Source organism: Gossypium arboreum, chromosome 3 (genome assembly GCF_025698485.1).
Source record: "Gossypium arboreum isolate Shixiya-1 chromosome 3, ASM2569848v2, whole genome shotgun sequence".
Taxonomy (NCBI): Eukaryota; Viridiplantae; Streptophyta; class Magnoliopsida; order Malvales; family Malvaceae; genus Gossypium; species Gossypium arboreum.
The window spans coordinates 131131395-131201001 of record NC_069072.1 but is presented as its reverse complement, the minus strand read 5'-3'; the positions used below and the strand labels follow the sequence as shown (position 1 = coordinate 131201001).

The 69607-nt window shown below is 32.2% G+C and overlaps 10 protein-coding genes and 1 long non-coding RNA gene across 12 annotated transcripts; 7 read left to right on the top strand and 4 right to left on the bottom strand.

Moving 5' to 3' along the window:
- The first annotated feature begins 1968 nt into the window (after positions 1–1968).
- On the top strand, positions 1969–2585 carry LOC108482307 (protein RALF-like 33). Its single transcript, XM_017785430.2, has one exon. It carries the CDS (start codon positions 2036–2038, stop codon positions 2414–2416), a length of 381 nt encoding a protein of 126 aa, XP_017640919.1. The 5' UTR covers positions 1969–2035; the 3' UTR covers positions 2417–2585.
- A 2417-nt stretch (positions 2586–5002) lies between these two features.
- On the bottom strand, positions 5003–7323 carry LOC108480936 (heat shock factor-binding protein-like). Its single transcript, XM_017784085.2, has 5 exons — positions 7092–7323; positions 6253–6306; positions 6000–6023; positions 5855–5897; positions 5003–5340 (listed from the first exon to the last, which is right to left on the bottom strand). The coding sequence occupies exons 1-5, from the start codon at positions 7092–7094 to the stop codon at positions 5204–5206; spliced, it is 261 nt and encodes an 86-aa protein (XP_017639574.1). The 5' UTR covers positions 7095–7323; the 3' UTR covers positions 5003–5203.
- A 6462-nt stretch (positions 7324–13785) lies between these two features.
- Positions 13786–15457, top strand: LOC108481052 (xyloglucan 6-xylosyltransferase 2-like). Its single transcript, XM_017784225.2, has one exon. The coding sequence runs from the start codon at positions 13953–13955 to the stop codon at positions 15297–15299; it is 1347 nt and encodes a 448-aa protein (XP_017639714.1). The 5' UTR covers positions 13786–13952; the 3' UTR covers positions 15300–15457.
- A 190-nt stretch (positions 15458–15647) lies between these two features.
- On the bottom strand, positions 15648–17080 carry LOC108482056 (uncharacterized). Its single transcript, XM_017785160.2, has 5 exons — positions 16862–17080; positions 16666–16772; positions 16434–16581; positions 16148–16342; positions 15648–16067 (listed from the first exon to the last, which is right to left on the bottom strand). Exons 1-5 carry the CDS (start codon positions 17078–17080, stop codon positions 15831–15833), a joined length of 906 nt encoding a protein of 301 aa, XP_017640649.1. The 3' UTR covers positions 15648–15830.
- Positions 17081–20388: 3308 nt separating this feature from the next.
- On the top strand, positions 20389–25687 carry LOC108483746 (uncharacterized). Its single transcript, XM_053025929.1, has 13 exons — positions 20389–20967; positions 21060–21243; positions 21342–21410; positions 21490–21588; positions 21825–21904; positions 21998–22152; positions 22236–22804; positions 23175–23872; positions 24274–24358; positions 24588–24639; positions 24746–24795; positions 24923–24970; positions 25102–25687. The coding sequence occupies exons 1-13, from the start codon at positions 20675–20677 to the stop codon at positions 25276–25278; spliced, it is 2559 nt and encodes an 852-aa protein (XP_052881889.1). The 5' UTR covers positions 20389–20674; the 3' UTR covers positions 25279–25687.
- Positions 25688–27031: 1344 nt separating this feature from the next.
- LOC108483654 (translationally-controlled tumor protein homolog) lies at positions 27032–28978 on the bottom strand. The gene is made up of 5 exons (XM_017787162.2): positions 28790–28978; positions 27951–28024; positions 27720–27848; positions 27474–27631; positions 27032–27391 (listed from the first exon to the last, which is right to left on the bottom strand). Exons 1-5 carry the CDS (start codon positions 28815–28817, stop codon positions 27274–27276), a joined length of 507 nt encoding a protein of 168 aa, XP_017642651.1. The 5' UTR covers positions 28818–28978; the 3' UTR covers positions 27032–27273.
- A 3325-nt stretch (positions 28979–32303) lies between these two features.
- LOC128290133 (uncharacterized) lies at positions 32304–34622 on the top strand. Its single transcript, XR_008279776.1, has 3 exons — positions 32304–32381; positions 32865–32950; positions 34345–34622. It is a non-coding gene; the product is annotated as an uncharacterized LOC128290133 (long non-coding RNA).
- Positions 34623–37280: 2658 nt separating this feature from the next.
- On the top strand, positions 37281–40689 carry LOC108480886 (chaperone protein dnaJ 49). 2 transcript variants are annotated; one of them, XR_008280250.1, is made up of 4 exons: positions 37281–37481; positions 37603–38758; positions 38926–39124; positions 40465–40689. XR_008280250.1 is itself a non-coding variant. In XM_017784012.2 (3 exons), the coding sequence occupies exon 2, from the start codon at positions 37698–37700 to the stop codon at positions 38754–38756; it is 1059 nt and encodes a 352-aa protein (XP_017639501.1). In that variant the 5' UTR covers positions 37281–37481; positions 37603–37697; the 3' UTR covers positions 38757–38758; positions 38926–39359. The 2 variants fall into 2 exon arrangements, 1 of the variants encoding a protein (XP_017639501.1); XM_017784012.2 differs by lacking the exon at positions 40465–40689 and having other exon boundaries at positions 38926–39359.
- Positions 40690–41222: 533 nt separating this feature from the next.
- On the top strand, positions 41223–46678 carry LOC108480269 (protein pleiotropic regulatory locus 1). Its single transcript, XM_017783198.2, has 17 exons — positions 41223–41490; positions 41578–41602; positions 41718–41838; positions 42033–42114; positions 42338–42397; positions 43786–43867; positions 44253–44345; positions 44503–44566; positions 44682–44767; positions 44873–44974; positions 45135–45218; positions 45393–45453; positions 45544–45610; positions 45717–45794; positions 45900–45964; positions 46095–46172; positions 46261–46678. The coding sequence occupies exons 1-17, from the start codon at positions 41357–41359 to the stop codon at positions 46431–46433; spliced, it is 1455 nt and encodes a 484-aa protein (XP_017638687.1). The 5' UTR covers positions 41223–41356; the 3' UTR covers positions 46434–46678.
- A 1766-nt stretch (positions 46679–48444) lies between these two features.
- Positions 48445–51211, top strand: LOC108482264 (UDP-glucuronic acid decarboxylase 2-like). The gene is made up of 6 exons (XM_017785381.2): positions 48445–49370; positions 50024–50171; positions 50255–50334; positions 50411–50569; positions 50634–50726; positions 50810–51211. The coding sequence occupies exons 1-6, from the start codon at positions 48720–48722 to the stop codon at positions 51029–51031; spliced, it is 1353 nt and encodes a 450-aa protein (XP_017640870.1). The 5' UTR covers positions 48445–48719; the 3' UTR covers positions 51032–51211.
- A 205-nt stretch (positions 51212–51416) lies between these two features.
- Positions 51417–54985, bottom strand: LOC108481368 (bidirectional sugar transporter SWEET17-like). Its single transcript, XM_017784510.2, has 6 exons — positions 54762–54985; positions 54634–54670; positions 54271–54481; positions 54029–54190; positions 51746–51865; positions 51417–51619 (listed from the first exon to the last, which is right to left on the bottom strand). The coding sequence occupies exons 1-6, from the start codon at positions 54799–54801 to the stop codon at positions 51458–51460; spliced, it is 732 nt and encodes a 243-aa protein (XP_017639999.2). The 5' UTR covers positions 54802–54985; the 3' UTR covers positions 51417–51457.
- Positions 54986–69607: the final 14622 nt, after the last annotated feature.

The window sequence follows — 69607 nt, the reverse complement described above, 5'->3', positions numbered from 1 at the left end:
ATTAAGGGTTAAAACATATAACTTTGTCTTTATTAAGAAAATATGAAGTGGAAAAGGAAATTCAAATAATAATAATAACAACATTTTATTAATTTAATCAAGGAAGGCCATCCACTACTTCAACCAATAAATTGAGACTTATAGCAACCAATTCAACCAAAAAAAAAAAAAAATTGGATCTTCACCCACCACGTTTCTAAAAGTAGAAAATTTGTTACAACAAGGAGCCTGTTGAGGACCAAAAGAACATATAATCCTTTTTTTAAGGCAAATCTGTCTAGTAATTAACCTCGAATAGATAGAAGGTGTAACCACCTATCCGATCCTCCAACTTTATAGGAAAAATCATTTTAGCCCTATTCATCTTTTTTAACCCTTAACCTTATGTTATTTGTCAAATCACCCTAACATTAATGTAAAAGTTAATTTTTGTTAACTTTGCTAATGTCGCATACACGTAGATTGTTACGTGAATTCAATATCAACAGTTAGTTTTTTTTTTATTAACAATTATTAGCAAACGTTAACTTTTCTATCCATCTTGAGGTGATTTGATAAACAATACAAGTTCAAGAATTAAAAGAGAAGAAAAATTAAATGAATAGTTAAAATGGACATTTCTTTTTTGTCACCACCTTCATTCTTATAATGCACAATATAAGATATCTATTACAATCCCTAATGTCACATTTTGTCAAAAATATATTTTTGTTTGAATTGATTGATTAAACCGATTGAATAGAGAAATAAATGGTTCATTTGATTGAATGTATGCTATCAAATTGCTTGATATTTAAACAACTAAAAATTAATTTAACTCATAAAAGTTGTTAAAATTTCAAAAAAATCAATTATATTTTAAAAATATATATTTATTTTAGAATAAATTGAGAGGAAAGATGGAAAGTGACTCTTTTGTAGTTATATCAAAATTCAATAATTATGGTAAAGATTTAATTTTTTGGGCTATTTGTTGGATGGGCCCAAATTTTATTTTTTACCATTTGATTTTATTGTTTTTAAGTATGAAGCCCAATGGAGTAATATGCTACTAAACTCTTTTAAGCTTATAGGCTTAAGTAGGTTTGATTTGGGCTACTCAATTCAACTACATCACATTTGTGTTTAATTATATATTTTTTTTAAACTTTCATCCTCGTTTTATAATTTACGTTCGAAAATTTTTTATTGTTCCTTTTAACAATGTTACTTATAAATATTAAATTTGCATTCTCACATTGGAAGTGTAAAAAAAAGTGTATATTATATTTCTATTACTAAAGGTGAGTTTGGATGGGTAGTGCATTTACTTGTAACTAATATAAAAACAGTGATGGCGGTGAGATTAGATATTGTAGCGTGAGATAAAAAGTAAGCTAAACGTACTGCACTACACCGTCGATCTAAACCCACAATAAATTAACGGCAAGAATGACTAAAATATTTAATTTTGAAATGTTAAATAATTAAATCAAAAAATTAATAGTTCGGTGATGAAAATAAAACAAAAGAAATAGTTTTATGACTGTTTTTATGTTTTACTCTTCAAATACTAAGTAACCAACAACAGACTAAAAACCCTATTATATGGTAATAGAGAAAATTGAGGCATTATTTTGTATGGTCAGTTAGATATTTAAATTTCCAGTGCTTCGACGGTTATTAATAATGATTCTCAAATTGAATTAATTAATTATTAAAATTTTAAAAAATATTAATTAATTTTTTATGAAACTAAATTCGACTATTAATCAATTAATTAAATTAAATCGATTTGTATCAATTAATTTAACTTTAACCCAACTATGACGAGCGTAATTCTCAATACAACGTTTGTCAAAACCGTCAAAGTCTGGTTAAAGAAAATAACTGTTTTTCTTAAATTACAATTAAACTCGAAATTAAAGTGGCAGAATCGCAAATACATCCAAACATCAGTGGCTTTCTCTGACTTGTAATCACATATAATCCTAAATCCTGCCCTTATTTCCACTCCCTCCTTCAACAGAAATACAAAATCTAAGAAACCTCAAAAATGGGAAGCTATAGATTCTCCTTCACTTTCCTCACCATTTCCACCATCCTGGCCGTCCACGTGGCGCTCTCGTCTTCTTCTCCCACTCTCGACGTCGTCGGCGGCCTTTTTCTCCCGAGTAAATCGGAATGCCGCGGATCCATCGCCGAGTGCCTGATGCTAAGCGGGGAGGAGTCTTCGGACTTCGATGCTGAGTTCGCCATGGACTCCGAGATCAGCAGGCGCATTTTAGCCAGGACTCGCTACATTAGCTACGGTGCGTTGAGGAGGAACACGGTGCCATGCTCGCGACGTGGCGCGTCCTACTATAACTGCCGGCCGGGAGCTCAGGCTAATCCTTACTCACGCGGGTGCAGTAGAATTACGCGCTGTCGGCGTTAGATTTATTACTATTTTTTAAATTATCCTTTTAATTTAAAAAAAAATTTGTTGCCTCTCTATTTCTAAAAATGTAATTTAATTTCATCTTTATTTTCTTCTTATATTTGAATAATTTAATTGTGTGTATTGCTTGCTGATGCGATTGTTGTTCTCAAATATTTTTCCAAAATTTTGTGTATATATATATATATATATATAGAAGTGTCAGAATAAAGATGAGATTATAATAGCATGAATTATAATTACATTGATAATGTGTTGTATTTAAATCCTACTTTTTTTAATTTTCCTTTTTTATTGGATTTATTTCTTTTATATTGCTTTTGTAGTTTTTTATTCCAAGTTTTTTCTTTTAAATGAAAAAAATCAATTTGCTGATTTAATTTAAATAATTTAAGTATAGAAGTTTAGTATTAAATAAGTAATAAATTTAAGTATTTTTAAAATTAAAAAATATTAAAACAAAGTAACAAATATGTCGGCAGGGCTATGTGCGGGGAAAAATTAAAATTAAGATTTATATTTAAATAAAATTTTAAAATCTCAAATATTAAATCCTAAAACTTAAATTTAGTCTCTAAAATTCTAAATTCTAAATATTAATATTAAATGTTAAATGTTAAACCCTAAATATTAATCCTAAATCTTAAAATTAAATCCTAACCTTGCATTTACCCAAAAGGAAAAGAAGGGATAAATATTGAAACAATACATAAATAGGGTGAAGCCAGAAAATTTTTAGGAAAAATTAAACTAATTTTTCGATAGTAAAAATATAATTTTTAAATAATTAAATCAAAATTTTATCATTTTTAAGGGGCTAAAGTGTAAATTTACGTTTACTAAATTAAAATTTTAAAGGGGTAAAATAGAAATTTTTTTATTTTAGAGGGGCCGGGCACCCTTCCAACTCCTGTACATAAACTTTGATTTAATATGCAATGTCATATATAAAATTTTATTTTGTGAGATATTTAAAAATCATTAATAATTATTTTTAATTAACGTCATTTTACATTGATATATTACAAATACAAATAATTATATTAATTATGAAATTAATATATGTATTGATTTCTTTAATGTGTACAATTAAATCAAAATTAAATTTTATGTTTATATATAAACCACAATTTAAGTTTTATACGTATAATTGCACAAAACCGAACTTCATCTATTAAAGTGTAAATTGAACCAAGTTATAAATTTAATATTTATCCTTAAAAAATTATCGTAATATTTATTAAAATTTTAAATTTTACTAAAAAGCAGACATGATTTTTTTCTTCTTTACAAATTATCGATTTTTCATGCCTGTTTGTGTGGATGAAATTTGAGAAATATTTATGGGAATTGTATAATTAGTTGATGAGAGAAAAAAAAAAGATATTTATTTGTACAGTTCTTAGATATGAATTTTCAGTTTTTTTTTAGGTTGATTTTTGTGGCACTGAATTTCTTCTCTGGAGATTTCAGACAACAAATGGCCCAGAAAAGAAAGAGTAAAATTTGTTGTTGAAAAATAGTTGGATAGTTGGATACAATAAATTAGTCCCACCTTCATTTAAAGCCTTCATGTTTAGATTTAATCAAGGTAAGTTATATTGTATTGCTTTGCTGCATACAAAATAAATGCAATAAAAATTTGTGCTTTTTTTTTTAGATTCAAGTTTTAGTAAGTGTAATTATGATGTATGGATCTTTAATCTCATTAAGTGTACGTCATATATAAATTTTGTCTAATTTTTCAATTGTAAATAAAATATTAAGCAGATAATTTTGAATGATACGAAAGTACAACACAAACATGATAGTTGTTGAGGGAAAATTAATTTGTTGAAAGTAAGAGTGTTCAAACGGTTAACCAAATCAAATTAGTATTAATCAAATTAATTGAACTTTTTAATCTTTTAACAGTTAATCAAACCAAAATATATATTTTTTTATTAAAACAAGAATAAACATATAAAAAAAGTACATAAAATTTGTATTATTAATTATTAAGTTCAGTTATTTTGATTATTTACTCAATTTCAAGCTGAATTAATCGATAACTAAATTTCCAAAAAATTATTAACCGACCAATTAACCGAATTAGATCGTTTCAATCAAAAGCCCAAATGCTTAAAGAAATGATAGGTACACGGAGCAGAAATATCGCATTGGATGCCTGAGAAGAACAACGATGCAAAATTGTAAAGGAACCAAGTACTCCCAACTGTAATTGGGCATATCCTTAACTTTATGGCAACACAACTAAATTTGCACCCCAAATGTCTTATTCATATTTACAGGTATGTATGGAAAGAGAAAAAAATAAATAAAGGGAAAACAAGCAAATACACAGATAAACAGCAAGGAAAATCAGGACCACATTTGCAACACTATAATGCCTAAGTGTTTTTTTGTGATTAGTTGAGCCAAAGCAAAATGCATTAATCTAATTAAGCTATTGGAGAGTAGAATGACCTAAAGAGTAATGACATCCACGAAAATGAACCTATCTTGCAAACTAGTACTATTTTCTATCTAGATTGATTGCTTCAGAAATCCGTGACCCGTGAATATTCATGTCAGACATAGCTATTACAGTATTCAAATATGCATAGATTAAAAAGCCTAATCATGGCCTTAAAGTTCTGTTTAAAGAATAAGATGCATGTTGCTGATGGTTTTCAACATTCAACAAAAGGATGAGTTACAAATATAAGGGTAGTCTATGAAAATAGCAATTAGAGGAGGCTTGAATTACTGGCTTTAGATGCCGAATTTCCTTAAGCTATCGCATTAGGATTCATTGGGTGACTTGGAATCATCTTTTACCGCAGGAGGAACTGGAGGAGGAGAGTTCTCTGCACCCATCTCTGCTTTGAGATCATTGATGCTTTGTTCTAGCTCATCTATCCTGCTGCCCATCTCATCGAGTTCATTGAAGTCAGGGAAATCAAGAAAATGTTTACAAGCGGAATGCAGTTTTATTTTGTTTGGAACAGAAATATATATATGTTAAATTTTTCTAAGACTGTTATGTATTTGGAAAGTCCTCGGAGGATCATATCCCAAACCCATGCTCGGGTAGGCATTGGATAAGGATGTCTAACATGGGTCTTCAATAAAAATGAAAAGTCAAAGTTAGCTTAATTTGGTAGCACCTAAGAAACAAGGACAAGTGAAATCAAAATTGAAACCCCCCATAGCTAGTTCCCCACAATACAAATCCAACCTAAGAACAGACTAAAACCCTGGTAGAAAACTAAGGACCCTCCATTTTGCATTTTGCAAAGCAAGTTTAAGACCTAGCCAGCCTCCCATAAAAGAATCCCAAAATCAACAAAACAACAATTCTATGATGTAATAGAAAAAAAACGAAGCAATTCATCTCTTCGAGGTTAAGCTTTCTAAGTATTATGCTGTGATCAGATAATACGAAAAGGATATTCTTCGTGATGATGGAATCAGACATTGTTTGGAACCTTGATTGCTGCAACATGAAAGCATATAGCAAACTTAGCTACATCTGCTTAAAATTCATTGTTCTTTAACTCCATACAGAATATCAAATCAATTGAAAATAAGAACTCACCATCTGTTGAAGTAGATTCTGGACCTGCAAAAAGAAGAGAAAGACTAAATTCAGTAAAAGCTGGATGAAAGTCATTTAAACTATAGAACCATCATCTTTAAGATGGTCCAACAGTTTCAAGTGCAATGTTTGGTAAATCTCCCTAAAAGCATAGTTAATATCATCTGGTCCAAATAACCATGAAGAGAAGGAATAATCTGTAATCTAAATTTATTAGTGACACATAAAAGTGCTAGAGAATAGAGGAACTCACGAAAAGTGCCATATCCGTAGTGTCCTGTTTTGAATCTACAGAATCATTCCCATCCTGAAAATAAATCATGCAACAGTTTCAAGTTCAATCCTTCTAATCTAACTTAAGGAAGCAAAACTTTCTTAAATGAATGTAAAGTTCAAGCTAAAAAGGAAAAACCAGTCAATGAATTAATTAGAGCCTAGAGTTCAGTCATTCTAATATACCAAATTCCAAATCACTGTGACATAAAAAACACTTAAAAAGCATAATAGCTATATTTAACAAATTTTGTTTTCAGCAATAGGTTATTGCATTCTAATTCCACTAACAAGCCAAAAACAAGAAACATATAGTTCAAATTGGTCAGTTTTCAAATAGTTAAAAACTTTTGAATATAATACTCGAATTAATTTTCCAGTTTCCAAGCATTTCTCAGCAACCAAACAGGACTTTAAATTTCACAGTTATTGCAGTATTCAGTAATAGATTAAGAGTTTATGACATTCTTAACCCCATTGATAAGCCGAATATAAGAAACATATCGTCGAAATACTTCAAAACTGATTGATTCGTATAATCTAATACTTACATTAACTTTCCAAGCATTTTCTCAACAACCAAATAAAACTTTCAGCAACTTCTAAATTACGATTCAGAAGTAAAATAAAAGAAAAGACAAAAAAAAAGATATTCTAATATGGTTGCCTCGTACAGAAAGAACAGATCAGATCCACTAACAGGAAATCAAATCCCTAATAAAATACTCATCGATAGAGATTCAGAAATATAATGAAACAAATTAGATATAAATAAAAAATAAGAAAAATAATAATTGAATAATCAAAAATGAAAATTACCATTATCGAGTATTAGAATTTTCGCTGGTTAGCAGTGGAGAAGATGAAGGGAAATGGCTAAGTTTACAAAAGTTAAAAGACAGCGAATAGTGAAAAAACAAAACAACAAAAGACAGCGAGAGCGATGGAAGGCAAAATTCCCTTCTGGGTTGGGCTTCTACTGAAAATTTGGGGTAAATTTTGTTGGAGGTCACCGTAGCGTTGTTTCTGTTTTGATCACCCTAGTTCTTTTAATCAATTTAACCACTACTGTTAGAAAAATTAATCAAAATGGTCACTCAGCCGTTAAACCTTTAATGGATTGCTGACTGGGCCTGAAAAAAAGGAAAATTTATTCTTTTAGTCCCTTTAAAAATTTACAAAATTTTAGTTAACACCATTTCTGTACGCGCGAAGTTTTAATTATTTTTATGCTTAGACAGAAGAAAAGATACCGATTTACCATAGCTCTACCCTCTATGATGTCATCACCGTCTCCGCTCTGTCGTCTTTCACCCGAATAAGAAAAAATTGTCATGGTTTCCAAACATGAACAATGGAGGAAGAGAAAGGTTTTTGCGGGAAAAACCATGATGGAGTTTTCTTGTTCGAGGGAAAAATGATAGAGAGGAGAGGTGCCGACGTCATAGAGGCGGAGCTAGGGTAAATTGTTGTCTTTTCCTTTACCTAAGCATAAAAAATTAAAACTTCACAGTATAATAATGGTGTTAATTGAAAACTTATAATTTTTAAAGGGTCTAAAAGAATATTTTTTTTCCTTTTCTTGCTAGCCCAATCAACAATCCGTTAAGGGGTTAATAGCAGAGTGATTATTTTGGGCAGTTTTTTTAACAATAATGATTAAATTGATAAAAAAAATTTAGAGTAATCTCCAATATAGTTTACCTTAAAAATATTAAAACCATCCTGATCTATTTTACTATTTAAAAATAATTTTATTAATTTTATAAATTTTATAATTAAATTTAAATAATTTTTAGTTTCCATTTCAACAGACAAGTCAACCTCGAATATAGAATATTTTTGAAACCAAATCTAAATTCGATTGGACTCATGAACTTTCTATTTTTAATCCTTGCTTTGAAATTGAAAATTTGTGCTTAAATTTCACTATATTCTCAAATTATAATCTAGATTTTAAATTGAGGTCTAAACTTTAAAATATTCTAATTTAACTTTTAAAGTATTGATATTTTATCAATCAAGTTCTTCCAACATCATCTTGATTCTTGATTTTCGATTTAAGATATGATGTGGAACATATTTCAAATATTTGTATACATGTTACATGGACAACATAAATTTGATAGGTTAATAAAACAAAAATTGTCATTAAAATTTAGGAGGATTGTTTTTTAAAAAGTTAACCATACAGTAAGTATAAACATATTTAAAATCTGGTCCACGTATTGTAAATATGATCCACATTAGATTCGACCTAGCATCTGTCACCCAAGTTGATTGTTAGGCCGACATAAATGCCTGAATGATACAACATTGATACTTCGACGATTAAAATATTTTGAGTTTGAAGATTAATTCAAAATATGAGCCATGGTTTAAGGATTAACTTAAAATCCAAGAGTCTATGTAGTATGTACAACAGGGAAAGGATTGTATAAAACAGTGACGCCACGTCATCTGTATCCCTTTCCAATAGTTTTATGCCACATCGGTACTCTTATCCTGAATTTCAGGATGTTATCCTGAAAAAAATCAAATCCAAATTAAAATACTAAAATTCAGGATAAAATATTGAAATTCAGGATAAGAATACTGATGTGGCATAAAACTATTGGAAAAGGATACAGATGACGTGGCGTCACTGTTTCATACAATCTTTTCTCATGTACAACATAAACACTATGATACTTGTATATGAATAATCCAAACTCATTAAAACTCATCTATTTTTTTTCAAATTTTGAAATGGTCTGGAGAAAATTTTTATATGCACATTTTCAAAATTTATTGTATGATTAATATTTTAATAATTTAATCGTCATATTTAATATTTCTTTCATATAAATCATGCTTATCAAGTTTAGAGTAAATTAGAGTAAATTAAAATTTTCTAACTACTTACATGTAATGCAAATACATTTACATTGATAATTCAATGATTAAATTGTTATAATATTACTTATATAAAACAGTTAAGAAAATATATAAAATTACTTTAGTTTTACCCCACGTAAATGAATCTCTAATTTACTATTTATATTTAAATGTTGCAAATTAATTATTACATTTTCTAATTTAATTTTTTGATATTTTTAACGTACATTTTACTATTTATATTTAAGATTTATGACTTTCTATCTTAACAATGTTGTTTTTAAGAATTGAACTCATATTCTCTTGTTGAAAATGTAGTGTACCTTACTATTAATCCAATACTTATTGGTACATTTTTCAAATTTAACCAAAGGTTTAACATATGTTAGACCTGATAATGGGTCAGGCTACTCTCCTGAGCCTGAAGGTTAGTCCAAAAAATGGAATGATTTGGACAAAAATATAGGCTTGAAAAATTAGTTTAAACAAAAAATAAGGTTCGTTTTCTAAATGGGTTAAGCCTAGGGTAAGATTTTTTTGGCCTGGGCTCAACCCGAATTTGCCTAATTTTTTTTCACTGTTGTTTTGTTGTTGTTTGTTGTCATTTTAATGTTGTTTTGTTATCATTTTATTGTTATTATTTGGATATTATATAACTCTTGTTTCATTATTAATTTTGTTACTATTTTTGAGGCATTTGCTTGCTAAGTTACAATTATTTTAGTGTTATTTAAGTATAAAGATTTTTTAAATATTAATAATTTGTTGAGAACTATTTATTTTAATATTTTAGTATATTGGATGTATTATATTTTTCTTTTAATTTTTTACATAAAAAGTAATATATATATTTTTAATATGGGTAGTTAGGCTAGGCTCGAGTTTAAAATTTTTTATCTGGATCGAGCTTAGACAAATTTTAGGTTCATTTTTCAGGCCAAGTCGAACCCAAGCCTTGAAAGCAGGTGTAAAATTTTGCATTGGTCTAGCCCGACCATAATTAGGTCAAGTATATGTTTATGTCTTTGCATTTTATAAGTTTTTTAGGTTAATTATTGGGTTCAAATTTGTTTAATTATTATTGGGAAATATTAGGGGTTTAGTACCAATAAAGGCCCATTTTTGAAATTATTTACAAAAATGGGTCGTTTCAAAAATAACGGATATGGAGCAAAAACCTAAAAATGCGCTGACGTGGACGTGTTTTCAGGAGATAACCTAGAAAAATGCTTCCACGTCAGCGTTTTTTTTTCCTTGTGTCAAGTAAAAGCGCGTTGTCATGGACGCGCTTTTGGTCATGTTTTCCCCCAACGGTCACCTCCAACAGCCGTTTAAGAATCTGACCACTGGGCCTCCAACGGTTAGGAAAAAAAAGTATAAACCCTCCAACCCATTTTTCACACCAAATTTTATTATTCTTCCAAATTTCTCTCTAAATTTCTCAAAAAAACTCTCAAAGCTCTCCAAATTTTTTATTTTTGTTTGAATTATTTTTTTTATAATTTCTAAGAAATTTGATCATGTTAGTAATGGCACGATAATTAATTCATCTCAATGATAAACATATCTCCATCGACCAAATGAAAATAGTTAGGGTTAATTTCATTTTTTAATATTATTTAATTTTTAATTTCATTTTTAAAATTTAATTAATATTTTTTTATAATTTTATAATAGCTTGTAGATCAAGTGTTACAATGGCCAAAAGCCTAAATAATTTTTTATAATTTAATTAAACCCTAAAACCCTTATCAAACCCAAGAACCCTAAATCTAGGCCTTAATTAGCAAATAACCCATTGGAGATTACACGGCCAAAAGCGCATCCACGTCAGAGCACTTCTTTTGCCTGACACAAAGAAAAAAACATTGATGTGGAAGCGTTTTTTTGCATCCACATTAACGTGTTTTTGAGTTTTCGGTCCATACCCATTATTATTTTTAAAAATGACACATTTTCATAAATAATTTTAGAAATGGGTTTTTATTGGTACTAAAGCCAAATATTAGTTAGTTTTAATAGATATTTAGTTATTTATTAAACTAATATATGAAAATGCAATTTGTTGATACAAGAAAGTGGTGTGGAGGAGGATGTGGTAAAATTCAAGAATAGCTCACTCTATTTTGATGGAGAATCGTATTGTGTAGGTGATAAAGATAATAAAAATAGTAAACGAGAGAGACGGAAGAAAGGGAAGGGAAGAAAAAGAAAAGAAAGAGCTACAAAAAGGTTGGGGTGATGAGTGAGTTCATCAAATAGGGTTTAGGGTTTATATAAAGTTGATTTTGTGGGACACATGATTGTCTCCCACCTTGTTAATTAAGTAACGTGACATGTTTAGATTATAAAGTGTGTGACAAATGATCATTGTTTTCTGGCAATCGATAAGTTTTATAAGGCAGTTGGCTCACATTTTATTCAAGTTCTATTAAAATAATATTCATGGAGAAACCATGCAGACAGAATTTAGGGTGAGTTTAGATGGGCGATATTTTACCTGCAGTTAGTGTAAAAACAGCGGTGGCAGTGAGATTAGATACTGTAGCGATACTGTAGCGTAAGATAAAAAATAAGCTAAACGCACCGCACCACCGCCCCAAATGAAGCCTTAGTGGACGTGAATCATGGTGTTGCGGTGAAGGTCATCTAATGGCAAAACTCATATGCGTAACATAATTAATATTTTTTTCAATTTATAAAAAAATTAATGCATAAAATGTATAGATATTATTTAAAATAATATTGAAATCTATTGGAAATTTAGAGATTTTCTCGAAACAATAATTTTAGACATAAAATGAATACCTTCAACTAACACATTTAATAAATATTAGATTATGTAGGTACCAATAATGCTAATATATTTATTAAAAGTTGATAAAAATTTCAAATAAAATTTTGGTTAAAAAGTTAAATTGAATGTAGATATGAAATTTTATTGATTTTATATCACATAATTTAAAAGAATAAAAATATCCTCGTAATAATTTAATTTAATTTATATAAATAATGATTTTTATTCATTTTTAATTGAGTCGTTGTTCAATTGACTCGATAATAGTATATGCATGACTTAATATATAATTTGGTACTTGAGTTTGACACTTTTTTCTAATATGGTACCTATATTTTTTCGATCAAATGTGATACATGCATTTAACAAAAGTTATACATTATGATTCTTGAAGGTAATAATGTTAAATTTTTAATGTTTAGTTCGGGTTTTAAAGTTGATTTTATGAAAATTCATAATTAGCTAATAATTAGTTATTAACTTTTATTAAATCACCTTGAAACCCAACTTAAATCACATTCATCTATTGTATTTGACAAATTAAACTCAAAACTAAACAAATTCACAATTAACATAAATTTATTCTAATAACATTGTTACATTTTATACCAAAATATATAACTTCTATCAAATGCAATTACTAAATTGAACCAGAAAATAATACAGGTACCACATTAAAAATATATCAAACCCAAATACTAAATAATACATTATATATATACTACTAATTATAATTAAATTGATGTCGTGAGTTAACAGATACTAAAGTTATCCATAGATCGGACAAATTACGACTTGATTCCAAAAATATTTTCAAGCGTAAGTCAATTTTCAAGTGAACTTGGCTCGACTTATCAACCCGTTTTAACGTTAAAATATATTAAAAAAATATTTTCTATATTTTTTATATTTAAAATTTAAAAATATTATTATTTAAATTGAATTTGAACCCAATATATAATTGTATAGTAGATCTAGAACAGCCAACTCATTCAAATGCCAAGCTCTTAATTTTTTATTTTCGGCCGTTCTTAAAATAGCATAAATCAAAATCTTATAATTTAAAATATATATATATATATTAATCAAGTTGTTAACGTTAAACAACCCATGTGAGTGGGAGTACATGAAGTCATGAACTGGACGATTTGACTAACACTACGAGTGAAATTCCCACCGCCGTAGATCTACTCTTACCAGGCCCCACCTTTCGCATCGACGGCTGTAAGTAAACATCATGAAACATAAAATAAAATAAAATTTCCCACAACGTGCTGCCGTTAAACACCTAAAATAAAAGGTTAAATTTTATTTTCAGTCCTTATACTTTGAAATAATTTGAGATTTAATTTTTATTTAAAAATCTTAGTCCACAATTAATACGTTAGTATGTTTTTGAAACTTGTCAACTTAGCTTAATTATCACACCAAATCTTAGTCTAATTGTTTTACCAATTCTTGTGTATAGTAAGGTGTTTCATGCTCTTTAAACAAAATCTCGATTTAAGTCTTATGAATGAAGAAAACAACGTTAAAAAAATTTGGTTTTCAATTTAGGTGTTTGACTGAGCTTGACTTCAGACATAGTTGGAGCCCAAACACATGTTTATTTTTCATCAACTAAATGTCCTTAATACGAGAATAGCCTAATTAACATGTAAAGTTGATCAAATTCAACAGAAAAACTAATGATGTTAATGAATGAATTAAGATTCTTAAATAAAAAATGTAAGAATTTTTTTAAAACATTTTAAGTAAAGGGACTAAATATCAAATTCATCAAAGTATAGATACTGAAAGCAAGATTTAACCAAAATAAAATATTAAATTATTAACCGATTCTGTCTCTGTTTACAGCTTTCCATTTGTTTCTTTTCAATTTGCCCTCTCTTTTTTTTCTTCCTTCCTTCTTCACTTTCCTACTGCACCGTCTTGACTTGCTTTCCCTCGATTTTTCTATTTATTTACAATCGGAACCTGTGGCTGGAGCCGGCAAGGAAACCATCATGTTGGACCGGTGGTTAAAGGTTCGCCGTTCCCGAACCAAAATAATCGTTCTCTGCTTTGTAATAGCCGTCATCGTCCTACATGGCACCTTCAACCCCGTAAATCCCGGTTACTCCGCCGACGAAAACCAAAACCACCACTCCGACGCTCATAGCAAGCAAGTTGAGTCCCGCCGCTTACTCGAAGATGCTCAAAACGATGCCGCTCAGGGTGACAACAACAACGACAATAAGAACTACGCGGAATTTGATATCGCCAAGATTCTCATCGATGAAGAAGAAGGAGAAAAGGAAAAACCTGACCCGAACAAGCCGTACTCTCTCGGGCCTAAAATATCCGATTGGGATCAACAAAGATCCGAATGGCTCAAAACCAACCCGGATTTCCCAAACTTCATCGGTCCAAACAATCCCCGTGTCCTCCTCGTCACCGGTTCATCACCCAAACCGTGCGAAAATCCGGTCGGTGATCATTACTTATTGAAATCGATAAAGAACAAGATCGATTACTGTAGGTTACACGGGATCGAGATTTTTTACAACATGGCGTTATTGGATGCGGAAATGGCGGGGTTTTGGGCAAAACTACCATTGATTAGGAAGCTATTGCTTTCCCATCCCGAAATCGAGTTCCTTTGGTGGATGGACAGTGATGCGATGTTTACGGATATGGCGTACGAGCTCCCATGGGAAAGGTACAAAGATTTCAATATGGTCATGCATGGGTGGAATGAAATGGTTTACAATGATAAGAATTGGATTGGTTTAAACACGGGTAGTTTCTTGTTAAGGAATTGTCAATGGTCGCTTGATCTTTTAGATGCTTGGGCTCCTATGGGTCCGAAAGGGAAGGTTAGGGAAGAAGCTGGGAAAATTTTGACTAGGGAGTTAAAGGGTAGGCCAGTTTTTGAAGCCGATGATCAGTCCGCCATAGTTTACTTGTTGGTCAAGGAAAGAGCTAAATGGGGTGAAAAAGTATATCTGGAGAATGCTTATTATTTGCATGGTTATTGGGGAATTTTGGTGGATCGTTACGAGGAAATGATAGAGAACTATCATCCTGGATTAGGGGATCATCGATGGCCTTTGGTTACTCATTTCGTTGGGTGTAAACCGTGCGGCAAGTTCGGGGATTATTCTGTCGAGAGGTGCTTGAGACAAATGGATAGAGCTTTCAATTTTGGTGATAACCAGATTTTGCAAATGTATGGGTTTATGCATAAATCGTTGGCTAGTCGGAGAGTTAAACGAGTTAGGAATGAGACCGGTAATCCACTTGAAGTTAAAGATGAGTTGGGATTGCTTCATCCATCGTTTAAAGCTGTTAAGGTCTCTGCTTCTTCATAATGCCTTGGACACGTTGACATGTGATAGTCATACATTGTTATTGATATTTATTCTTTTACTTGTCAATTTCCACTCCATTGCCAATCCTTTCTCTTTGAGAGATTGGATCATACTCAATAATTTTGTATTTTTTATAGGAAGGAAAATTTTAACTGATATATAGCTGGTATTTGCATGTCATTTTGGCTAATTCTGCTTTATATATAATGTTAGATATATGTTGGCTGATTCTACTTTGCATTTGATGAACTGTTCGTTTTTCATGTTCGGATCTGTCGGTCAGATACAAGTGTCGAGACATGGGTTACTTCAAGAAGAAGTAAAGGGCAAACCACAGTAGGTTGAAACTGCTTGAAATGCTTGTGTTTATTCCATCATTGAAAAAGAACAGAGTGTAGGAAACAAGAGTTCTATAGCAAATAGTAGACTACTTAGAAACCATGTAAAAACAGCATTTACATGACAGAAGGTCAATCCCATAGTGTTATTCTACTATATGTGCTGCTTCTCTAAAGCTTCTACTTTGAACTCTTACTGGGAAGAAACGACTTTGATCATTGACTGAGCTTGAATCGTTGATAAATTTGACTGGCAAAAGCTTTGCCAATCCTCCTCCGTATCCAGCTTTTCGGATTCTGTAAATGCCTCGTATACTGAAAGTACAATGCTTCTTGCTGCTTCTCTGGCCTCTGGCAGCCTATCGTTTAGCAAATCCGAAGCCATTTGAAGCAAGGTAACTGACCCGAACTCTTTGATTTCTTCTGATCCCTGCAATGAGTTGGGCAATGTTCAACATTCTATGAATGGAAAACAACAACTTAGCCATGGAGTTTTCTTAGTAGTTTTACCATTTTGTAAACAGAATTGGAAATGGAAACTGCAGCTTTGGCTCTGACTCTAAGGTTGCCATGGTTAACAAATCTGCGGAGCTTTTGAAGCAGAGGTAAAGCAGCAATGGAGTTAACCATTGCTGTCAGCGACTTATCGGCTTCTTCACACACAAACTTCTTGTCTTGAGAAGCTTTCAGTAACAACTGCAGTAACTGTAAATCCACCCAAAAATTTAACTCATCAAAGCAGAAACTCGAAAACCGGAAAAGAGAAATGATGATCAGGGTCAATTGGGTTACCCACCAGCTGATCAAATGCAGTGGAATCAGTTGAATCAAGCAATTTTTCGCCGTAGGCATTGAAGATATCTGAAGCAGCCATAATCGAAGTCTTGCAAAGAGCACTTCTCGGGTTCTTCATTGACTTTACCACTACCAACATCACCTTCTCTCTGCATAATCACATACATTTTATCAGTTCAACACCCTTGTTCGATACATATCCAGGCATTAAAAAAAAGAAGTTCGAATCTTACAGGACTGGAAGCAGTAGACCTGGGTGATATAAAGAGAAACGCCTGGCATCGTTCAAAGACTGACAAACCTTAACCCAATCCTTCGAATCTAACCCTTCAACTAAGCTCTGAAAACATCAAACCGAATCAGAATCGTGAAATTGCAAACAGGGTTTTACTTCATTTTTTCAAAAGTAAATAGTAAAAATGGATTTACTTGGATGTTTGATTCTGGGTCTTGAAAGGGTTTGAGATCCTCGGAAGCGACATAATCAACGGATGCATCTATGGGTTGCGGTAAAGGAGCTTTGTTCTCATCGTTTACGCTGATCTCGGAAGCTTTTTTCTGGGGTTGAATCGACACTTTGGCTTGTTTCTTGGGTCTGAGACTGTCTGGTATGATGGGAAGTGCATTATCTATGGGTCGCAACGCCATTTTTTTTTTTTTTTGCTCTGAGCAGAAAGCGAGAGGAAAAATTTATGATCTCAAAACAGTGATTAGAAGCTATGAGAATCGGATTTTTTAGGCAAAATTTGAATCTATAAAAAGGTTTGAGAAATTGAATTTACTTTTTGACGGGGAAAAAGAGAAAGGGATAAAGAACGTTGCAAAAATTCAAATTTTCAAGAAAGAAGGGAAAGAAGAGACGTTAGACTTTTATATTCTAACGGTCGAATCTTTGAAGGGGCCATCAATTTTCTGTAACTCCCTAGTAGACTTTGTTTATAGCTGGGATACCAGTCTAGTGTCTGAAGCTCCGTCTAAAATTTGAAAGAATTTAAATAAAAATATTAGATTAAAAAATAAATTTAGATAAAAAATTAGGCCTGTTTAAAATATGATTGGGCTTGAGCTTAAACATTCAAGGTCTAAGCTCGATCCGACCGTTCTCAAGTTTATAATACTTTATATTACGTTATTTTTATATATTATATAATTTATAACACATTAAAAAATAAATCTATACTAAATATATAATACTAGTCTAATACATTAAAATAATGTTAATATTATATAAAAATTTCAATAAATTAAAAAAATTAATATTAAAATAATATATGTAAACATTTTAAAAGAATTTCTAAAATATAATATTCAAGCCTAAAATAGGTTTAGGTTAATCTTTTGCAAATATGAGCGAGTTTGGACAAAATTTTAGGCTCATATTTTGAGTTTAGTCGAGCTTAGACAAGCATAAAGCATGTTAATATCATGCTTAGACTCGACCTGAACCCAGTCCAACCCGGCTCATGAGCACCTCTACTTCTTAGTTTTTTTTTTTATCTTTTTTTAAATTTGTACTATTGATTTTCCTAAACATAATATTAAATAAATAAACTTATTTTTATATTTTTAAAAAGATAATTCTTTCGTTCTTTCGCCTATGAACAAAGTTAATAATCTTTTTTTTACGATGAATATATTAAATAAAAAATTATTTAAAAGTTAATTATAAAACAATAAAAATATTAATGTAGTTAAGATTTGAGCTATTATGAGATTTAAACAACTAAAGAAAGCCCATTCCATGAACACCTATAGCTCCTCTTGTCAGGATGAGAATCTATGTTGGTAAGTTCTTTAGGTTTAATTGGAGGCTAATCACAACAAATTTGCATTACAAAAACTTCAATTAAATTATAATCTTTCAAAAATTAAGAGGGAAAAAATGTAATTTTACCCTATAAAGTATGAACTAAAAGGGACATAAATTCAACTTCATAATAGTCAAGTTGAGCTTTGAGCTGTTGATTGATTTAGTGATTAAGTAAACCATGAGCTTAATCAATTTCTTTTAATTAATTCTAAAATTTTCCATTGTTTTTATGGAAAGAAACAAAACTAAAAATAAATTAATTACTTCAGAGATATTTGAACAAGGCTAACACTTGCTTTAACAATAGGAGAAATTACTAATATCTCTTTCGGAATCTCTTCAAACACTATTAGATTTTGACTTGTATCAAAAGCCAATTTTAGTATACAATTAACATTTACATTAGACTCCCTAGGAATGTGTTGCATGACCCAATGTCCGACCTTTGCTAAATGTTGATGAATTCTTCTAATAAGGGTGGAGTTCAAATTTGTCAAGGAAAATTCCTAAATAGCTTTGACCACTTCCAAGCTATCTGTTTGAATCATCGCTCCCTCAAATCTTTTTTTTGGATAAGGTCCAATCTAATTTCAAATGAACAAATAATTAATCTTGAATTGAGTATAGGTATTAAATTTAATTTTACTAGCTAATGAGCTTAATTGAATAAGTTTAAATAATTCAATTTTTCTTCAATTAAATTCAAATTTTGAAAATTTATTTTGAGTTCAACTCAATTTAAAAATTTATTATTAATTGAGTTGGCAAATCGATCATAAATCTATTAATCACAGTGTGATATCCACGTAGGGCTTGTAGAAGATAACATTAAAGTGTTTAATATACATAACTTACAAATTTAATATCACATAATTAAGTTATGGGATAAATTTCAAAGTTACATATGAACTTTGATTAGATGGGCAATTTGATACATGAATTTTGATTTGGTATAATTATACATATAAAATTTTAATTGTGGTTCAAATGTATATATGAAATTTTAATTTTGATTCAATTGCATACATTTAAAGGAATAAATACATAAATTTATTTTTATATTAGATATATATAATTATTTGTATTGCAATATGTATACTTAAAATGGTGCTATATCGATAATTGTTTTAGTAATTTGTGAAAAGTGAATTAAGTTCATATTTCATGTATAAAGTTTGACAAAATCAAAGTTCATATATAGTATTACATATTAAACCAAATTTCATGTTGTTAACTAGTGTGATTAACAAGGAAGAGAAGGTGGTGGTTCACCCTTAGTAGGGGCGAAGAACCGCCGTCTGAAATGTTTGATTGTAAGTCTTGGAAGGTTAGGTTTAGTTTGGATAGAAGAATGAGACGAAGTTGTTATGTCTTAGCCCCCCTCTCTCAAGTGTCATGGTAAACTTAAATATGGGGAACAAAGAAGTATACGCGTCCTGAGCTCACTAACAATGGAGTTATACATTGTTTCCTAGTAGTGACAGTGATGTGACATATTAAGATATGACATTTTAGGACAGTTGGATAATCAATGAGTCTAAAACCTTACGTGTATCCACCGAGGGTGGTCCAATGAAAGTTTGTAAGTTTACTATAGTCCAAGATTCGCTAGGCTCACTTGATTAGAGGTTTGCCCATCATGAACGTGGACATGTTAGCATGTGGGATGCTCGTTGATGACACGTGGAAGGACATGTGGAAGAAGTATAACATGTGTAGTTTTGAGATTTATCTTTTAAGTTACGTGATATATACTATTTACAGAGAACTTTGGTCAGATTCTTTTCCTTTATATTAGGTGTATGAGGTGGATTTAGTTTCTGTATTTTAATTTAGTTATTTTAAATCCTTTTACTTTCAAACTTTGAAATATTATTCTTATACAAATGATAGCCATGTTAATTTATATTCGTTTCAAAATTTCATGCAACAAATACATAATCGCATGTGTAATGTCATACTACTTACTGTTTTCTCATAATACTTATAGAAATGTCAAGCTATTTTAGTTAACGATTTTAATAGATATTGTTTAAGTTAATATTGAAATTTTAAAACTCAAAAACGTAAGAACTAAAAATGATCAAATTAGAGAATATAGACTAAATTTATAATTTATGCATAATACATAACTAGTAGCAAAATTTAACTTAAAAGATTTAATTGCTACCGTTTAAATGAAGACTTAAATATTAAAATTCAAAAAGTGTAGTAAATTTATCAAATTAGAGGATGCATTTTGGTTTAAACTGCAGAACGCTTCGTTTCAATCCACTTTCCCTTTCCCTTTCCCTTGTCACTGACTAATTAATAAACTAAAAAAAATCTTTAAAGTTTGACTAAAAGAAGAAGAAAAAAAAAGGAAAAAAAAAGAAAGAAAAAGAAAAAAAAAACTTCTCTCTTCCTCATGTCCATAAACGGCGACCTTTCAGATGGAACCGCAATTCTCGAAGCACCGATCGTACGGACAACCAGCGCACCACCACCATCACCAGCCGCAATTGAAAATGTCGGTTCCACCGCCACCGCCTCCTCCACCACAGCACTCCGACAACGACCGTAGCTGCAGCGAACTCAGAGCCTTCGATTGTAACCTCAATTCCCTTTGCGAACATATCCGAATGGAAGGTTTCAACGGCGGTTCCTTCTCCGACATTGTCGTTAACGCCATGGGATCCACCTACCACCTCCACCGCTTAATCCTCTCCCGTAGCTCTTACTTCAGGTTTAAAACGAATGACAAATAATAAAAATAAAAACCTAAGTTTTAAATTTTTTTAATTATAAACTAATTTTAATTTTTTTTAAATAATTGAGGAATATGCTTAACGGGCCTTGGAAAGAAGCTAATTCTCCGGTTGTAACGCTAAACGTCGACGACAGCAACGTTAACGGCGAAGCAATTGCGGTCGCGTTGGCTTATTTGTACGGACACCATCCCAAGCTTAATGATAATAATGCGTTTCGCGTTTTAGCTGCTGCTTCATTTCTTGATCTTCAGGTTCTTTTAAAGTTAAATGGTTTTTTAATCATTTCAGAGGTAATAAATTAAAATTTGTTTATTGGTTTATGATTTTGGGAACTCGAAACTGCTTGTAGGATCTATGTGCTATATGTACGGATTTTATTATATCTGAGCTCTGGACTTCGAATTTCTTAGCATATCAGGTTTGAACTATAATTTAACAAGTTTCTTTTTTATTTTTTTCTCTACTTTTTTTAATCAAAATTGGGATGTAAAATTTAGGTTTTTGCCGAGAATCAAGATTATGGGATACATGGAGAAAGGGTGAGGAATGCTTGCTGGGGCTATCTTTGTCAAAGTGGTGCCATGGAATTGAAAGAGGTAAAGCTTAGAAGGTTACAATTTTGGTGTTTTTACTTTTTATCAACTCAAGTTAATATCTATTCGTTATTTTATTTTCATGACTTAATTGTAGAGGAACTAATTAGAATGCTAGAGAGCGAATTTTAAGTAGCCAACATTTTTTGTGGAATATAGGTTAATGGTGAATGTTATTTCTTATGAATTTTCCAGTATGCTTATCTGATTGGTCATTGGGTTTTCCTCATCATGGATAGGTGCTTCCTAAACTTTCATCTCAGACGTTACATGCATTACTGACCTCTGATGAGCTGTGGGTATCTAGTGAAGAAAAACGGTACGATTTATTCGCAGCCCTGTTTCTTAAACTTGGGTTTGGCAGTTTGTTTTTATACTGTTGGGTGACCATTGTATTTGTTTTTATCAAAAGGTTTGAACTGGCATTGTACACCGTTCTCGCAAAAGGTGCTTTTTATCAGCCGGAAAGATCTGGTCAAGGAAGTTCCTCCTCTTCTGAGATAGATGTCGGCACTTCTCTTGAGTCTTCTAAAGGAAAGGGAAAAAATTTAATTGATAGCTTTCATGGTAAGAAATTGGAATCTGAATTGATTCTTTTAAGTTTAAAAGATAACTACTCAGAACTTAGAAGCTCCCAGCTGATCTTGCAGGTTGTGTAGTTGACATACCAGCAGGAATATCTAGCGCTGACCAACAGGTTCAGCGACCTAAATATGCTCGTTCCGAATCTCTGTGTCCCTGTAGCATGGATCAGTCTTCATCAATTAGTAGTTCATTTTCAGAGGGCATAAGAACTTCACATTCATATGTTGAAATGCCAATTGGTGATGGAACAAGCGGAGGAATGGCCATGGAGGGGCCATCTGAGGAAGACTCGTGCTACCAGTTGAATAACAGTAATTGGCTTGCAAGCGATCAATCAAAGCATTGCTCTTCTGAGGATTCTTCCTGTAGTGGGCTCATGTTGAATGATTGGGGAAGATGTAGCATGGCTTCTTTGTCTTGGGGTGGCAGGGTTGTGGGTAAACGACAGGTAAAAAGCTATGCTAAAGGGAACTGCGGGGTTGCTGGTGAGGAATATGATGCCTTTGTTAATATATTTGAAGGGGGTTCTCTTCTATATTGCAATATGTCCTTTGAGGCACTTTTGAATGTGAGGAAACAACTTGAAGAATTGGGGTTTCCTTGCAAAGCTCTGAATGATGGCCTTTGGCTGCAGGTTTGTTTTCTGCACCCATATGCTTCCTTTTCTGTTATGTCTGATGCTGTATTAAGAAATACCTGTTGAAGTCTTGATGTATCAGCATGTTAACGGTAATGCTGGTGACAAACACAATTGACATTGATGAATGGGTTTTAGGTTAAATATTTAGGAACTCATTGAACCTGGTGGTATTTTGAGTAATTTTATTTTAGACTTATGGAAGATGGCAAAGACTTCTATTCTTTTTATCTTGGGAGTTTCTCCCTTTGTAATATAAGCATTTACAATTCCTTAAAATTTTGGCCTCCTCTTGTGGAAAAATTTGGCCTCTGCATGTGGCTTTGATGAGGATTTGATTGTTTTTGCTTGTATGGCTATAATGTAGATGCTATTACGCCAGAGGGTGCAAGAAATTGGAGCTGACACATGCACAAATTGCTGCCTTACTAGTATGCAATGCAGTTGCAGGCAGCCGTTTGGTATTCAACATGGAGTAGCTACTACAGGCTATTACGTACAAGAGCATGACCAAAGTCATTTAACTGGCAACATCAGAAATGTGTATGTGGCTGACAATGCTCAAGATGAAGGAAATGGCCTTTTTAGGCCAGTTAGAGTGCAGGTTAGGGGGGCTATTGATGGGCTTGCAGGTATTGGACGTGGTGCTACTTCTGTTCCTGCAACTTTGTGGACTCCAACACGTTTTGTCTTTTCTCGTGTGCCCTTTGGTATGGGCAACAGAATTGGCCAGCAGTCTCCTGCTAATGAGGATTCAGAGGCTAGAGCCGACCATAATGGAGACATGTCTGGAGGTGGCTTAACAGCTCTGGTGGAGTTAAGCCAAGGAGGCACTAGTAATGCCATTAATGTTCGTGAAGAACAAACAGAGAGGAGTTGCGAGTTGGATCCCCAAAGCAAAGTGCCAATGACTTCTATTGCAAGGCCAGCTACTAGTGGGATTGCCATGCAGATGTTAGAGACACCAGATCGAGCCATTGGAATTGACTGGGAGAATGCAACTAGTTCTTCTATATCATTGGACTTGAAAACCCCTCTAAGTCACTTCCCTTCCTTCCGTTTTGGGTAAGTTTTTTGCATAACTGTTGGTTTGTGCTTTGTAATTTCAATTAAGTAATATAAAAGCTTCCATAAACTATGGAAGTTAATTGTTGGTGGAAATTCTTCCACTTGGTGTCTTGTGCATTATTCTATTTTGTTGGAAGATAATTTGTTTTCGGTAATAATTTCAACTCTATTACTTACTGATAGGTTTGCCATTCTTGATCTTGTGTCTAAATGACGTACTTCTTATGTTCTAGAGAAGCAAGAGCACATTTTTTGGGATTTTAGGGTGCAATTTGTTATATATTGCCTTTGTTAAAATCCATAGATCTTGTCTCAGTATTTGTCTTTTTCTTTTTTTATTTTTGTTGGTCAAAAACTTATTCTGATAATGCTCTGTAAATCTTTTGCTGGCTCTACAGGGTTCAATTTGAGGATGTGCACAGGCTCAGTGATGGTCAAGTCAAGCACTCTCCTGAGTTCTTTTATGCTGGTTCATTGTGGAAGGTATTTGAATATGAAAAACCCTTTCAGAACCCCAGGACTGATTTAGTTCCAACTCCACAACTGTCTTAATATCTTATTTAATCAGAATAGGTTCGATTGTTTATCTGAAAGAAAATTAATAAACCAATAACCTGATGTTCTTGCATATTTCTTGATTTATTAAGCTTTTTAATTTTATATTCCATGTTTGTATGAAGATTTACGTTATAAGATTGGTTTCAATTTACAGGTTAGTGTTCAGGCCTTTAATGATGAAGATCCTCAAGGACGTAGGACACTGGGTAATGTTCTAAGGCTAAAAACTTGAGAACTTATCCTTTTGTTTTTTCAGGATCATAAAAGACAATTTTGCAGTTGTTTTCTCAATCTATATTTCTCCCATCGCAGGACTATTTCTTCACCGTCGGAAAGCTGAAATAACCGACTCTTTTGGAAAGGTCAGCCCTGTTTCGCCAAATCAAAGCTTGAGATGGTCTTTCATTTAATCCATGGAAAACAATCTTTTGCTATATTTGTTAACCGGAGCTTTTAAATAATATGAAACATCCTGTTTTCACTTTTCAGGTTCACATGTTTATCGATTCGCGGGAAAAGGTCACCGCTCGTTATCAGGTAATAGATTCTATTACCTAATATAGAATTTAAAAATCTATTAAGTCTAAGTTCAAATCGAAGCATTTGCGATCTGTTCCCTTATTCATAGGTTATGATGGCCTTGTGTTTTCATACCTTCATTTTTTCAGCTAATTTGTCCATCAAAGCGAGAAGTAATGGTGTTTGGAAGCTTCAAACAGAGGGGCACTCTTCTACCAAAAGCTCCCAAGGGTTGGGGATGGAGGACAGCTTTGTTGTTTGATGAACTTGCTGATCTTCTTCAAAATGGCGCCTTGAGAGTAGCTGCCATCGTGCAGCTTGTCTGAAATCAAACAACAATGTTAGCTGTGTACAAAGTTACTTTTCGGAGTGGGATCATCGGATACCGGTATGTTCATTTTTTTTTTTTAGGTTTTCCTGTGCATCAGTGGATCTTTTTGGAAGGTCATATCCTTATCTAATGGGTACTTGAAAAAAAAAAAACTGAAGAATCGGAGCAACATAAGTCTGGGAATGGAACATTGTAGGAAACTAAAACCTGACAAACATTGCTTTCTGCATTTTTGGTTTTCGAAAAAAAGGAAGGAACAGAAAAATAATTGTGATTCTTGTATTACCTAATTTCATTTGGCATAGTTAATTGTATGTATAATGTAATAATGATAAAAATACAGATATTGTATCACTCACCAATGGATGGAATGAATGCTGAAATCAAGAAATGTATCAAAATAACTTGTTTACTATTGGTTCTGAATCGATGCTGAATTGTGAAAGACCTTTTGTTTTAAATAAAAAGAAATCTGTAATGGAAATCAAATTATGAAAAAATTTCAACCTTTTCTCTTGTATAACAATAAAGCATTGGGATTAGCTTAATTCAGCACAACATGGGTGACGGTTTGTCAGATTTAACAGTTGGTACTGTATTGTATTATCAATGAAAATGTGAATGGGTTAAAAAATCATTCACTTTATTATTATAAGGTATAAAATGAATGTATATTAATATTTTTACTGTCTTTCTTGATTTTTTCCTCTCATTTTTTGAAGTTATTTTATTTTTTCTTTATTTTGTTCATGATTATTAAAAAATCAATGACACAATCGGTTTAACCGGCTTAGGTTTTTTCATTATTAAACTTTGTTGAGATACATTGAGGGTTATTTGCGCAAGTGTCAATTTTTTTTTTGCAAAAGTGTTCAAATTAAAGTCAAACTTTTAAAAGTGTTCAAATGAAGGTTAAAACTTTTTGAAAATACTCAAGTAAGGGTTTTTAAATGTTTTATATTAGGTCTTAAATTATATTTTTATTATGTTCAATATTTGATTCAGTTGTCATATATTTCACATTAAAATTTACATAATCTAAATATTAAGTTTTTATATGATCATTTTAAAAATTTTATCTCTTATGTGAATAACGTTTAGACCCTAATTTATACCTTCAGTCTTGTTTAAAATACAATGTAAATTTGACATAATCTTGTATTTATTTCTATATATATTTTGTGTCATTTCATATTGTTGTGTTGAGCATAGGTGGACTACATCCGTAGAAGCCTTTGACCATTCGGAACCAGGAAATCAGTATTATTTAAGATTTTGTGAAAAGCCTGAACTGAAGGGAAATTTCACAAAACTAACAAACGTAACACATAACACAATAAGATTCTAACAATGGTTGAAGTGATAATGGAATAAACCATTTAAGATTGCCTTTTATTTCATGCACCAACGTTGACCAATACTGAATTAAATTTTCCAACAAAGTTTGATGTTCTTAAATTCTGCTTACGTGTAAATTTCCAAGATACATTATTGGAATTGAATAAAAAATTAAATCAAATACCCCCGACAATTCTGAAAATGCACAAATTAATCCTTCTTCAAAACGATTATCATCCATTATAGTTTAGACATCAGAACACTCGAATATATATATATCACATTTAACTATGCTCATTTAAAAGTCTTATTTCGAGAGAAACAAATAACTTAATTATTTTTATAGATTTATGAATTTTACATTTAAAATAATTAAATTTTAGTCATAATATTATGTTTAACATGCCATATTTGTCCCAAAAAAGGCCTTCCAATAAAATCAAGTAGTAATAGAACAAAGAGTTAAATTATTGTTTAGCCAACCCATAAAAATAGAAACCATTCCATGATAAAACAACAAACAATTAAAACAAAAACATCAAAAACCACAAATAATTTATGTCTTTAGCAGAGTACTGAAAACAAGAGCCAAAAGCAATAATAAAAAGGACTAAATTCTTCAGCAACCACTTTTTTTTCTTTGCTTCAAACCTCAGCACTTGACCTCCTTCAATGCATATGCAAAGTACAAAAATGTTGGGTCAACAGCACCATCCTTGTAGTAAGCAAACACCAAACATCCATCATCATGCATGCTCTCTCCTACGAAACTGCGACAAAAAACCCGAGTTTTTAGTTTTACTAAAAACCAAAAAGTATTTGATAAAGTACGATAAGTGGTAGGCAACTCACAATTGAAGGTCCTTCAATTTTGAAAGCAAAAACTTGGTTGCTCCCTCAATGTTTTTCTTGAAGGACTCTTGCTTTTCCGCGTCCAGTTTTGGTGTCAAGTTCTTGATGAACTTCTTGATGAACACGACAAACTGCTTCTTGTCGAAAGGGGGTTGCTCCTGCAAGTGTGTATCGAAATATACTATTCAAGTTCTACCTCAAAAGTTGATAAGTGTGAAATAGTTTTAAAGAGTAAAACTGACTAACCTGAAGCCTGAAAGTGTCAACAATGTCGACAACCTTCACAGCTTGGTCATCAACACCTTCATCCTCATCAGCACCTTCGGCTGAAGGATTGGCACCAATGTCAACATCGACAGCTCCTTGCACAACCCACTAAAAAGCAGCAAAAAAAAAAAGGCAAACTGCATCTAGATCCCAATTCACAGTATGAAAAATCTAAAACCTTTTAAGCTAACAATTTCCCAATATACTAACCTTTCCCTCAACTTCCCACAGCATCCCATTCTCGATTTCCTTGTAGGGGAATGAGTCAGAAAGAAGCTCGTCACCTGAAATTAATCATCATAATTCATTCAACTCAACACGGCAAAGCTAACCAACACTCTTGCATCAACAAGATTCCCCTAAGTATAGCAATAAAAAATCCCTATATTTTAGGTTTAAGAAACACCAAGAACATAGTTTGTTCAACTTGCCTTGATCCTACAAAGCGGAACAAACTTGCAACAACAAGCAACTAAATTAAACCCTAAGCACAATAATCAAAGATATATGAATTTTAGCATTAAAAACAAAAACCCAGGTTACCACAATTATTAAACCGAACAGCTAAAATTTGTGGATGCTGAATCTCATAAGCTAAAAAGCCATGATTTAAAAAGTCAACTCCATTCTACAAAGGTCAACACACTTGCATCAACAAAATAAATAAACCTAAAGAAAAGCACCCATCTTTTTTAGCTTTTAAAACAGTAAGATACTAGAATTTGAAGACCCGACAGCTAAAATTAATAACTCTATGCAGAGCAATAAAAAAAGATCCGTTCTTCTTCCAGTTTTATAAACACTCAAGATCACTAAAATTTAATAGACCCAATAGCTAAAATCTGTTTTGATGTTGAGTTTTGTTAGGATCTCTACTTTTTTATCGATTGAAACTAACCCAAAAAAACCAAAACATGGATTAGTAAACACAGATCTAATAAAAACCACCAAAGCTATAAAACTAAACGAAAAGCGATACAAATCGATGAAAACACAAATCAAGATCAGAGAGAATGTTGGGTAAAAAAAAGATGCAAAAGAGTTAATACCGGAGATGAGATCCTGGTAAACCAACATGGTCTCTCTCGAAGCGAAAAGCTAAAGACTTTTTGGTTCAGAGAGATGAAGAGAGAGACGCAGGCGGCGGCGACAGAGAGCGAGAGAGAGCTAGAGAGGGGTTTGAAAAGATCGGACGAATGGTATTTATAAGCGAGGGTTTCGGTGGAGGTTTGAGCTTAAGGTTAAAGCTAAAGCGAATCTCTTGGTTTTATCTTTGTTTGGGAATGGGAACAAGTGTGTCCTTTCTTGGCATAGGGATTTTTTCGTTCTCGGCCCAAATTGTTACACTGAGTTGGTTAGATCTTGCCATTATATGGTGATATTAGAGACTAAAGTGTCACTTATCTCTCACACATTTTTATTAGGGTTGTATTCGGTTCAATTTAATTCAATTTTTTGATTTTTTCTATTTTTTTACTCAGCCTTAAATTTTATTATATTAATCACATTGCTTTGCTAGAGTTATGTTATTGGGTTTCAATGGGATAAAAATGGTAAATTTGTTAAGGATAATTAGTTTTCAAGTTTGTAGTCCTCTTCTTAAACAATGATTTCAATAGTTGAAAAAAGTGATACAATTGTTAATTTTTAGTCGGATGATTGGTGTAGATTTGGCAATCTTTAGGCTACTATCAAATGCCCCCTTATGGCTAGGAAGAGAAATTGAGCTTTATCAAAGTCTGATTTTAATGGCTAAGAAAGGGCACAAATGTTGTGTCCATTACATTGCTTAATAATTTCCTACAAGCACCCCTCTCGACAAATGAAGATGTGGTTTGTTCTTTATGCTCAAACTCCTCTATTCAGAAACATTTATACCTATTAGTGTTTATGAAGCAATTGATAGTTGAATTACACCAAACCTACTTAGGAATAATGATATTTGGATAAAAGTTTAGAAATCAAAGCTCTCACAAAAATTCAAATTCCATATGTTGAAATGCTCATAAACCATTCTCCTTTTTATGTAACCACCAAGAAACTATGAACCATATTTTGTGTGGCAGTTTTTTCATGAAAAATTGGTGGATCACTATGCGAAAGAGCAATGGCCAAAGCATTTATGTCATGGTTCACGTCTACCAACAACAAGGATCTCATCCAACTTCTCGTTTCTCAATCCTATATTTTTTAAGATAGAAAAACTATTGAGTTGTGATTTTCCTGATTAAGAACTTTTTTTTCACTAGTTAGCTTTTCATTAACTTTACGTACCAGATTCCATTTGTCTAGCATGGCCTTGTGTATCTCTGTAAAGTCTTTTGTTGATTCTGAATAATTGTCACTGCTAGTTTTTTAATAAATTGCAACTAGTGTCTGCAACTAGTGTTTGCAACTAGGAAGTAAAAGTAACGTGGTTGTTGATATTATCTTTTTCATCAATGACTCCACTTTTTGAATCATTCAATGTAACTTTAGAAGACTTTGACCTCTTAATAGTGTTGGCACATTTAGTCGTGGTATGTCCATAACATTTGCATTCATGACATTGAACTTCTTTCTTCTTGTTTCTATGTTCTACCATATCATCTTTGTTTTTAATCATGGTTGAAGATCAACCACTGTCATTATACGTCTAGATAACTTTCTTTAAATTTCTTCTAAGAAGGGCCAACTGTTCTAGCAAATCTTTAACATAAGTTTCTTTTTTTATTACAACTAGAGTAATAAGTTGCAGAGCAAGGTTGTTTTTTTGCTTTAATCTTACTCCTCTTGGACTCATCGATATTCATCTCAAAAGGTTCATAGGGATTTAATGATCTCATAAATTCTTATTGCATCAAATATTATTTTTCTCATTTATTACGGTCACCTTTATTGCAAAACGTTTAGGAAGAGATTGCAAAATACGTTTAGGAAGAGATTGCAAAATCTCTCGAACCAGCTTCACATTTAAGTACTCCTCACCAAAAGCAAAATTAGCTTGGTTAAAGATGCCATATAATTTTGCATATAAATAAAAATAAAAAGTTCTTGTTTCAATTGACAATCTCAAATTTTCAAACTTAGATGTTTAACATATGAAGTTTGGATTGTTTCACAAAAGTGGTGCCTTAATGTCCTATTTCAAGAATGATCCAAGCCTTATGAGTGGAAATGCACTTGAATATGTGCTTGAATTCTTGAGGATCTACATCGTTGAAGATAATGTTCAAGACCTTTAAGTTGTAATTAGCTACCTTGTCTTCATTTATTGACTAGGTGATTTCAGGTTTTATGATTTGAACTTTATTATTTTCTTTAGTAGGTGACTCTTAATTTGATAAAATAGCCTCCCAAGCCTTCTCATTAATAGGCTTTATAAAGCCTTTCATGTGTGCATTCCAATAGACATAATTTTAACCATCAAGCGTAAGGGGTTTTGAAATTGAGGTTCATTCCATCTCTTTAGGTAATTCAACAGTAGGATCATTATCTAACGCTTTAAGTGTCTAACTCTGATAACAACTGAAAGTTTAATGAATTTGTATTCTAGATGTATGTTAGTTGCAAATGGACTAACTTATTAACATTTATAAAATAAAACATTGACACAAAAAATTGGTTACATAGTTTGAAAATTGTACGTCTGCAGGGCATTTCTCGAATAATAATTCACTATAAATCAACTTATACACTACGTGATTAAGTCAAACTCACTCCTATACAGATGCTTGACCACTCTCCCCTCTAAGACTTCACCTTCGAAAGCTTAGTTACAAAATGAACAATAAGAATAATTTTTTTTTACAACAATTTTCACTAAAATAAGTTCCTCGCAATAAATAGAATAAGTGCTCTTAATCTCATTCCATAACTAATAACAAGTCATCTCTTAAACAAATGTATATTGGCTTGTCACTCTTTAATAAATGTGAACATATATCTCCTTGACTTTTGTTTCAAGCAGGTTTTCAATAAAGAAATAGATACAATAGATATTCCGGGAGTGTTCTTTTTAAAATTGGATCTATTTATTAAAGAGTCCTCGCTTGACTTTTGTAACGGCCCAAATTTTAGTGATATCGGAACAGTGATTTGAGATCACTAAATCCGACAAGTATGTTTGAAAATTTAATAAATTAATAATTATGAGTCAAGTGTGAATTTAGAAGAATGTTGAATTAGTGAATTTTGTGTTAAAAAAAAAGAGAGAAAAGAATTTAATAAGTAAATTGGGTCTAAAACGAGGTATCAAGACCTCGAATGCATAATTTGAGCCATAAATATTTTTAAAAATATTTATGGAGTGTAAATAAGTTAGTATTAAAGTTTCATTAGAAAATTTTAATGTTTGGATAGTCAATTAATTAAAAATGACTAAATTGAAAAAGGTACAAAACTTGATAAAACGATTAAATAGCTCAAGTGTTAAATGAGGGAGGACTTAAAAGGAAAATTAGGCAAAAGGGAAAGGATGAGGCGGCATAAGCAAGAAAAAAAAATCTGGAATCAGGTGAGCTAAGGGTAAAATGGTAAATTTTACAAAATTAAACAAATAAATTGAAATTGAAAGAGATTTCTAAGCCATTCTTCTCATAATTTCAGCCAGACAGCCATGGGAGAGAGCTTTTAAGCTGGTTTTGCACAATTTCACTGCATGTGAGTTTATTTCTTGCCCTTTTCTTATATTTTTTGTATTTTTAAGACTTTTGTAATTAGGTCCAATCATCTAATTCATTAGTTTTTGATTTGGTGGGTGAAATTGGAAGTTACCCTGGCTGAGTAAGGGCAGTATATGATGAATTATTATGAAATTTAAGTTCTAATTTCATATTAAGGTTGTTTTATTAAGTCATTTTGATAGAAAATGGTATTTAGGACCTAATTGTGAAAAAGTTGTGAATTAGATGTTGATGTTGAAATTCAGAATATCAAAGGTTGTGAATTAGTTTATAATGATAAAATAAAAGTGTTAATTGAGAAAAAAATTAGTTCAATTGATGGATGAATTGAGCAGGGACTAAATTGTAAGAACTGTAAATTTTAGGGTAAAAGTGCAATTTTGAAATTTGAACAGCATAAATTATGAAGTGAAATAGAAATAAAATAAATGCTAATGAGTAGAAATAATTTATATTATAGATCAAGAGAAACGAGATTCAAGTCGTGATCGAGGGAAAAATAAAGTTTACGAGGAATAGGCTCGATTGCTAATATTTTATATCGAGGTAAGTTCATATGATTTTAATAATGCAATGTGTAATTTAATGTTTTGAAATGAAAATTTCATGAATGATATAGTATATTATTGCATATAAAATGTCATTAAACTGTGATAATTGTAAAATGATATTTGAATAAAAGTACAAATTAAATGGAACAACGGACTTGAGTACTTTCATTCAATGGCTAAGACAATTAACGGAAAAGACCATGGTTGGACCATGGCAGCATGTGAAATGTGATTTCAGATAAGACCATAGCTGGGCTATGGCTTGGAGAAATGTGATATGTGCTTCAGTATAAGACCATATCCGGATATGGCATCGGTGTGATATGTGCTATCTTGTATAAGACCATATCGGGATATGGCATCGATGTGATATGTGATTCGTAAGACCATGGCTGGGCTATGGCCTCGGTATGTGATATGTGACTATGTGCAAGACCATAGTTTTACTATGGCATTGTGATAATGAGGTACTCAATTTCATAATCGTTCCCTAATTTGATTATGAACGAAAATGTAAAATGGCCCGAAAAGATTAAGAATTGGTGAATACTATGAAAATGACACGATTTGGAATAAGTTCTTGATACTTGATGACATTGAGATTATAGATCTATGCTTATGAAGCATAATTATGTGTTCTTACCATGATGGATGAAATGATATTGTATGGATTTAGTGAATAATAGTGGTGAATAGATAAATATGGCCTTGGCAGTTTTGGGTTACTGCAGTAGTGTATCTTTTGAAATTCACCATAAATTATGGAAATTGAGTTAAGGGCTGAATAAAATATGAGATTAAAGCCTGATGAGTCCAGTTTCATATAGAGGAAACGGTGCATGCAATTGGATTTTATGTTATAAGATATTTAAATTGTTGTGAGACAGAGTTTGAATGACTTCGAGATCCCCTGTTTTGATTTTAGAAAATCATTAGAAATTGTAAAAAAATAATTATGAGTTTTAATTTATATATTTAAAATCCTTATCGAGTCTATTTTCAAGAGGGATAGACGGGAACATCATCCAAGTCCCGAATTATGAGATAAATAATTTTTAGTGAAGAGAGATCAGAACTGTTGGACAGCGAAACAGGGGAAACTTTAATGAATAAACTGTACTAAATGGCTAAACCAAAAATTCTGGAAATTTTATGGGAGAAAGGTATATGAATCTAGTTTCAAGGAAAATTAACGGAACTTAATTTTGAGTTTCGTAGCTCCAGAAATAAATTATTTAGTAAATGTATCTCGATAAAACAGTTTAAGCTGAGTATGTATAATTGTACAATTGTGGTGTTTTATCTTAAAAGCATGTTGGTAATTGCTTATTAATTTCATATGGACTTACTAAGCATTTATGCTTACTCCCTCCTTTTCATTCCTTGCAGTTTTGACAAGCCAGCTCGGAAATCGGGAACGGTCGGAGGCCCACTCACACTATCCGTATACCATCTTGGCATAATGGCTTGTATATTTTGAGTATGGCATGTATATCATTATAATCATTTTGTATATATGGTCTTATGATATGGATATTGAGTGGTATAGAAATGCTTGGTAATGATTAGCCATTGGAATGGCTAATCATGATCATATTTGGTGTTATGTATGCTAAATTGCTAGCTAATCCATGGAAACCATGAAATAGACAAAATTTACCATAAAACAGATTCAGATGTGAGTTTGAAAAATCATTAAAAATAGTAGAGATATAATTAGATGATGAATAAAATATGGAATTGAAGAATTATTAGTCTATTTTCATATGGATGGAACAAAACAGGTATATGAGTTATATTTTATGAGAATTTTAAATTTTTGTGAAACAGGGCCAGAGCGATTTCTGGATCCCCTGTTCTGACTTTGGAAATTCACCATAAATTGTACAAAGATAATTAGAAGTTATGCTTTATATGTACAGATTCCTTATTGAGTCTAGTTTTATTAGAAACAAACCGCATAGTCATTGAAACTCTGTACAGGGAGATATCTGATTCGTAATACACAGAGGTCAGAGCAGTTGAACCCTAAAATAGGGGAGACTTTAACTAATAAATTGTACTAATTGGCCTGACCAAAAATTCTAGAAAAAAATTAGTAGATAGATATATGAGTCTAGTTTAAGGAAAAATTTACGGAATTTGATTTGGAGTTTCGGAACTCGAGATATGAATTTTTAAGCAACTATGACGCAGTTGGACAGCTTGTTCGAATTTGTTTAAGTGCTCAAATAAGTTTAGTAATGCCTCGTGCTCGACTCCGGCGACGGTCTCGGGTAAGGGGACGTTACAATTTTAACTTTTTCAAAATCAATATCTCTTTAAATAAAGTAAATAAATCACACTTGGACTCTTGAAAACTTTTCTTACTTTATTTAATCTTTTCTCCAATTATAATCTCAAAATTTACTACTCGAAAACCTTAAAAAGATGTAAGTAAATAATCTAAGATATGTAAGTCAAATCCTTAAAAAGATGCAATTGGCCCTGCATCTAGGATGTGCAACTGCCATTAATAGTTAGTATATGAGTTCATGTACGAGATTGAATATACTTGAGTCTTTTAATGTTGAGGGTGCCTTAGAGTCTTAGGTTACATGTGTGAAGGCTTAATCGTTCATTACTCGTGATTGGTTGAAACCGGTTTCCTTCATTTAGCAAGGCTACTCGTACAATTCATTTGTTGATCCTGCTCCTTGATCTTTGGAAGATACTATTGCTAACTCTTAATTAGGACTTGTTAGCCATCCATCACGTGATAACCATCTGTTATAAGGCTTTCCCTTCTCAAGCCAACTATTTTGGCTTGAGCTTAATGGTTTGTTCTCTTGATTTTAATTTATATAAGCATAAAAAAATAAATTATATAAAATGTGTATTATTAATATAAAAATAATTTTAAATATTTTAGGGTTAATGTGTAAAATTGTTACCATATTTTAGGTGAAAGCTGAAATTTGTCATTACACTTTATTTCGATTGATATTTTCAATTGTACTTTTGAATTATGTCTCTTTATTTTGTTTGATTGAATTTTGTCATAAATTTTAATTTTTTATTGAATTTTATTCTTCAATTTTAATTTAAAATAAGTTGAAGACAAATTTAATAAAAATTAATACTTAAAACAATAAATTAATGTAATATCAACAATTGATAAAAATATTACTTATAAAAAGTAATCTTAATTTTTATTTTTCAAGTCTTTATTTTATTAAATAAAATGATATTTTAATTTTTTTATTTTATAAATTAATTTATAATATTTTTCTTGTTAAATTTTATTTTCAAATCATCAAAATCAATATTAAGTGATAAATTTTAATTAAAATTAAAATTAGTGACAAATTTTAATTTGAACAATCTCATTATAAGTTCTGATTATATTTGCTCTTTTTGGTACAATGTCTAAAACTACCTATAGTCCCTCTTCAACCTATAAATAAGAGGCTAATGCGATTTAGCGCACTCGAACCCATTCCAGTCGATGCTAAAACTCAATTGACAATTAGTGGCAAAATTTAGTAAAACTCAAATTTCGATAGTAAAATTCAATAACATAAAAGTTGTGTGGCAAATTTAACTATACTCTCAAAATATAATGGCAAATATTAATCAAAATAAAGTATAGTGGAAAATTTACATTTTAATCCCACATTTGATCATTTTTAAACAATAAAATGAATTAAAAAGGTGAAAGGGTAAATTACACCCACAGTCACTAAACTATTAGTAAATTTACATTTTGGTCACTCAACTTCAAAAGATTACAAAATTGTCACTGAACTATTTGAAAGTTTTTCATTTTAAGTTGCTAGATTATTCAAAAGTCTTTATTTATCTCATTAGGATGTTAAGTTTCTTTTTAAAAAAAAGCCCGGGTAGTGAGCTCCAAGCAATGATTCGACGACTGGTATGGTGGATTAGTACCCATTGACGAGTAGAAAACCATATATTATATCTAAGTTGATATGATGATTAGGGTTAGAGATCAAAGAAAAAAGTTGTTTAGATTTTGGTTTGTAGATTCGTAACTTTCAAAGTTATTTTATGAAAAAAAAACAAAAACCAAACTATAGAAGAGATCAAGAAGGGGAGGTTTCAATTGGTGCAGGCAATGCGAACAAATAAGACCATACAACAATGATTTTAACAGCTTGGTGACTTAAATAAAAAATTTCAAATAGTTTAAAGACCATTTTGTAACCTTTTAAAAATGGATGACTAAAACATAAATTTACTAATAGTTTAGTGACATTGAACTAATTTACCCAAATTGAAAATGTTTTGTGCTGCAGGCTGCAGCCCAACACCTCCATGAGATGGACAAGAAATGAAAAAAAAAAAAAAACAAAACAAAAAGAGTAAGCAGCTTAGATCTTCTACTTGATACCTCGTCATTGAAAATGACGTGGCGCATTTTCATTCGATTTCCATAAACTATAAATTTCAAAACACGGGTCATTTATATGATTCAGTTGAATTCTACTTCTCTTTTCTCTCTTGGACTTCGAATTTTCGATCTGGTAAGTTTCCTCAAATCTCTCTTTAATTTATCTTCAATTTTAAAATTAAATTTTCTGCTTAATACGAAACATTTTGTCTGAATATTTTCAATTCCATAATCTGTATTTCCTTTTGATTTAGGTGTTCTATTTTGGAATTTTTGTTTCAATTTAAGCTTGTGGAATTTCGTTGGGAGAAAACAAAAATTAGGGTTTGAGGACTATAGAAATTTGGTTATGGATAGTAATAAAGATGAGGCTTTAAGATGTGTTCGCATTGCTGAAGAAGCAATTGCTTCTGGTAACAAACAGCGTGGGCTCAAATTCATTAAAATCGCTCAACGCCTGAATCATACTTTATCTGTTGATGAACTCTTGGATGCTTGTAAAAATCTCGATTCTGGGACGACCCCGGTTTCGCCTGTTGGTGAAAAGCGTGTTTTAAGTGATGAGAATAAAGGCGGTTCAACTAAATTGGATGAGGGTTTTGATGGTGACAGAAGTTATACAGAGGAACATGTTCAGCTGATTAGGCAGATTAAGAGAAACAAGGATTATTATTCAATTCTTGGTGTGGAAAAGACTTGTTCGGTTGATGAGATTAGGAAAGCATATAAGAAGTTGTCTTTGAAAGTTCATCCAGATAAGAATAAGGCTCCGGGTTCTGAGGAAGCATTTAAGACTGTGTGCAAGGCGTTTAAGTGTTTAAGCGATGATAATTCGAGGAGGCAGTATGATCAAGTTGGTTTGGTTGATCAATTTGAGTACAATCAGAGGCATAATGTGAGACAGAGACGGAGAAGATATGAGCATGATTTGTTTGATGATGATTTCGATCCTGATGAGATATTTAGGTCATTTTTTGGTCAAGGGGATATGTTTAGGGCATCTCAAGTTTACAGGACTAGAGGAATGGGTGGTCATCAGAGGGAGGAGCATCATAGAGGAGGAGGATCTAGTTTCTTGATTCTTCTCCAAATGTTGCCAATTTTGTTGATTTTCTTGCTTGCTTTTCTGCCCACTTCCGAGCCTGAGTACTCATTATTTAGGAATTACTCCTATCAGATTCCTAAGACAACTGAGAAATTTGGGGTGGAATTTTTTGTCAAATCATCAACGTTTGATGTGAACTTTCCCCAGGGAAGTGCTGCTAGAGCCAATGTCGAGGATACTGTGATTAAGGATTACAAACATATGCTATGGCGCTATTGCCATGTGGAACGCCATAAACGCCGTTGGAATAAGAATTTGCCAACTCCACACTGTAACAAACTACAAAATCTTGGACTCGCATGAAGGTAATTTTAACTACAAAATTGTGTCTCTCATATGGTCATATCTTTATTCTGTAGTGGGTTTTAAACCATGTCTTGCTGTTTATTTATATGATTGTTCTTGAATATGATGTTACCAATGCCCAGTTTGAATGTTAAATAATGTACCTTGGGTTTTTCTGATCTAATAGGGTATGATTAGATTCTGCCAAAGCATCAGGAAGATGGTATATTGATCAACAAGGAACCCACACGATATTGTCAAGTCCAAGGGCGTTCTTTTGCCATAGTCGATCATCTGCTAAGATGGTTCTGGACTGATTTGCAATGTATTCCGAGGTGCTAATGAGACTTCGGTGGACACCTCCAAGCGATAATGCCTCTCTTTTGGTAATGTGATGAAAATTCTACAGTCTGCTGTTGGTACCTAGTATGATCATTGTGTCAATAGAAGGATAGTTAGCATAATAACATAATTCAAACAAGTAATGGTCTTCGAGTTTGGTTCTTTTTGTTGTTTCGTTCTGATTGATTTCTGGGGATGTCATTGTCAGTTTGTCTACACTTCTTTGTTGAGATCCGTAACTTGGATTAATCCATATAATCACATTAGCATTATTCATAATTTATTGCTCTATCCTTCACTTTGCTTGGTTTGAGTTGTGGAAACTTTGTTACTTATTGCTGCTCTTGGTGAAGACTTTAGGATGACACCAATCTATGCCATTGCTTTGCCCCATGGATGTGGCATTAAACATCAATTTACAACCTCCATTTTTAGTTCACTATAATCTGATCCCTCCATTTCTTGTATCATAGGGCTTTTAATCTTTGTAGCATTTCTTCTGTAGTTGAGCAAAATGAAAACTCGGGTTAGCAATTGACAAATAGGGTTGACCATTGATAATGGAGGCAGACTTGTTGGGGGTTATTTATTTGAACTAGCATTGGATATTTGGATTTTTCCTTAAAAGATGATCATATGCCATAGTCATTTGGCATCTGATACGAATATTTGAGCAACATAAACAAGACCAACAACCGACGTAGAAGTCTCTGGAGATTTAGCAAGTATTTTGAGTATCATGAAACATTGTAATCAATCTTTAATCATATACTAACTCCGATATACCTAAGGAGGGTGACAAGAAAGGAGTTTTGTTTTCGTCTGGGTTGCAAAGCTATGTAGATTCCGGGTGAGAGTTGAATACACATCCGGGCGTAGATTTACTTTTTATAAAGCTTTTTATGTATTTGGAGTATCAAATCTTTATGATTTCATATGTTGTGGATATGCTAAATATTCGAACTCAAAACAAATGCCAGAGTGAACAATGAAGGCTGCAAAACTAAAAGCAGAAGGAATCATGAATTAAGCATTAAAATTATTAATCAATCACCCGCCAAGCGTGCTCGTGTGATGGTCTGAGAGTTGGACCGACCGTGCTCAAGTCTTCCAACTGTGCGTAAGAGCTTGAGTCTCGGAGCATGACACTCGCACGTTGTAAAGATGCAACGGTTCTTTCTGAGCCACTCTTCAAAATGATAACCATGATTGTGAGGGTCATTCTGAATGTAACCACACATTTTCATCACAGCAAATTGAGTCCATAAGCACATGTTGGTATCATGTTTAGTTATCACGGTTTCATGCATAATAAATTGTCACAATCGGATGAAAGAAAATCTGAAGTTCCAAAATAACAATCATAATATTGTGTTTATTGCAGTGAAGTTTATCCCTGAAAGGCAAGCAAAAAGTACCCAATAGATTCTTCTCATGATCCAAGCAACTCTTTAGCACTTGATGGCACCCATTGTTGTCCTCTTAAAGCAACATTTGAAAAAGGAAGTTCCGAATCATATTTCTTTCGCAACTAAGGGGTTAGGGATAAGAGAAGAGAATGGAAAACGAAAAGAAAATAAATTATTATTTTTAATTTTTTAAATATATAATATAGATTATTTTTATATATTATATTATTATTTTAAACACAATATTTATTTTAGACAAGAAGGAAAAAAGTTGGTTAATTGACTTACAATTCAACCTTAAATTCCTTCGATTAGATCAATTAAAACCAAGATTATTGGAGGTTGGGCGGTTTAAATAGATTATATATGAAAAATTGATCCAAAGAAATCGATTAGACCTATTTATTTCCACTATTATTTAAAGTATTTTTCACATAGGGTTAATATTTGATACTCTGATAGTGTATTTTTTTTATTCGCGGTCTTAAAAAATTATCAAGATTCTCTTGATTTTTTAATTTAAAAGTTTCAGTTCAATCATTAATATTGTTAGTATTTTTCGCCAAAGTTTGCCAACTAGACATATTAATTAGATTATCTTCACATGACATTGACAAAAAAAAAAAACCTTTTGATATTGTGATTGAATTAGAATTTTTAACTTTTAAATTACAGGACTAAATCTCAAATTATGGATAATTACAGGGACTAAAAGCACATATTAACCTTTTTTTATTGTGTTCGAAATTGTATTAGAAACCTTCTTTCTTCTCCACCTTTCTCTCTCAATAATAAAAGGAAGGGTTTAAGCTTTTCCAGTTTAGCTTGAATCAACCAAAACTCCCAAATCTTGGAAATTGGGAGAAGATGGCAGCACCAACGCTGGAGATGGAGCCAGTTGAGCCACAGTCATTGAAGAAGCTCAGCCTTAAATCCCTAAAGCGCGCTCTCGATCTCTTTAGCCCTATCCATGGCCAATTCGCTGCTCCTGACCCCGAAAGGTATTTGCAAATCTTCATTTATTTACTTAAATCCCGTTAAGCCCTGCTTGAAAACTAAAGTCTTTTCCTTTTTTTGGTTGAGTGTAGCAAAAAAATTCGCATGAGCCACAAGGTTAGTTCGATTTGTTTCAACTTTAGGTTTTTATTGTTTGTAGTATTGTAGAATGGGGATTGTTTATTGAATTATATGTGGATGATTGACTTTTATTATTATTTAAATTTGTAAGATAAATGTTGAGTATTGTGGGATTAAAACCGCCTCGGGTCAGACTTCAAGGCAATCTAATTCCGGTGCAGCTGATACCGGGAATCAAGGTTCTGTGCCATCGAATGCCCTTGCTCTTGCTGGTAATTTTCTTATTTGATTGAAACGAATGAAGGGTTTTAGCTTTATACTTTGTTCAATTAAAGTTTCTTGGTTTGTATTTAGTAGCTTGCTGCTATACCGTGGTTTTGGCTTGTATTTCCTTATTTCTGTTTTAGTAGCTTGTTGCTAGTTGCCTATTTTGGGACTTTCGTAACCGTAGCTGTAAATGGAGCAGGTCCAGCTGATTCTAGGGATTCACAGAAGGGAGGAGCTCAAAATGCTTTAGTTGTTGGTCCATCTTTGCAACCAAAGGGACAGTAAGTTCTCTTGTTCTAAATTTTTTATATGCTGATTCTGATATCTTCTTCCCCAATGAAACAATGGATTTGGTTTTTGATTTTAATGTTAAACAGGATCGATTATAGATGTATAGGCTGGCACATACTAGTTCTTTTGGAATCTGTTATTTAGAAGAAACTGTGTTGACAACTCATTTGACTAATTTTTTTATTTTTTTTTACTTTCTTTTTTCTTTCCCAGAAATGGTACTTCAGGCAAGAGCAGTGCCATTACTTCTGCTTCTGCACCCTTTTCTGAAAGGTTTTCTCATTCTCTCCCTATTATGTGTCTTCTGGCTCATTGATGATTTTAGAAGTTGTGCTGTTGAATTGCAATTAAACTCGGTCCAGTCTTTTACTGAAAGGATAGAGCCGATCCTATTGTCTATATTTCGGACAGATATATTCTTATCTAGATGTACAAGATCTTAAATACAAAAATAAAAGACTAAACACAACTGAAATATTTTCCTGGGTGCATATTTAATCCTATGTATGAATCATTAGGATTGCTGTATTCTTTTCTATCCTGTATCCCATGGTGTCAGATAATGGATTGATCCAAGCATTACAGCTTCTTCTGCTCTTCCTATATGTTGTCCTTTTGGTTCCGTGTTGGAATAGAAACTTTCTGTATTATGTTAGTAGATGAGGTTTTACGAAAAAGGTTCTTGATAGGAGGATAGGAGAAAGGTTTCTTTCTTCAATTTTTTCATTGCAAATTTTACACAACATGGGGAACTCACTATTTCTAATTGAAAAGAAAAAAGAGTTCTATTATATATAATGAATTGCTACTCTGGGTTCTCACAAAAGAGAATTGTTTCTTGCAATATTCAATCATTGTTTGTTAACAACATTAGTGATTGTATCTAGTATGCCTATTCTAATAGGAAATAAAATATTCAATTGATTTTATGTATTGTACTTTCATGTAAATATAGCTAGAAAGCTCTGTGGAAAAATCCTGGTTCAATTTAATATTGTCTAAGGGAGAATTAGAATATAGATGTGAGCTAAGTAAATCAAAGAATAGCCTTCGTCCTGTTGAAAATACTAGTGTAAATGAAGACCCAGCTAGAAATGGTACGGATAAAAACATTCGTGATTGTAGTGACAGATCTAGTTATTACAGTAAGGGTGATAGTTTAGATGGCGTCAAAGACATTTAGAATTTCAGTTTTGATGACACCTTTTTAGTTAGGGATAGTAATCAGGATAGTTATTCCATATATTTTGATAGTGAAAACAAAAATTTTGAGATTAACTATGATCATTCTTTTTTGAGTAAACTGTAATGTGATTTTTAAAGCACCATTCTTATTCTTCTCCATGGTGGTCTCCTTTCTTTTCTTTTCTTTTTAGTTGCTTACCTGCTCTAATATGTGAAAAATCCTCTCATGCAATTAGACCTATCATTTGTTGTATCTTGCACTTACCTTTGTTTAGGCATGCGACAAGCTTTGTAGGTGGATGTGCACAAATGTGTTGTGACTTGCATATAGAAGTATTTATTTGGTTATATGATCTATAAGTGGATTGCAAATTGGTGAAACCATTTAAGTTATATTCTGTTGTGGCATGCCACTCATATCCTGCAAATTGAGGGCATTTAGAGATCGTAGATTTATGGTTTCCTTCATATCACAGGCTGACAACCTCTGCTATAATAGAAAGGATCCCAAGCAAATGGCCACGTCCCGTGTGGCATCGTCCATGGAAGAACTACAGGGTGAGAATCTCTTTCTATTTGTCATGGTGGTTGATAGAAATGTCAGGGGAGTTTGTTGTTGATTTTACGGGCATGTGCAATGACATAGAAATGGTCTTCTCTTTTATTTCCCTTTGTGGGCACAGGCACACACTAGCACTTTTGGACTCTTTCCCTCTTTTCTATTGGGTTACTTTCTTGTCTATTGTGCTGATTGTATGTCTTAGTCTAGTCTTATGATAAACATGTTTATATGACTAAAGCTACTAGAGTTAACATTCAGTAATTTCACTTTTGTATAATGCCAGTCGATTTCCTTAGTTATTTCCTGTTGAACATCTTTAATGGCTGCTTCTTTGTCGTCCAGTTCATGTAGATTACTTGACATGTTTAAATGGTAATGCAGGTCATCAGTGGACATTTGGGATGGGTGAGATCAGTAGCCTTTGATCCTAGTAACAACTGGTTTTGTACTGGTTCTGCTGACCGTACGATCAAGGTATATAACTGTGTGATTGGAAGTTATCCATTCTCTCTCTCTCTTTTTTTCCCCTCTGCTGGTATGCGAGTCTATAAAATGGATATTTATTTGAAAATTGAGTCATTACTTTTTGAAAATGACTTGTCTTTTTGTCGTCTTAATTTTGGCATGCTAGATATGGGATGTAGCAAGTGGAAGGCTAAAGCTCACACTGACTGGACACATTGAACAGATACGAGGTTTGTTTTGAGAAATTTTCTAAGGTGTGAATAGTTTTTACTGGTTAACCATGCTGTGGATGATGATTATCAATCAGGGATTCAAAATAATTTGATATTTATGTTTTATTCACAGGCCTCGCTGTCAGTAGCAAACACACATATATGTTCTCTGCTGGTGATGATAAGCAAGTTAAATGCTGGGACCTTGAACAGAATAAGGTCAGAACTGCATAGACTTGCTGCTTTGGACAAATAAGAACTTCAGAAGAATTTTTTATCCCTTGAAATCGTTCTTGTTATTGAAACTCATAAATTGCTGTATAGGTTATCCGGTCCTATCATGGTCACCTAAGTGGTGTTTATTGCTTGGCTCTTCATCCTACAATTGACATTTTGCTAACTGGGGGACGTGATTCTGTCTGTCGGGTAAGAAAATCTTCAACACAGAAACTCATAAATTGTTTTTAGTAATACAAGTTGATTTTAGCTGCTTATGTAATTATGTTTTTTTTCTTTATGGTTTTACTTTTTATGGATTGTAGAGTCATGCAATCGATTTTATATCTGATAAAATCACAAATTTCAGGTATGGGATATTCGCACCAAGATGCAAATTTTTGCACTGTCTGGGCATGATAATACTGTTTGCTCAGTTTTTACTCGACCAACGGTACGAAGATCTTTTTCTTTCCTTCGCAATTCTTCAAATGGGAAATTGTTAAATTTCTGCCTTACATGTTTGCAGAAATTGAATTTCAAGTTTCTTTTATTCAACTTTGTTAAATATTTGTGTTTTGGGTTGATAGATTATATTTTAATGGAATTTATATATCTCATGTTACAGGATCCGCAAATTGTTACTGGTTCTCATGATACAACCATAAAATTCTGGGACCTTAGATACGGTAAACTGAACTTCTGTGACAATTTCTTTCTGGTTTCTATATTTCTCATCTTTTGTTCCATTTATTACAAATTACTCGTTCAATGTCCAGGAAAAACGATGTCAACTCTAACACACCATAAGAAGTCCGTGCGAGCAATGGCACCACATCCTAAAGAGTATGTACCGCTACATCCTATTTATTAATTAATGTGAAACGGAGCTATGGCTGAATTTTATGTTGCTATTCTATGGTCTTAAAATGTTTCTCGAATTTCGTCTTAGGCATTCTTTTGCATCTGCATCAGCTGACAACATTAAGAAATTCAGTCTTCCAAAGGGAGAATTCTTGCACAATATGCTGTAAGTGAAAAGCCGCTTTTACTTACGTGCTGGAATTCTAGACGCTTGCTTGTATGTATTTATAATGAACTAACATAGCATCATTTGTTTGTGTTGCTGGAGCAGCTCTCAGCAGAAGACTATAATTAACACCATGGCCGTCAATGAGGATGGTGTAATGGCTACCGGAGGTGCTTATAATTTTTGTTTTCATTTCGAAATAATTCTGACATTCTGAACTTTATCGTGTACATGCCTCTTTGTTAGCCTGGAAAAAGGCTTCTAACCTAATCATTTACCGATATGAATCCTTCATTGAAGGTGACAACGGGAGTTTGTGGTTTTGGGATTGGAGGAGTGGTCACAATTTCCAGCAAGCTCAGACGATCGTACAACCTGGTATGTTTTTCCGGTTTCTTTTTGCACTAGTTCTTGTCGATTGTCGGAAAGGAAGGATGATTAACACAAAGGGTTGCTTTTACTACAGGCTCGTTGGATAGTGAAGCCGGCATCTACGCTCTCTCGTATGATGTAACCGGTACAAGATTGATTTCCTGTGAAGCAGACAAGACCATTAAAATGTGGAAAGAAGATGAAACCGCAACCGAACAAACTCATCCTCTTAACTTCAAACCACCCAAGGATATCCGCCGGTTCTAGCTGCGCACCTCGGTTTGTCCGGTTTTGGTGACTCGATCTTCAGCTTTATTACAATGTATTTTGAGATAATGTAAGATTAGAACTAGTTTTTGGTTAATTATGATAAATCTTTGCTTCAGAGATAAAACAATTTTTGTTGATTCCTAGATAAAGCACCTGATAAATGATACATTTCAGTGACCCTATTTTGATGTTCGTACTAAGATTATTATTATATTCTAAAGCCATTGCTGGCGGTCCAAGAATGTTGAAGTTTCATCTCAAAGTCAACTTACACAAATTTTTCAAATTTTTGATCTTAACATAAAAATGTTTGATTTATTTTAATTGAAAATTTATTAGGTATAAATTTGGAGTGTTCAATCCAAAAATTGGATTAGTTTGGAGGTTAAATTGTGAGTAAAGCTGTTTTATAATTGTAATTTGGAGGTTAAATTGTGAGTAAAGCTGTTTTATAATTGTAAGTGTTCGGTGAAATGGTAAGGTAAAATTGTATAAATTTATCTTCTTAAAATTTGAATTTATTCTTTTAAATTGTGATATTGTAATTAAATTTTTAAATAAGCTTTTAGGAGCATTTGGTTTGTATTCGTAATATGACATTCTGTAATAAGATTACAGTATTTGGATTTCATCCAATACTATAGTAATTTTGTCATCCCGTAATTTTACATTATGGTTATTTTGTAATATAGGTGTAATCTCATTACAACCCGCTCCTTAGGTAATGTTAAATTTTGGAACAATTTGTTATTTATTTTATTATTCTAATCAATTTAGGTTTTTCCTTAAATAAAGTTTAAAACTAATTGAAAACAAAAAAAATGTATTTTCTTAATAATAAACTAGTAGATGTCATACATTACAATTATAATGACTATATATTTTAATAATTTAATTATGGTTATAACTACAATTATATGGTTGGTGTTGCAATCACTTTTCATGAATTATTATAATTATGATTTATAAATTTATTTTAACACAATATATTTACTTATTAATATATAAGTTGTAATACAAAGTAAGATTTGTAATAATTTATCATAATTTTATGGAAATTGAGACTAAAAAATATTAAAAGAACTAAACTTGTTAAAAAAAATTCTATAACGAGGACAACAGAGTAAAATGTGATTTTAGGGAATCTCACATCCCTCCAACCAAATAACTAAACAATGTAATCTCATATTTTATTCGTAATCTTACATTCTCGTAATCTTATTACAGAATGTAATCTAATATTAGATGAACCAAACGCCCCCTTGATGGAATTAAATTAAATTTTTTGGATGAATTTGCATAATCGAAAAAGTAAACTTTGAATTAGCAATTTTCAAAATAAAGGCTAAAAATAGAAATGCATTGTTGTCAGACACCAATTGTAATAATTTTCATTTTTTTCACAAATGAAACCAATGCAACTGCAACGCGTACACGAGGATAAGGGAAATAGACTACGAGGATTAAATGACTTTAATATATATTTTTTCTTTTTAAATGGAAATTGTTTAACTCTTATTTAAGTCCTTGTACACTTCACACATTTTAAATTTAGTCCTTTTACTTTAATCCATTAGCCTTCTATTCTTTTGATTTGATTATTGAAATCCAATTGACATCACTCTCCAAAGAATTATAAATTTCAAAATATTCTTTTCTCTCGTTGCCAATATTACACATGTGAAAAAAATCAGATATTGGCGTTATGAAAGTTTTAATTTTGAATATGAGATTATAAGGTTATTCACATTATTTTTAAATGAAAATCGATATTTTTTTTAATGTCTTCGCGCGATTTTAGATTGATTAAGTAAGTATATTGTTTATTCTTAAAATATAATATAATCAATTTAATAGAGGTCCAGTGTGTCAACTGGACTTAAAATTTAAATATTTGAAGAGTATAGGAATTGTGAATATAATTAAAATATGTAAAAAGTATCGATAATGAAAAAATGTAATTGTGAAACAAAAGCAATGGCATATAAGTAAGCAAAAAAACATGGTTAAAATATGGCAATAAAATAGACAAAAAAAAAAAAAAAAGAGCTCTCTCACCGACCAACCACAAAGCTCGAGACCGATTATCCAGCGCCAATATTCGTGCATGAGCCCTACTGAACCGGTGATTTGTAACAAATGCTCACTTTCTCCTCATTACTCTCCTTTTCTCACTTTGGAAACATTCAAACCAAAAAAAAGTTTTAATTAAACTCTGGTTTTTTTTTTGATCATTTGTTTTTCCTCCTTCCAAACACCTTCTTCCCCTGTTTTTTAACAAAAATGGCGTCTGAATTGATTCATAGGAACCAGACAACCCCACAAAGTTCGCCAAATATCAGTCCTGGGACCCCTTCATCCCCTGTCAGGAACTGGAAAACCCCATTCCGTTATGTGGCTCAGAAACAGCGGTTCTTCTTTGTTCTTGTCGGGATCGCCATTGCTGCTCTGTTTTTTAACTCGTTCCCTGTTTCGACGTCTTCGTTGTTTCAAGAACTGAGTGGTGGTGGTGGTGGTGGTAGTGGTTTGATTGCTGGTTCTGTCAGTGGTTTGGGAGCTGAGTCGAGTGAGGTGACTCGGAGGGTGTTGTATGAAGCTTACACCGAAGGTTTTCGAGGCAGGAACGTGGCGGCGACTGGTAAGGTGCCGTTGGGGTTAAAGAAGAAGAACTTGAGGATAGTGGTGACAGGCGGAGCTGGTTTCGTGGGAAGCCACCTTGTGGACCGGCTGATCGCGAGGGGGGACAGTGTGATCGTGGTGGATAATTTCTTTACGGGGCGTAAAGAGAATTTGATGCACCATTTTGGGAACCCCAAGTTCGAGCTCATAAGACATGATGTGGTTGAACCGATTCTGTTGGAAGTTGATCAAATCTATCACTTGGCTTGCCCTGCTTCCCCTGTTCATTACAAGTTCAACCCTGTCAAGACCATCATATCCTTTCTTACGTTTTTCGTTTTTCTTGAAATATTTAGATTTTTTTATTTCAGGAGTGTTGTTGGGACTGATTTTGTCTTTCAACTTTGTCAACATGATTCACAAAATAGCATCTAGTCTGATCAGACTATGCATGACATATTTCCATCCACCAAAGAAAAGGTGCCCATTTACTACCATCAGTCAGGGTTTGAACCCATGCCTTAAATGATATCTGAAGGCACATACACTACCAAGGAATTGGTGTTTATATGTTATTAGTAGGGTTGAACCTATGTCCTAAATGGTATCTAATGGCATTCCTTATAGGTGATCATGCGTTAAGTCTGGTCCAATATAAGGTGTTTTTGCTCCATGAATTCCACTTTTGGTTTGGGAGACAATTTTAATATGTGACAATACCAAATTTGTTGAGGGATTTATTGACTCTGGACAAATGACACTTCGAATTTCTTCTGAAGGAGAAGTTTCTCAACAATTCGTGTTCTACAATGTATGAAAATGAGTCGGTTCAGACAATATTCATCCCAATAACATATGAAGATTTGGGTTATGTTTTTCTTTTCTGCAGTTGACATAACATTTATATGTGATTGTGATTTGGGATCCTTGATTTTTGATTGTTGGGTTGGGGTTTGGGATCGATCCACAAGACCAATGTGGTGGGAACATTGAACATGCTAGGGCTTGCAAAAAGAGTTGGTGCCCGTTTCTTGCTAACCAGCACCAGTGAGGTCTATGGTGATCCTTTGCAGCATCCCCAGGTTGAGACCTATTGGGGCAATGTCAATCCCATTGGTCAGTCCTTCGCCTCTCTGTATATGTAAATACATGTTTACTGTGGATGATTTATTAACACGTTTCCGATCCGCCCCCGTTAGGTGTACGGAGTTGCTATGATGAGGGCAAACGGACCGCGGAGACCTTGACAATGGATTATCACAGAAGCCTCGGAATCGAGGTTCATATTTATATATTCCAACTTAGGTATAAGTAACATCAGATACGTGTGTTTGTTAAAATAATTGAATGAACAGGTGAGGATTGCTAGGATATTCAACACATACGGACCACGAATGTGCATCGATGATGGGCGTGTTGTAAGCAATTTTGTAGCCCAAGCTTTAAGGAAAGAGCCAATGACTGTCTATGGCGATGGCAAGCAAACCAGGAGTTTCCAATATGTTTCAGACCTGGTAATACTTTACATCATTTAACTTTTTACCGAGTTTTCATCTGATTCACTGATAATTACAACAGGTGGAGGGTCTAATCCGGTTGATGGAAGGTGATCACGTAGGTCCTTTCAATCTCGGAAACCCTGGAGAATTCACCATGCTCGAACTTGCCGAGGTAAAAAACACTAATATCTTATACTCTGTGTCGGACACATACTCGGGAGTATTGTAAGGGGGTACTATTGAATGATGTTGCAGGTGGTACAGGAAGCAATAGATCCAAATGCAAAGATAGAATTCAGACCAAACACAGAAGATGATCCACACAAGAGGAAACCAGACATTTCAAAGGCTAAACAACTTCTTGGCTGGGAACCGACCATTTCCCTTCGCAAAGGCCTTCCTTTAATGGTGTCTGATTTCCGGCAAAGAATCTTTGGTACCCCTAAAACACTTATCGGCGGTGGTGCTACCGCTTAGTCCTCCTCCTCATTAATATTAGACTAAACAAAACATTTAAGATCATACCTCTACCTATATATTAATTAGAACCTTCATTTTTTTTACTGCTTTTTATAGGAAAATAATAATAATTAATAATAAATTGCATGCTGCTGAAGCTAATCCCTTCTTCCTTCCATGGAGGGTTTTCTTTTTTAATAGTTTTGTCATGAGATTTTAGAGTAATTCAATTTTGTATTATGTTTTGCTTCAACACAAATATAAAATATACTTTTTTATATATATGAATTGATATTTAAAATTTTTATGTATAGTTAAAATGAATATTTAGTATATTGACAAAATAAAATAATTATTAACTCACTAATTTATGCGTAAAATTTAAAAGCTCCACTGATAAATATATAAAATATTTTTCGATATAATTATATTCAAAATACCATATTATACATATTCGTGTTTAACACTGAGATATAAGGGCTCCTTTTGCCAGCCTTGTTCCATTAATCCTTGTAAGCTGGTGTTGTTTGATGGCTTTGCATTTTTGTAAATGGCATACAGCAAAAGTTGTGCTGTTCCCAGTAGACAACCTATCCCATTTGGTACCTATAAATATATACATAAATAAATGATTTTATTTTATATTCAATAATAACGATATTAACAGAGTTACATTTAATTATGAAATTAACGATGATAAATTAAATGAAGAAGGAAATTAAAAAAAGTTACCCCAAGGAAATAATCATGCATAAGTGAAGCATAGAAAGCCCAAATTCCTCCATTCAGAAAAAGGAAAAATGAGAGAAAAAATGGCATGTACTCCACACTTTTGGTTGTCACCACTGTTTTCTGAAACAATATATACAAATATTAATTATATTTATTAAAATAAATAAATAAATAAAATACATGAAATTCAAAATTCGAAATTCGAATATCCTAAAACTTGAAAGTGAAACAAAACAATTATATTTAATATTTAGTTATGTTTAAATATAGTTAATAGTATTTAGTTTCAAGGATTTTAATTTACACTCATGATGATATGTCATATAATTAGTAAATATGATTTTGATTAGATGGTAAAATATAAATGTTGAAAGCTATAAAAGTTTAAGTTCTAAAACTTATTATGTATATTTATATTTCTATTTTTTTATATAAAAGATATGAAATGACAAAATACTTTTAAAATAGTATAATTTATTTTGAAAGGTAAAGATATTTTCCTCATTACTTGACAATGATAAAGGATTGTATGAAACAGTGACGCCACGTCATCTATATACCTTTCCAAATAGTTTTATGCCACATCAGTATTTTTATCCTGAATTTCAGGATTTTATCCTGAAAAAAATCAAATCTAAATTAAAATACTAAAATTCAGGATAAGAATACTGATATGGCATAAAACTATTGGAAAGGGATACAGATGACATAACGTCACTGTTTCATACAATCCTTTCCCACCCAACAATATTGCATATATATGTTTTGCAGATATTTTTTATTATCTATGTGGTATTCTTCAACTTTTGAAGTCATATTTCACAGGGGCAAAGGCAGAAAATTTTTTTAGGGTTGGCCGGATGAAATTTTAATTTTCTATAGTTTATATTTTTATAATTTGTAAATGATTAAATTAAATTTTTATAACTTTAGGGGGGCTAAAGTGCAATTTTACCTTTACTAATTTAAACTTTTTAAAAAATTTTAAGAGTTTAAAATGTAATTTTATATTTTAGGGGGGGCTGAGGCCCATGCCAGTCCCCCTTGACTACCCCCTGCATATTCACCAAAAAGAAGACAAATGAAAATTTTTAAAAGAAAAACACAAGACAAGGAAAGATAAACTTACTCTATTATTATTATTATTATTATGGTCAGAATAAATTATATTAGTATCCTCCTAAAAGTATAATTTTAGGTATCAATAAAATAGTATCATATTATCAAATTTTAAAGATAACAAAATACTATTATACACTCATCAATATCTAATATCTTCTCTAACTTAATTTAATTTTAATTAAATTACTTAAAATAATTAAGTTTTCCATAAGTTAATATTTTTATTTGTGCAACCAATTATTTTTTTAAAAAAGTAATTTTTGTGTAATTTTTTATGTCATTGACACATAATTTTAGTAATTATTTTACTATAAACCTCGAATCAAAAACCCTGAACCTTGAACTTGAATCTTGAAATTAAATCTTAAACCCTAAATCTTGAGGTTCAGGGTTTAGATTTAGGATTTAAGGTTTAAGGTTTAAGTTTGAGTTTTGGGCCTAAGGTTCAGGTTTAGGGTTTAAGATTACGAGTTTGGGGTTTAAGGTTTGGGTTCAGAGCTTAAGGGTTTGGGGTTATGAGTTACGAGTTTGGGGTTCATGGTTCTTATTTAGGGTTCAAGGGTTCAAAGTTACGAGTTCGATGTTCGAGTTTAGGATTTTGAGTTCATGGTTCGTGATTCTAGATTCAAGGTTTAAGGTTTAAGATTTAAGATAAAAAAATTATCAAACTTATGTGTCAATCACCTGAAAAAGTTTGTTGAAATGTTATTAAACAATTGGAAATGGACCATGAATAATGTGGTGGGAAGGGTCCATGAAATAATTTCTTTATGGATGAGTGTATAATAATAGTTTTATGTTTTAAAATTTGACGATGTGACAAAATTTTATTAGTGTCTAAAAACTTTAGTTTTTAAGATTATCCTAATATAAATTATTCCCTATTATTATTATTGTAATGTAACCAAACCAACTAAAGGTTCTTGTTGTTTTAGATTTTTCATCACTGATTTCAGATTCGTAAGCATATTTGACGTTCTCATTGAAGTCTCCAACACTTTTTTTTTCTTCTCTCCTTAAATTAATTTTAGCTTAGCAAAATAAATAAATGAACTTTATTTGATCGAATTTTGTATATTTTTAAAAGATGATTATTTAAATTTCAATTTTTCGTAACACCAACTACAAATCAAAAAATAGAGATGAGATGAAAGTTATTACCATGGCAGCTAAAGGGGAGCCATACATGATGATGTTAAGACCACTACACATGAGCCCTATTGCACCAATTTGTGTTTCACTTTCCAATGCTAACTGTGTCACTACAATGGCAGCTGCTACAAAACCCACATTTAATATCCCCACCAAAACCCCAGTCTTCAACTGCATATCAATTCACATGTATAATTCAATCAAGTTATAAATAAAAATTAGGGTTTTTGAAATTAATTTCAACAATTTACCTTCATCTTTTTTGGTGCATAAATGAGGAACAAACCAACATAAACAGCTTCAACAAAGATGCCAAAGCCATTAACAGTGGCAACAAGGAGTCCCCCAGGCTTAGTGATCCCATAATACGTCCATAAACTTGAGTTTAACAATGTGCAAATGTAAGGTAGGCTCTGGAAATCTTCAGTTGATTTATGTTTTATTATTCTTTCAAACGTTCCACTGCAAATCAAACCCATGCTTTTTAGTTATTCCGATACATATATTTATCGAATACAAATACTTTAAAAATGAAAAATCCGAACAACATAACTTTTCGACTGGACAATGAATGTAAGAAATATGAAAAAAAAAAAAAAGTCATTTATTCTTACATGGGAGAAAAAAAAACCAGAACTGATATAACATTGCCTGCGTGAACATAAAACACATGAGATTACATGAACATATATATATATATGTATATGTCTATAAAGGGGAAATTGATGTTGTTAGCCCTTACCAATAATACCCACAAAGAAACTCAAGCTAAGAATTTCCATTATTAAGTGAAAATGAAAATTGAAGAAAAAAAGAGATGGAGAGTTGAATGTGTTTGGGACTAAATTATAAAGGAGGGAAAGATTGAAGATGGGGAAGCCAATAGCTTGAGAAGAAAAGAGAGAAAGAAGTACATAAGAGTTTATACAAATTTATTTTTTGAAGTATAAAACTAAATGCCAATTGTTGGTTGAAAAAGTATAGCATATTATAGGAAAAAAATATATATCATCACTCATTTTTAGTCCCTACATTCTTTTCTTTAATTTGATATATATTTTTTAATTGTCCTTTTGATATTTTATTAGCTTCATACCAAAAGGTAGTGGTTGATAATTAATAACATAAAACATAAATAAAACAAAAGATGTATAAGTTTTGCAAGAGTTATGCTTTGGTAGGGTTGAGATATTGGGGTTTGTTGAAGTTTTATTATGTGTGAGTGTAGGTTTGGATTATTTTTAAATTATTTTAAGTTTAAGTCTTATTATATGTAGGATATGTTTAGATTTATTTTGATTTTGATTTGAATATATTTTAAATTTTAGTTTATTATGCGGATATATTCTAATTTTCAATTCAGTTATATTTTATATCGAGTTTATTCTAATTCTAACTAATCATATATGTATTACTTTGTGATTGTATTTAGAAATTTTCTTTAAAAATTTGGTTAATTTTTGCCACTAGATCCTAAACTTTGCGTAAGTTGAGGATTTAGTACATGTATTTCAATTTGATCAATTTATTCCCTTTACTTTTTGAATTGGTCAATACTAGTACTTGTACTTTTTGAATTTTGAAATTTTAGTCCTAACCAAACAATAGAAATTAAATCTATTTTGTTAAATTCTGCTATGTTCTCCAACTAGATTATTTCTAGTCTCTATATTTTTTGAATTTTGAAATTCTAGTATTAATACAAACGGAAATTGTTAAATCTATTAATTATATGTAGAAATAGTAAGTTGACATGGCACTAAAATACTCCTAGAGAGAGATAAGGCTAAGCGGAGTGAAAAAGGTTTTCCACGAGACGGGAAATGAAAACTATTAGCCCTACATGAAGTTTGTGAATAAGTGATTGTCTGATAATGAGCAAGGAATATCAGCCTTTATGCTAAACATGATGTATTGAACTCACAATTCATTTGATACTTTTTATGAATGTCAACTAAGTATCGTAAGTAAATTGGTCTCAATTGTTCAATAATTTGATAACCAGAGTCATTCCTTGATAAATAATTACTATGAGTCAGACTCAATAGAATTTGATCATTTCTTTTTTTTTTTTTGTAGTTAAGTGGAGAACTGAACCAATAATTCTCTTTCTTTATTATCAATTAAATCATTGTTCATGACTTAAGTTTCTATTTTATCATCAATCCAATCACTGCTCATGTTTTTTTCTTTTTCTTATTAATGAATAGATGCCATATATGCCTCACATTTCTCAAAAATGATTCGATTGATGGGATTCGGTATGATACTTATGAGATTGATGATATCGATGAGATTGATATTCAAATATTTTTTCTTAGAACATATTGATTTGACCCCATGAGCGGCATCACCACCCATAGCATGTTGCCGTCAAAAGCAAAACCTCGTATTTCTTCTAGAGAATCTCCTAATTGCTCAAGAGCAACTAGAAAGAGATTTTTAACTAGAAAGAATTTAGTTCAAATGTAGGATACCTATCCAAAAGTTTTCGCAACTCAATCATGTATGATGAAATCATCAAAGATTTGACCTTTTCGTATTTAATGAATTGAGTAGCTACCATTTTGTTAGTACTAAAAAGTTAAACAATGACTGAAAATGACCAAATTAAAATATATGGTCTAAATCCACAACTTATGCATAGTACATGGACTAATAGCAAAATTTAACCAAAATACTTTTGCAACTTAAAGTACAAATTTGTTCATTACAATATTGGGGGTGTTGGAAAAAATCTGGTTTGAGAACGATTTTCTTGCATAGCGAAAAAAATAAAATTTAAAAACCAAGTCAGTTTGTGATATTTATAGCAATAAACTTTTCCCGAAATATACCTATGCTTTGAGCGAGATGGATCATTTTTGTTCTCGCCTTTCAACTTAACAACATTCTCCGCTATTATCGTACCACGATCTACTTCGAGTGTGAGCTCGAATAATTCCGAATCAAACACAAAACTATAAATTATTTACTTTACTTTCAGTGGGAAAGTAAAACTCTATCTCTAATAGAAATCTGTGAATTTTTATTCCAAGAAAATAGAATTTATACTTAGAAATAAATTCTCACTAGTTTTGGGCTTAATAACAATATCTCAAAGTAGTGTGCAACTTATTATATTTTTAGCCCTATCGGTGCCATCTATTTATAGAGGGAGGAAGTGAAACCCTAATTGAATTAGTAGAGTGCATTTAATGCCTATTTAATAGAAAAAATCAATTCCCTAATACAAAGGTCAATTTTTAAGAATAGAAATAGATAGAATTTTTAATAGAAGGACCAATTTGCACAAGGACTAATTGCCCCTTTTTTTAGTAGAGTGGACAAAAATATATTACAAATAAGTGGCTGGGTGTAATTATAAGACATATTGCATTTCTAAAAAGAAAATGCAAATTCAAATCTTGGAGACAGAAACAACCATAAACCTTGAACATAAACTCTAAAACCTGACATAAAAAGAATATCTTAAGCTAACCAACTGACAAGTTGAAAAAGTATAGTTTATTACAAAAGAAAATATCATCACTCCTTTTAGACCCTACATTATTTTGTTTAATTTGATATTTTTTGATTTTCCCTTTTATATTTTATTAGTTTCATACCGAAAGGTAGCGGTTGATAATTAATAATATATCTATAATCTATAATATAAAAACATAAAAAAAATATATAACTATTGCAACTTGCAATCATATAAGATAAGGAAAATTACAAATTTGTTCATCACCTGTCTTAATAAAATCAAGTAATTTATGTAGGATATGTGACAAATTTAGAAATATTCCATAAACAATAATATTAAGGAGGACCCATTAATAAGTAAAATTCAAACAATACCGTCCTAGATCGTATATATCATGAATAGTATATTCCTTAAGTATAGAGATCTTATTTTTGTACCTAAAGATTAGAACATTCACCTCCAAATCTTTCCCTTGAGAACTTAGGCAGTAAACACTCAACAATATTTACAATTCAGTTTGCACTCCTTCACAAAAACAATTCTTCAATGAACATATTAGAATGCACTCAATAAGCCCTCTTACAAAACCTAGACAAGCCTTAAAGCATATATTTAATTTCAGCTTACTAATATCGAATATAAGTGAATACAAAGTAACACCTTAAAGATAACTATTATAATCGAATATCTGATTTCCAAAATAGCTACATAGTCTTCATCGATCCTCCTTGTTTCAAGAGTTTCATCCAATCCAATCACCAAATGCTAAGGATTGATATTCCATAGATAGATCATAATATATTCATTAAATTATCAAATCAAATAAGACAAATTTTTTAATCACCTCTATATCAATCTGTAATTAACATTGTCGAATACTACTCACCAACTCTCCGCTTATTTTGCCACAACATATATCTTTTAACATTTAGTGTATATAATTAATCACATCTTTGAATTTTATTTTAATAAAATTAAATGTAAGGTAAAAGGTTAAAGTAGTATTCAAATATTTTATTTTGTAACAAGAATACGTATGTTTCTGAAAAATTATCTAATAAATATAAAAATAAAATAAAATTTAAGATTTTTCATGTACCCAATAAATTTTAACAATTTTAATTATTTTTATTCATGTTGGATCATTGGTTGGGTTTGACAATTGGACTAAAAATAATTTATTGGACCAAAATCTTATTAATTATCCAAAATATTTAATAAATTTAGTTTTGACGGTTTTTATCAGTCTAGTCGATTTTAATTTTTAATTTAAAATCAAATTCACTTGCTAATTAATTTTTAATTTAACCGATCTAAATTCAGTGTTTGAATTTTATGAATATAATAATTAATTTTGATTTTTAACTTAAAAAAACCCTTAATTTCTCACCACAAACGTGACAAGCAATTGGCTTGAATGGTCTTTTCCTTACTGAAAATTACGTTCTTTCCCACCACTGGTTTATTAAGTTATACAATGACGTTTTTATTCCTTTATTAAATTATTTATAATATTACGGATTTAAATAAATTTAGATATATGATATCTAAATTATTGTATAAATTGAGTTGAATGATTAAATTTTAAATGTTGTCAATAAAAATATCATAGAGGTTCTTATATTAGGAGTTGAGTTATATTTTGTCCCTTTAAAAAATGAGCAAATTAATCTTTATATATTAGATTAAAGAATAAATTGGTCATTCTATTAAAAAATAGTCTCTATACGTCAACATCAGATACATGTGGCACATCACATGTAACTGTTTAGTTATTTCGTCAACCACACCAGTTTGTGACAGTAGAAATAGATGAAATTTTTAACAAAAAAATATTAATTTACCCTTTAATTTAACGTATAAGAATTAATTTATTCAATTTTTAAATAAAAAAAGTACAGTAAAATTTAACTTTTAATATAAGTTCTTCAATAGTATTTTCACCGAAGTTGTCTCATTAATGCACATTTTTGTCGAGGTCCATGAACGATCTCTTTGCAAATTTGGAGCACCCAACAAGGTGAAGAAAAAGAAGAGTAGAGGTCAATGGGTCATGCTTCGGTGGGTTACTTTAGTTAAGGTATAATTTAATTAAAATTTGTTCGCACTGGTTAATAGATTTTAGCATTAGATTCTTCTTTGGTGCGAGAAAAGATTTTTTCACAAAGGCTTAAAAAAGAAAGAAAAATAAAAATTGGTCCGACCAAAGTGGAATGATTTGGTTGTAAATAGATATGATTTTTCTTTTTTTAATTTAGGGGGTCTTCAAGCCACGACTAATTCTTGTCTAATTGGGCAATTAAAAGTTGTGTTCTCATCTCCATGAGGTTTTCATCGTTATTATCTCAGTTAAACAGTTTGTTGATAAAATGGATGAAGTAAGATTTAGTTTTTAAATTTGATACTATTTTGCACTTAGATTTCTAAGTTTTTTCAATTCATTTTAGTTTTAAAATTTGACAATTTTTTCCACTATGATCCCGTGTTGATCAGTGAGGTGAATAAAGGAAATAAGATGTTGGTTTGATGAAGAAGCAGGGAGTACGAAGGTCGGAAATAATTTTTGGTCTCATAAAGATAGTTTAGAGGTTCAGCATGGGAAGTATATGAAAATAGACCTACGTGAGTTATTGGCATGATCCTTTTATAATGGGGGATAAATTTAGCTATGTGTCTTAAGATTGTTGACGTGGAAGTCTGATTTGATACCCTTGCCGTGATACTGATGTGACATCTTAGGATGAGATATGTTAGGACAGCTAGCAATCAATTATTCTGGGTCTCCAGATTGTCCTCATATTGCCTTAACAGAGGTGCATAGTTCTAAAATTTGTCAGGCTGTAGTTCACGAACCAATTAATGGTTCGTGAACTAGTTGTAGGTTCACGGTATTGTTGGTTCCATTGGATGACATGTGTTAAGCTCCTTATGAGTTTTCTGTGAGGTTTGCAAGGTTCACTATACAAGGTATAACAATTACCCCCTAGGCGAGTGAAGATTATAGAGTGACCTTCACGAGTTTGGTGAAAAAATAGTAACATGGGTGTTTGAGATGAAAGTGTCTTGAAGTTTATGACAAAGTGTTATACATTGTATAGGGATTCACATTTTAAGTTTAAATATATATAATTAAATATGTAATTTGAATTTTGAAAAATTGAACCTTTTAAATTGTTTAAATTTATACCATGATAAATGATTGTTATTTGTTTGATCATTTGAGTTGAATTATGAATTTGGAAAAACGTGTAATGTGTTACGACATGTTGGTTGGATTTCTAATGAAACCGTAATCATCTTTAATATGTAGATACATGTGTTGTGTGTTCATTGGAGGAACCTTTTGTTGGATCTAGTACTCTAAGTGTAGTATTTTTATTTATGTACAATTATATTTTTTCGAACAAATTGGTTTAATAAAATTATCCATTAATTACATTACTACCCTTTGTATACTGTCCTCAATATTTTTGTACACAAAGAAAAATTGAAGCAAATATTAGCTCATTGGTTATCTAATGTTTAACTAATACTAAACGATATTGTATGGTCGAATCGTAATACAGAAAGATAACTTATTAGTAGATGAACCTAAACATGTCTTAAGTTTAATCGGAAATAAGAAAATCAATTGAAAGACTAATATGCCGTCTATCAAGTCCAATAGGAGAGATGCTTTGTCTTGGGCATCAAAGTGGATGGCTCCCAGAATATAGAGACATAAATGTGACTGACTGAATTAATAGTACATAGAATAGGACCCAAGTAGAATAGATCTTGAATCCATTTATAGATTTATTCACTTGTAATGTTCATAGTGAGACATACCTTAATTCTAAGTGGATGATGGACTATGTGTGCATGACTCGTATACTTTGATGTAAGCAAAAGCCTGAGTTCAAATAGATAAATAACTAAAAGTTAGTGTGTTGGGTATACGACTTCTGCAATATGTAGCATCATTCATAATAGTGGAATTCATAACCCAAGAAATGGATACATAATATCCTAATTAATTATAAACTCATTTAGTCATGAAGTCATTCCATTATAGTATCATGACTTCGCTCAACCTAATTATATATCATTATGAAAGCTACTCAATTAGTGCTTGTCTAATAACCTTGTCATAAGTGTGTTACCCTCATAGGATATCCTTAATCTCTTTAGGATAAATCCATTCTCCCAATATGATACTATTTTATCTCATTATAACTATTACATATTTCTTCATAAAAAATCAATTACTATCAAATAGTAATTAAGTCATTTATCACAAAGACAAACGACCCGTGACCACATTTACTTTTCATCTATCATGTAATGCCAATGAAAGGATGCCATTTACCCATATCTTAATGTATGAATTCCACTATTGTGAATGATGCTACATATTGTAGAAGCTGTATACTGAACGCACCAACTTAATATTGGTTTGATGAAGGAGGAGAGAGTATGGTGGTCAGAAGGAATTTGTTGTCTCATGGAGATAGTTCAGAGGTTCACTGTGGGAAGTATATAAGAATAGGCCTTCAGAGGTTCAGTGTGGGAAGTATATAAGAATAGGCCTACGTGAGTTGTTTGCATGACCCTTTTATAGTGGGAGACAAACTTAGCTGTGTCTAGAACTGTTGACATGAAAGTTTGATTTGATACCATTGCAGTGGTGGTGATGTGACATATTAGGATGAGACATGTTAAGACAACTAGCAATCAATTACTTTAGGTCTCCATGTGGTCCTTGTTGTAGGTCAATTTTGACCCATTTACACCCAAATCCAAAACTAACAGTCCAAACATCAAAACCATTTTATAACCCACACACAATTTAAACCCATTAACCTAAACCAAATCAAACCCAACAACCCATTAAAACCCAATACCCAAACCCAACTACCGTGGCCCAACTTTAGCTTAACCCATCCCCAATCAAATCAGAAAACCCTAACCCTATGTTTGGCGCCGCACCACCAACTCTCTGCCACCACCTGCCCACTACAGCACCACCCCATCACATCCACCTCCCTCTGCACCTGCAAGACAATAAAGAGAAAGGACAAAAAATAATAGAAAAAGAATTTGTAAAGGCTATAAAAGCCGATTTATAACTTTGTAAAAGGGTCGGCCATTTTGGGGATTCTTGATGAATGAATACAATAGATTCGGCCAATTCAATACCAAGCAATAGATTTCATATATCAAAGACAGATCTAAACACCAAAGCAGTGAACATCAGAATATAAGAATCGAAATTGGAAAAATAGGAGGTGACGTTCCGTCCTTTAAGTTTTAAATCTTTTTTTTTCTTTTTCTTTTCTTTCTTTATACAAGCAAATACAGACACACACACACACACACACACACACACATATATATATATATATATATATATAAACAACGAAAAAAGGAGAGAAAAATTACCTTTTTTGAGATTCCAGCCACGACGACGGAGCTACGACGGCGCGCGGTGGCCCTCCCGGCCATTTCCTGGGTTTCCCTAGAGAGAAAAATCCCCTTCCCCTTTGTTTTTTTTTTAAAAACCCGGATAAAATGAAAATTTTAAAGGATTTTTGACTTTTAAAGGCCCTCAAAACGACGTCGTTTTGGGGCTGGCCTTCAACGCCCAAAACGGCGTCGTTTTACCCTGGGTCGGGTCGACCCGACCCTACCGACTCAGGATCCGCGCGTTTTTGCTCTTAGGGGTTAATTGCGCGCGCGGTCCTTCCGCTTTTTCAATAATTTGCAATCAGGTTATTATTTCTTCTAAATTGGCCCTGTAATTTATCATGCTTTGCGATTTGGTCCTCCTTTCAACGATGTCGTTTTAAGTGTTCGGGCAAATTGCTTATTTGATCCTCTGCAGTTGCACGGGCCTTCAAATGGGTCCTCGTGTTTATCTTTTATTTTAAATTCGCCCCAAAACCTTGATTTTAACTCAATTTTAGTCCTTCTTCATTTTATTTATTTATTTATTTTATTTTCGTTTTTTAAATATTGTTATTATCATTCCTAATATTATTAATACTATTATTTCTCTTATTATTATTGTTATTATTAATATTCGGTTATTAACATATTATTATTTTTAATGTATTGTTATTACTAGTTATTATTATTTCTAGTATTATTATATATAATATTAGTGTATGTTTTATATATGTATGTATATATATATATAGTATTATCTTAATTACTTTATTTTAATATTACTATTGTATTATATTTACTTTTTATATTTCATCATTATTTCTAGTATTATTATTAGATATAATATTAGTGTATGTTTTATTATATATGTATATATATATTTATACATGGTATTATTTTTAATTATTTCATTTTAATATTTTTATTATGTTATATTTGCTTTTTTGATTAATAATATTATTACTATATTTATTATTATTATTAATAATAGTGTATATTTTTTATATGTTTATGTATATGTATATATTTGTGTACATAGTATTATTTTCTAATTACTTTATTTTAATATTTTTATTATGTTTATGTGTATATAGCGTTACTAATTTTCTTTTATTATTTTCCCTTGTACATATTGCCGTTTATACGTTCTTATTATTACTATATCTATTATCTATTAGTATTATTTTTAAAATCAATACTTATATGTATATATTATGTTTTTTAATACTATATTTTTAAATACCATATGTATCGTGTATATTCTTAATACTATATATTGTATGTATTTTCTTAATAACTATATTATATGTATATATACTATGTATGTATTTTAATATTACTATGTATTTTTTAATATATGTATATGTGTATATTTATGTAATATTATTAATAGTTGTTTCTTAATATTATTATTATTTCTCATATGTGTATGTTACGTAAATATATTAATACTATATTATATATATATATATGTGTTTTTTTATTATATATATATATTACGTATATATATCTTTTTAATATTATATCTTTATATATGTCATGTATATATTTTAATGCTATGTATATACTTTTATTTTTAATAATATTTTAGTACATACATATATTTATATATTATTATCATTGGTTATTTTTATTATTCTGCTATATACTTTTAATCTAGTATTATATGTTTTTATATATATATGTTCATTACCATTTTATGTTTATATTATTACTATTATGATCATGTTTAATATCATATGCATTATTATTGTTTTATACCATTATTATCGCATGTACATTATTAATGTTTTACATATTATTTGATTTGTATATTCTTAACTTTTATTATTATTTGTCCGCTCGAATTTAGCCTATTTGTTTACATCATATTTCAACATCAATATAGTTTCCTTTTACTTTCTTTATCTAGAAATATTTTCATTCTTATTTTAACTAATTTCAATAAATAAGACAACGCGTCAATTTAATATTAAGTCATTGATTTCATCGCTATGTTGGGTGAATATCATCGGCTCATGTTAAAACGAACGCCTTCTCAAAAGAAATTGAAACTTTAAAAAAAATTGTGTTTTGATCGGATCACGATTAAATGTCAAATTGAACTCGTATTTTTGAAAAATAAGACAACACATGTTTAACAAGATACCAATTTTGGGCGTCGCGAGGGTGCTAATACCTTCCTCGCGCGTAACCGACTCCCGAACCCTATTTTTTCTCTGGCTTTTAACGTAGACCTAAACTCTGCCTTCATTTTTGTTCAAGAATCAATTTTCTTTCAAAAAAGGGATGATTTATTAGGTGTCCGATCACACCTAGAAAAAAAAGATCGGTGGCGACTCCCTTTTTAAAATCAAACCTCGGTCTTTAAACTTTCAAACAAACACCCTAATTAGCGACCCAAAGAAAAATTTTACGTCGCGACAGCTGGCGACTCCACTGGGGAACCATTCTTGAGAGTCGAGTCGAATTAAACACGTGTTGTTAAAATTTTCGAATTTGTTTGTTCACATTAATATTTAGTCGTGATCCTCAAATTTTGCTTTCAAAAAAATTTATGCATTTACATCATGCTGTAAATATTCTTTTAACTTGTTTTATCTTGTTGATTTTCAGCTCTCAGTTTTTTGGTTTTTGTAGTTTAGTTTTTAAATAAAACATAAAGGTTTGTGAGTTTCTCCCCACACACTGTGCACTTGCATTTTGCATAACATGAGCTCTCTACCCGGGCTCCGTCCGTTTAAGTGAAAGTAAACGCTACGCCTTCGTGAGTTAACTCGTCCCTCCGTACAGGCTAGTGAATACTTTCGGGTTACATATGACTTATGTTTTCGTGAGTTAACTTGTCCCTCCGCATAGGCATAAGTAAATGTAATCCCTCGAATTGAACTCGTGAGCCTGTGATGGGCTACTACCGAGGCTTCGTACTAGTCTTAGCAGACGATAGCGCGAACAATTCGAGTACCTGTCTAGAACCGAAACTGCATGTAGTGAACCGTATGAGCCACCTAATTAGAGCCATGCCGAACCTCTGTCCATTAACAGTCACCAAAATAAATACATGGGAGAAACGCCTCTTACCTTTTATCTCTTTGACATTTATACTTTTTATTTGGATTTTCTGTAATTTATATTTGTTGTGATTACTAACCAAGGTTGTTTGTCTCATCATTATTTTTCATCATGCATTATAGGCATCATATTAGGAAGGTGTTGACTAGAGATCGGTTGCCAAAAAAATGGGTTTCTAATGGAAGAGTCAATTGTACAAACAACCGAGAAAAATTCCGTGGTTCGGGATTGGTCTTCGAAAACCTAGAAAGAAAAAAGGGGATAGTTTAATGGAAGAATGTGTTTTTAATCTACCCGAGCACATAACTGTGAATGTTCGTCGAAATAATCTGGAAAACTTGATTCAAATTTGGAATCAGTAGGACTTGGATACTAGGGGTATCTTTACTGAGAGGTACGGAGATATAGCCCACCTGATCACTATCAACATAGACGAGCGTTTGATTCAAGCCATGGTCAGATTTTGGGATCCGGTTTATCAATGTTTTACTTTCAATCAGGAAGACATGACCCCGACTATAGAAGAATACGTTGTTTTGCTTCGTATCGATAATGTACAATTGCACAAAATATATGTGAAAGAGCCCAAACCGATGACCTTCACGAAAAAAATAGTGAAATTGACAGATATGACCGATACATGGGCCGAAAAACAAATAAAGAAGAAGAATGAAGTCATCTGTATCCCGTGGTTTTCCTTACGAGATTTGGTTCTAAGCCATCCCGATGTGTTGAAGAGAGTGAATCTTTTCGCTTTGGCCATTTATAGATTGATCGTCTTCCCGAAGGTCCTTGGACACATAGAAGTTGCGGTGGTGGATTTCTTCGAAAGATTAAAACAAGGAATCAACCCTATCCTGACTATCTTGGCCGAGACCTTCAGATCCTTAAACAGTTGTAGAAAAACGGGGAAAGGACGCTTTATCGGATGCGCGCAGTTACTCAATGTCTGGATTTTGAGCCATTTCTGGAAAGTAGAGCACACACTGTACCATATGTTTTTGAAAACCTTCACTCCATTGGAAGCTTATCTTGAGAGAGAATGACCAAAGGATGTCACCGAAGAGTATTGGGTTTCGATTTTTCAGAACCTTCGAGCTGAAGATGTAATATGGAGAGCACCGTGTATTCGCCCCTTGGTTCTGTTATACAAGGTTGGAAATAAAAATTGGGTGCCACTACTCGGGTTATGGGGAGGAATTGGATACGCTCCGTTAATGGTCCAAAGGCAATTTTCTTCACGACAATTCATACCCGCCATCGGAGGATTAGCACAGTCTGAGTTTGTTTTTACGGGTGAAGGATATATGAAGAGGATCCGAGATACCGCAAAGTCTTGGAAGAGAATTCATCTCATGGAGTTAGCCCTATACGCTGACACTCTCACCCAAGATTATGTCATATAGAGAAAGCAACGAATGAATAGTCAGCATGTCTCATCGACAAATTACACCGTCCAGAATCCTTTCTCAGAAGAAGTGCCATCTGAGCTAGAAATGGTAAGACAAGAATTTGAACGAGAAAAGGCCAAGATGTCTCGGGACCTTAGTGCTCTTCAAGAGGAAAAGTACCAACTGAAGATCGACGTTCAGATTGAAAGATCCAAAACTGAGAAAGCACAAAAAGAAGCTGAACTCGTAAGAAATGACTTAAGGGACCTCCATCTGGAAAATAAAAAATTAAGAGGCACTATAAAGAATAGCGGGCTGGGTAAATCATCAGCGGAATGGAAAGAAGAATTAAGCAACATCAAAGGCAGGATGGAATTCTGGAAAGGGAAAGTGAAGAAAGAAGAAGAAAAGGCTGTGCAGGCTATGATGGAGCTAAGGAAGAAGAATGCCGAATATGAAGCTGTGTCTGTCAAGGTAATGACTAGTAGATCTAAACGTCAAGAACTAAAAGAGAGGATACGAGAATTAGAAGACATGCTGCAAGATCGTCAACAATAGCTAGATACTTTCTTGGAGGCTTTGGAAGCAAAGAATAGTCAGTATGATAGAGACATTCGTGCTTACGAAGAGGGCCTCCAAGAAAAAGAAATGCAACTTAGCTATTTGATCAATGAAGTTCGTGGGGTAGCCATGCACGTGGTACAATTATCGGAAGAAGCTAAAATTCTCATTTGCCAATTCCCTCCAAGTTGAAGATCAAACATATCAGAATTCTTAGCACGAGTAAAGAAATATGGCGATATAGCTAGGAAGTTTGTGTAATGGCTGAATCGAAAATGGCAAAATATTTTGTAATGGACTCTTTTGATAAATGAAATGCCTAAATAGAGGCCGTCTTGAAATCAACACTAAATTCTTGCATATTCATGCATGACTAACATTCATTTGACATTTATGCATTCATTCATTCATTCATTCATTGCATATCCCATAATCGTTTGCTGAGGTTAAAACATACAATTCGCAGTTGTAATACCACAAGACTGGAATCACGTCATTCTATAGAAAGCATCGATAAGCTAGAGCAATAGAGGCTAAATTCAATGAAAGAATTGAAAGGATGGAAAGAGTCCAAAGGGAATTACAAGAGCAGTTGGCCAAGTCGCAGCAAGAGACAAGAGACTTAATGGTGAGATCTCGAGAAGAATCGCTCGAACAAAGGGACCAAATGGCCAAGATAATGGAAATGATGTCAACTCTAGTAAAAGGAAAGAGACCTATGAACCCTGACGTTGTGGAACCACAGCCAAGGGTTAACCTTGATTAGGATCCGCCCCATCCTCCAGGATTTACTCCACCGCACGCCCACGCAACACAAAGAGGGTACGCTCAATGGGAACCTATAGGCCTAGAGCAACGACCCGCACCACCTGCTAGTCTAGGGCAAGGAGTGTTCGTATCAAACCCGGGGGCTAGTCCTACGGATCCACTCGTGCCAGATTTGGACGATCCAGCAGAGATAGCCAGGTTGAAATTGGATGATCACGATGCAAAGGAGAAATATAGGAGCTTAGAGGAAAGGCTCAAGGCGATAGAGGGCACTGAAGTCTTCTCTGCACTAAGTGCTAAAGAGCTCAGTTTGGTACCCGATTTAGTTTTGCCTCCAAAGTTTAAGGTACCGAATTTTGAAAAGTACGATTGGACAAGATGCCCAAAAGCGCATCTCATCATATTTTGCCGGAAGATGACCGGTTATGTGAACGAAGATAAGCTACTCATACATTGTTTTCAGGATAGTCTAGTAGGATCGGCTCTTCGGTGGTACAACCAGCTTAGTAGGGAAAATATCCGATCCTGGAAGAACTTGGCGTCAGCATTCTGTGAGCAGTACAAGCATGTATCAGATATGGTGCCTGATCGAATGACTCTACAAATAATAGAAAAGAAACCAGCAGAAACCTTTAGGCAGTATGCTCAAAGGTGGAGAGACGTCTCAGCCCAAGTGGAACCCCCGCTAACAAAAACGGAGATAACCGTCCTCTTTATCAACACCTTAAAGGAGCCATTTTATGACAAACTAGTGGGAAGTGCCACGAAGGACTTTGCGGATATTGTACTATCCGGCAAGCTTATAGAGAATGCCGTCAAGAACGGTAGAATAGAAGGTCAAGAAAGTTCAAGAAGGGTAGCGCTTATGAAGAAGAAAGAACCAGAAGCCCATATGGTGGG

What these genes read in the sequence shown, in the direction of transcription:
- LOC108482307 (XM_017785430.2), top strand. Translation starts at nt 2,036, where the DNA reads ATGGGAAGCTATAGATTCTCCTTCACTTTCCTCACCATTTCCACCATC.
- LOC108480936 (XM_017784085.2), bottom strand. An exon ending in CTACGGATATGGCACTTTTC is followed by an intron (nt 6,024 to 6,252) that starts GTGAGTTCCTCT and finishes TTCTTTTTGCAG; the next exon opens with GTCCAGAATCTACTTCAACA. An exon ending in AGAATCTACTTCAACAGATG is followed by an intron (nt 5,898 to 5,999) that starts GTGAGTTCTTAT and finishes TTCATGTTGCAG; the next exon opens with CAATCAAGGTTCCAAACAAT.
- LOC108481052 (XM_017784225.2), top strand. Translation starts at nt 13,953, where the DNA reads ATGTTGGACCGGTGGTTAAAGGTTCGCCGTTCCCGAACCAAAATAATC.
- LOC108482056 (XM_017785160.2), bottom strand. Translation starts at nt 17,080, where the DNA reads ATGGCGTTGCGACCCATAGATAATGCACTTCCCATCATACCAGACAGT. An exon ending in GGTCTACTGCTTCCAGTCCT is followed by an intron (nt 16,582 to 16,665) that starts GTAAGATTCGAA and finishes GTGATTATGCAG; the next exon opens with AGAGAAGGTGATGTTGGTAG. An exon ending in CCACTGCATTTGATCAGCTG is followed by an intron (nt 16,343 to 16,433) that starts GTGGGTAACCCA and finishes GTGGATTTACAG; the next exon opens with TTACTGCAGTTGTTACTGAA.
- LOC108483746 (XM_053025929.1), top strand. Translation starts at nt 20,675, where the DNA reads ATGGAACCGCAATTCTCGAAGCACCGATCGTACGGACAACCAGCGCAC. An exon ending in ATGATGGCCTTTGGCTGCAG is followed by an intron (nt 22,805 to 23,174) that starts GTTTGTTTTCTG and finishes GCTATAATGTAG; the next exon opens with ATGCTATTACGCCAGAGGGT. An exon ending in AGGTCACCGCTCGTTATCAG is followed by an intron (nt 24,971 to 25,101) that starts GTAATAGATTCT and finishes TCATTTTTTCAG; the next exon opens with CTAATTTGTCCATCAAAGCG.
- LOC108483654 (XM_017787162.2), bottom strand. Translation starts at nt 28,817, where the DNA reads ATGTTGGTTTACCAGGATCTCATCTCCG. An exon ending in TTACCAGGATCTCATCTCCG is followed by an intron (nt 28,025 to 28,789) that starts GTATTAACTCTT and finishes GATTAATTTCAG; the next exon opens with GTGACGAGCTTCTTTCTGAC. An exon ending in TGTGGGAAGTTGAGGGAAAG is followed by an intron (nt 27,849 to 27,950) that starts GTTAGTATATTG and finishes GCTGCTTTTTAG; the next exon opens with TGGGTTGTGCAAGGAGCTGT.
- LOC108480886 (XM_017784012.2), top strand. Translation starts at nt 37,698, where the DNA reads ATGGATAGTAATAAAGATGAGGCTTTAAGATGTGTTCGCATTGCTGAA.
- LOC108480269 (XM_017783198.2), top strand. Translation starts at nt 41,357, where the DNA reads ATGGCAGCACCAACGCTGGAGATGGAGCCAGTTGAGCCACAGTCATTG. An exon ending in GCTGCTCCTGACCCCGAAAG is followed by an intron (nt 41,491 to 41,577) that starts GTATTTGCAAAT and finishes GGTTGAGTGTAG; the next exon opens with CAAAAAAATTCGCATGAGCC. An exon ending in ATTCTGGGACCTTAGATACG is followed by an intron (nt 45,454 to 45,543) that starts GTAAACTGAACT and finishes TTCAATGTCCAG; the next exon opens with GAAAAACGATGTCAACTCTA.
- LOC108482264 (XM_017785381.2), top strand. Translation starts at nt 48,720, where the DNA reads ATGGCGTCTGAATTGATTCATAGGAACCAGACAACCCCACAAAGTTCG. An exon ending in GGGCAATGTCAATCCCATTG is followed by an intron (nt 50,172 to 50,254) that starts GTCAGTCCTTCG and finishes CGCCCCCGTTAG; the next exon opens with GTGTACGGAGTTGCTATGAT. An exon ending in CCATGCTCGAACTTGCCGAG is followed by an intron (nt 50,727 to 50,809) that starts GTAAAAAACACT and finishes ATGATGTTGCAG; the next exon opens with GTGGTACAGGAAGCAATAGA.
- LOC108481368 (XM_017784510.2), bottom strand. Translation starts at nt 54,801, where the DNA reads ATGGAAATTCTTAGCTTGAGTTTCTTTGTGGGTATTATTG. An exon ending in TTTCTTTGTGGGTATTATTG is followed by an intron (nt 54,671 to 54,761) that starts GTAAGGGCTAAC and finishes ATGTTCACGCAG; the next exon opens with GCAATGTTATATCAGTTCTG. An exon ending in GCTCCCCTTTAGCTGCCATG is followed by an intron (nt 51,866 to 54,028) that starts GTAATAACTTTC and finishes ATATTGTTTCAG; the next exon opens with AAAACAGTGGTGACAACCAA.